Below are 72,089 nucleotides of genomic sequence, written 5' to 3' on the forward strand. Positions count from 1 at the left end.
ATTAATAGCTTGTTAATTGAGGGGTCTAGTGAGAGAGGGAGCTATGCCACAAATCTTGAAAATTTTATTTTTTGCCATTTTCAGTCTTCTCCTACCATCTGTCATAGCTCCCGCTTGTCCTGCAGCAGATTTTCTGACTTCTTGAATACGTCATCATCAGCATTTTGAGTGAGAGAAGGAGCTATGCCACTTACTGATGATGTCTGCAATAGGAGTGGCAGAGGTTGTGTTGCAGTAACCTGTGCTAGATTTAATATCAGCCCTGAAGTTAAAAGATCTCATGGCAATAATGCCTTATATTCCTCCAGTTCTTCATGGTGTTTACCAAAAACTAAAATCCACAGAAACAATGGTCAGTGAAGATCCTCCAGAAGACATATGAAGTTGTCTTTATGTAGATCATATGTAACCCTGTGAACATGATTTACACTCAGGCAAAAGTATTTAAGCCTTGTTCAAAGTATTTGATGTGCTAGATTGATTTTTCCACATGGGTATACTACAACAATATACCACACATGTTCATAATAAATGGTATTTCTATTGAAATTCATATTTTTCCTTTTGAATAATTTACCTAACAATATGTTCAGAAAAAAAATTACCCTTTGTTATACAAATTATGACTCAACGCAATGCTTTAGAAAACACAATTTATTTCCATTTCTTGTCAAAGTGGCATAGCTCCCTCTCTCACTAGACCCCTCAATTGTAAATGGTTTGATAGAAATCTTACATTTTGGTTTTGGGCCTCCCCAAACTGATCAACCTAGCTACGTCCCTGGTAACAAGTGACTTTGCTGTCGCGTCCGCGGCTCATGCTAAGTTGACGGGAGGAGCAGAAGCCCTGCCTGCACGCATTTCTAAGTCATGACGTCAGAGACATCGCGTCTGTGGAGAGGACGTTTTCAAATCCGTGACGTAGGAGGTGAATTTCAGCGGTGCTTGAAGGCGTGTTTCTCGAGAACCAAAACAAATATCGCCGAGATATTTTGCACATCTCATGTTTATGTAATTATCTGTAAAATGAATGGATTTGAAACGTTTTTCATGTCAAAGTGGAAATGTCCATTTGAAAGCAATCGGTGATACTCCCGGTGTTCTGTAATTATACCAAAATGGAGTTTGAAAATAGCTATAAAAATTGTAAAAAAAAAATCAAAATTATTTTGTGAATATTGCTTCTTGCACTGCAGATATATTGCAAATATCTTTAATTTGAGAATTAACTTTGCGATATGCTCTAAAATAATATATAATATATATATGCAATCACTCGATGCCGTTGATGAAAAATAAGACCTTTTTAGCTCCAATATCGTACGTTTATTTGATTGCCATGCACCTATGAAAACCGCCCGAAAAACTCTGAGGAAATTTAATCCCACGAACAACGTTGCCGATTGGAACCACTACAAAGAACTCCGAAATGTTACCACTATCGTTATAGAAGGAAAAGAAGTCGTATTTCTCTTTTAAGTTTGGCGCGATTCAATTAAATAAGAAGGAAACGTGGCGTGAACTAAAACAGTGGGGCATCCTGGATAATAAAAATGTAACATTAAATCAAACAGTGTTGAATCAGACGGCATAAAATGTTAAAGATTGCAGTAAAATATGTACTGACTACATTAACTCACACAATCAATTATTCTTTGTCTAAAGGCGTGTTTCCAGAAAAATGGAAAATGGAAGTCTTGCCTCTTCAAAAGAAACAATAGATCAGTTCTTTCGATGACTTAAGGCCCATAAGCCTATTGCCAGTACTCTCTAAAGTACTAGAAAAAAATGTATTTTCGCAACTAATGTGTTATGTTGACGCGAACAACTTGTTACCTACAGTTCAGTCTGCGTTCCGTGCACAGCTTAGCACAGCAACAGGTTAAAAAAAAGTTACAGATGATATTCTTTGTGAAATTGACAATCGTAGTTCTACACTTCTCGTATTACTGGATTTTAGTAAAGCTTTCAACACAGTCCAACACGATTTGTTAAGAGGGCGGTGGAGTTTGGCGAAGATCGCCGTGGAAAGCGCTTAAACTTAACATGGGCTTTTTTGCATTTTGTTGAATATAACGTTTTAGGACAAAAAATTGCCAGAAAACACGAAGTAGATGTGAACTTACTTTATCAAACTTTGAGTACATGATACATTTATGCAATTTCAGTTCGATAAATGTGCACAAATTGCATTATTTTTTTTCAAATTCCCATAAGGAAATACGTAAATAAGCACAGAATGGTTATACGATTTGTGGGTAGCACCAACAAAAATGGCCATTATGATGCATACTAACGTAATGCTCAATCCTTTTATAACTAAGCTAGGGAGGGCTTTTCTTTCAAAAGTCACTTGCACAGCCCAAAATGATTATTTAAAAATATCATGTATTATCGACGGCGAAAGATACGGCCGCTTCAGCCGAATTTCATCTATCATAGTTCGCCACTTGGCCACTAGATGTCTCTGTTCGAAAATTGCCTCAGGCTGACGGGGAGGGTTAGTTCGCACGGATGTGTGAATCCTCTGCACAGCTGGGTTCCGTCCCCTCGTCAGAAGGTTCCGTAGCTGTCACAGCTTGAATTATTGCCTCTTTCCCAGGCAAAAAAGGAAGAAAGCAGGAAGACTATTTGTTTGTGTATGTTTGAGTGTAGAGAAGCAGACCATATTTACCGTGAATTGGAATCAGTGACACTTTATATCGAACCCTGCCTCCAAGGGTTTCGTCATAATTTCTGAACTGGGACATCACCGCTAAGATCGACAGAAAGCAAAGTAAAATAAATCAATCACGACAAGAAATATGCATAGAGAAACGCAACTGACTTAAATTCTCAAGCAGAAATTACGGCCTAAGTACGACAATTACCGCACAACTTCCATCCCTGCTTACTCCACACTTCAGTAGTTTTTATTCCGAAGAGTCTTCTGCCTCAAACTGTACTTTCCCCCTCCTACGAAATACCTGAATTGGGCTTACTGTTATATATATGATACCGAACCGGTTTCAATGCAAGCCGGTGACTTTTGTGTGGGGTTCAGTGACGTAGGCAGCCGTTTTCCATTCGATTTCAGTTTGTTGACACACGCTGGATGAAACAGGATCAGTGAAGGTGTGAAATATGGCAGCCCCTTGGTTTAACGCGCAAGATTGCCAGGTCGTGTCTGTTGAGAATTCCTCCACAAATGTTATCTTCCAGAGAAATGCAAGGCCGTAGCCACCAGAGGGAACATACCGTGAAATAATATTCAGCCCGCCTACATAAGAAATTTGCAAATTAATTTTTGGCAGAGAGAGATAAATAGATAGAAAGAAAGAAATAGAATAAAACAGAGGAAGAAATGAAAAGAGAAAAGAAAAGAAAAACAGAATAAAACAGAGGTAGAAATGAAAAGAAAAGAAAAACAGAGAGGTAGAATAAAGAAAGAGACAGAAGAAAGGAAAGAAAGAGAGAGGGGAGAGAGGGGAGAGAGGAAAAAGAGGGAGGGGGAGAGGAAAGAAAGGAAAGAGAGAGAAAGGGAGGGAGAGGAAAGAAAGAGGGTTAGACCACAGAGGAAGAAAGGAACTTAGAAAGAATATAAGAATTGATTGATTGTTGTTTTAAGTCCACTTTATGCTCAGAAAGGCTAATCGGAACTGGAACTACAGTTTAAAGTGGAATCTGAACTACTATGTGGCTCCACCTGGTATCGAACCCGAGACCCCTTGATTACAAGGCGACGACGTTACCACCTCAACTCATCCGGGAGGCCTTGGAAAGAAGAGAGAGAGAGAGCACGAGGAAACAGAAAACAAAAATAGATTCGATGTATGTTATTTAGCGTCGCTTTTCTGCTACTTTTGGCTAACCACAACGATGAGGATGAGTGATATGAGACAATTGATGAATGCTCACAAAGAACACCCATGTGCATGCTGGTGTCTTTGCGCCCTGTGATTAACACTCCACCACGTAGGTTGGGGAAAAGGAGAGAAGAAAAGAACTAGGAAAAGATAGGAATGGTAGAGAAACAGAGGAAGAAAGGTTGAAAGAATGAAACAGGAAGATAGGAAAGGAAGAAGAAAATGGAAAGGTAAAGGAAGAAAGAGAGAGGCATGTACAACGGAGAAGGAAGGAAGATAGAAAGAAAGAATAAAAGGAGCGAGGAACAGAAGAAAGAAATAAAAGCAGAGAAATAAGGGAAAGAGAGATAGAGGCAGTAGACAAACAAAAGCGATATAGAGAGAAAGAAAGGAAAGGAGGAGTGACAATATAGGGATATAGAAAAAAACAACTAAGGAAAACGTAGAGAGAAGAAAGAAACAGATACATAAAGAGGAAGAAGAGAGAGGAAGAAATAAGAACAGAGGATGAAACAGAGAAAGAAATATGAAAGAAAGAAATTATAGAAATAGGAAGAGAGGAGGAAATCCGAGAAAGAAATATGAAGGTAGGAGGAAAACAGAGAAGAAATAGGAAGAAAAGACAGAAAGAAGTAAGAAGAGAAGAGAAAGAAATAGGAAGAGATGAAGAAAAATAGAAATAGAGAAAGAAAGAGAAAGAAATAAGAACAGAGGAAGAAAACAGAGAAAGAAATAGGAAGAAAGTAGAGAAAGGAATAGGATGAAAGTAGAGAAAGAAATAGGAATAAAGTAGAGAAAGAAATAGTAAGAAATAGTAGGATAGGAATAAAATATAGAGAGGAATAAGAACAGAGAATGAAAAGAGAAAAGAAATAGAGAAAGAAAAGAGAATAAAATAAGATCAGAGGAAAAAAATAGAAAGAAAGAGGAACAAAGGAAAACCGACCTGAAACTATAACGTCCACCCTTGAGCACACTGAACTAAAATTGTCTGGTGACGTCACTGCAGAAAAGTAAACATGAATTGTACCTGTTGGAGTCTCATTTACACCACCTAGCTTGATGCAGCTATGGACCGTGAGATTGTTTTTGTTCGGGCATTTTCGTTGCAGAGACAAATTTCAATTTGGTCAAAACACCATTGCAAGTGAGTTGTTTTGGATATGTTACTACTGATTTGAAAATTCGGTATTTACATATTTCATTCTGAGTATACAACAGATTGGGTCTTTTCTAGCAAAAATAAGGATAATTTGGTACAAGATGGAAATAATGCAATGGAAATAGAAGCGAAAGAGAGAGAGACAGACAAATAAAATAAATTTGCGAGAGAGATAGAGGAAGGTAAATAAACTAAACCTGAGAGAGAGGGAGAGGAAAGACCGGTAAATAAAATAAACTTTAGAGATAGAGTGAGAAATAGAGAAAGATAAATAAAGAAAACTTGAGAGAGACATAGAGATATAAAGAAAGTCAAATAAAAATTGATGTAGACGATAAAAGGCGCATTTCCCGCACTCAACTTCCTTTAAATACTAAAAAAAAAGAAAAAGAAAACAGGTGTATATCTACGCCGAACAACGTAGCATTACACAAAATTGGGAAGGATTGCGGGATAATGAGGGAAAACGCCCAAAATCAAACAAATTTCGAGGGGTGGTCGGAAAAAAGGTTCCCGCATGTGTATTTCCGGAAAGCGTGGAAATTTTGGGTTGATAATATGTTGTGGTTATACAGGCATCATCCATCTTTTGTAGCTTGACGCACGACCTTTTCCTCGCAGAGGACGCCAGAGTACTGCTGAGTTGATGAAAGTGTTGAGAAGTGTGTGCCGGCCGGCAAGGATGAAGTGCGAGCTGTTGTTCGCTACGAGTGGGCGGGACTTCCGGTACGTTATGTGATGGACAAATAAATGAAATGAAAATGTTGATTTTCTCAACATTGAACCAAAGGCCGTATCCGAAAGAAGCAACACCGTACTTGAAGTTCGGCCTTGAAGTCGTGGACTGGAAGTGAACTGCACTTCGACTGCAGCGCCAAAGACGATCAGTAGACAAGACTGAGGACACGTGGTTTTTCCCGCGCTTTAAACACTTGTTTTTCACCATAGAAATTTCATGGAATTTAAAATGTTCTAATACATACATTTTCGCACATTACAAGGAACGCAACAACAGACTTTCTAATTCCGTGATTTCAAACAAATGAGCAACGTGTCTGCAAGTCACGTGATGAAGCCTGCAATGATCCGTGCTCCGAGCTGTGGTCTCGATTGCTCGTGTACTTGGCGCTTTCGAACCGCACTAGGTGACGCCACCTCCGTCAAGACCATACTCGAGATCTGCATTTTGAATCTTTCGGACAGAGCCAGAGATCTATTCATCCGTATACAGGACACGCAGTTTTACGTACAAGGTTTCTTGAAACTTGTGAAGCGGTTTGAGAAGTGCCTGAATGTCGCTGGGCATTGTGTGAAGAGATAGTGTCTCTTTCTGCTCATGTCATGGTCTTTCTCCAGAATAAAACTTTCTGCAGATGGCAGCCAAGGGAAACTTTTTTCCGACTTAGAAGTAAAAGCTTAGAGATGCCGACAGAATAGAAATTTCAGGAACTTGATTCGTGCCATTCTTTTAAAATCATCTAAGCTTAGCTACATGGCTGGGGAGCTCTGAACTCCGTCCGAGACGAAGAAGTGAGCGGAAACATCCATCATTACACTTTAGGCTGCTCTCACACTGAACTAGGCTTCGTGGCGGTTCCTCGCCCTCTATTGTCAGCGTCATCGAGAAAACATCGCCTTTGAAAGATATGCTATGGCAGCTAAAATACACAAAAAATACATAACCAAGACGTATCCTCATATCTAGCTTCCTACTTCCTTCAATCTCCTTATTTTTCCACTTCATCTATTTTCACCTCGGCTGAACTCAGTGGGATAATGGGATACTGCGACCCTATTCAGGTACGGGTATAGGAAGATAAGTACGAGGCGCATCCAGAAAGTAAGTTTCCCTATTTTTTCCCCGTGAAAGTAAACATAATGAGCCGTGTAAATTGCGCATGCGCAGCAGAGCTAAGACGTATCAATCATTTGCCAGGCGGACAGATCCCGCCCGGCGCCAGTAGCGAGGCAGTAGTGGTCCGAAGTGGAAGCTCGTATTCCTTCTCCCACCGCATGCGAGGTTCGGTCGGTGATAAAGTTTCTGAATACACAAAGCATTGCGCCAATTGACATTCATCGTCAGCTCTGTGAGGTCTATGGGCGGAACATTATGAGTAAGCAGATGGTGCGTCGCTGGTGTCGGCAGTTTTCGGAAGGTCGTCAAAGTGTCCATGATGAAGAGCGCAGTGGGCGTCCGTCCCTCATCACTGATGATCTGGTTGAGCTGGTGCGGCAGCGCATCGTAGAGAACCGTCGCTTCACGATTACGGAGTTGAGTAGCCTTTTTCCGCAGATATCGCGATCCGTGTTGCATGAGATTGTCACGCAGCGCCTGCTGTTCAAAAAATTGTGTGCCAGGTGGGTGCCGAAAAACCTGACACCCGAACACAAAATGAATCGTTCAGGAGCAGCACTGACATTCCTGCAACGGTACCATGATGACGGCGATGATTTCCTCGACAGGATCGTCACGGGCGATGAGACGTGGATTTCGCACTTCACCCCGGAAACCAAGCAGCAGTCAATGCATTGGCGGCATAGTGGATCTCCGGTCAAGAAGAAATTCAAACAGACGCTGTCGGTACAGAAAGTGATGTGCACCGCGTTTTGGGACGGGAAGGGCATTTTGCTCATTGACTTCCTCCCCAGAGGTGAAACGGTGAACGCTGACCATTACTGTGAAACACTAAGGAAATTGCGACGTGCCATTCAAAACAAGAGGCGTGGCATGCTTACTGCAGGTGTTGTGCTCCTCCATAACAATGCTCGTCCACATACGGCTCGGCGCACAGCAGCTGTTTTGACGGAATTTGGCTGGGAGTTGTTTGATCATCCACCTTACAGTCCTGATCTGGCTCCCAGCGATTTTCACGTTTTCTTGCACCTCAAGAAATTCCTGTCCTCCGGTGAGCGTTTTGGCAACGACGAAGAGCTGAAGACGTCTGTCACACGCTGGTTCCATTCACAGGCGGCAGAGTTCTACGACAGTGGGATCCAAAAGTTGATACCACGATACGACAAGTGTCTCAATTCTGGTGGTTGCTATGTTGAAAAATAGCTGAACCTTTGCTGTACCTGTTGCCAATAAATGGTTTCCTGAAACTGTGTTGGTTTTTTAAAAACAAAAAATAGGAAAACTTACTTTCTGGATGCGCCTCGTACATGGGGTATGAGGCTTCAACTACACTAAACGATTCTGAAACAGGCTATGGGAAAGGAAGACTAGATAAATCAACAACGTCTGTTTCTGAAGAAAGGTCGACGTCTTCAGTAGGTTTCTTTAAGGGGATGAGGGACAATTTCCGCGAGGACTTTCTCTCTTAGGTCAACTTAGCTCTTTTGCAGCCAGGTGTGGCTATTTCGGGCACTCGTTTGGATGTGAACTGTGAATACGTAATAGTTAGGCTGGAGAGGCCAATGATCCAACCGATCTCCAACTACGCACTGGTAATAAAATGCTCCAGAATTAGGTTTCGAGCAGAGGCGGCGCCAGTGGAGCGCGTAGGGGTGATTACGCACCCTTTAATTTTCTTCCACATCCCCTGCAGCACCCCTTTTACAAAAAGACAATTTTGAACCGAAAATACTTGTAACTCTTCACAGAGGGAAAAGTTTGGAATAACCAAAAAGAGTTTCTGGCAACCAAACATTTGTTCAAACAGGCGACGAACAAATTATCATTCAACAGTACTAAATGCTCTTTAGTAATCTAGCACATGTGCTTAGTTACAAAAGAATTTGTTCAAAATTGCCAACTGTAGTAAATGGTACTAGTTTTTGTTCACAGTTACCAAATAGATTAACGAAACGTATTTTGTTAATTCAACCAAATCATTTTTTTCTGTGTTGCAGTGTCATTTTAGTTATGACTTACGAAAACCATGTCGTCATGAGCGCATAATATTGAGTATGGGAGAGAGACCACTATTATTGAATACTACAGGAAGGCTATTGATACTAATCTGAAAGAGAAGACACATTTGAAGGGCTCGGTGCAAGAAGGAGCTAACCCTCAAAAAGTTGTTTTCGAGATATTAGCATTTGAAAGTTTGAAAAAATCCATAAATCTGAGTTTTGTTTGTATTGCCGTATAGTTGATTTCAAAAGTATGTCTGAAGTTTCGAGTTTACATGGACACATTCAAATGTGGTACAATTATTGCAAACATGATTAAATTAGATTTTTTTCAGCTCATTGTTTACCATTGTTGGTTAGATCCTTATTGCATCACAATCTTCGGTGTCAGTTCTGTGGAATAACAACAAACAGGAATGCATGACCATTATATTGAACAAAAAAATATACATAAGAATGAAAAATCAAAGTTAATTGTGTAGGTAGAAGAAAATGGCATACAAGTTTAATTCATATTCAGTGTCAGCCGAAATTTTCTCAGCACTGACACCAAATAGTGGCATATGAATGCAGGTAGCACAAACTATTCTGAATTCAACTGATCCAGACCCTCCTAATGTATCAGTCATCAAGTCCATCCAGAATTTCTGCACTATCCTCGGCAGCTATGTCCGTCGGAACAAGACTGAGATAAAAATTATGGTATATTGGAGGGATGAATTCCAACAGGGACATTATGTCTGAATATTTCCGGACATCTATGGGAATCTGTTCCTTGCACTTGCATGGCAAATCACTTAGGGGTACATCTGGCAGTGGACGGCCTCTTTTCTTTAGGGTGAACCTAGCCCATACTGGCGCTTCTTTCTGGTATGAATAACTCTCATGCAGAATATGGCGAGTAGCGGATTCCATCATGAACACCGCAGCCTCTTTAAACTTGAGGGGCTTTTTACCATCTGTGGTGGTTTTCTTGGCAATTGATGCCACAAGTGGTGTGAGATCCTTGAAGTCGGTTTGCTGCATGCGTGTTACATGAAATTTCTTCTTTCTGTTTGCACTGCTGATCGATTATATCTGCCCATTCATCTGTTGTATATTGTATAGGAAAATGTGAATGACCTCCTGGAAGATTGTCCCTTTGTGTAGGAACGTTTCGTATTCTGAATTCTAATATTTTGCATGAGGTATGTGTTCTGTGTTGCATAATCAGCCAAGTCCTAGAATGTGTGAAAAATGAACTCTGCATCCCCCTTAATTGTGTTCCAGCATTTTTTTTTTGGACAAGTACATGGCTCACCTAACTTCCTGGGTGGAACAACATCCTTTGTGTGCCCAGAAGTGTACTGTTCCCCTTTATTTCTTCTTCTCTTACGTTTCACTCTCTCCCAGTTATCTTGGTCGCATCGTCTCTTTCTGGCTGGAGGATGTTTCACAGGAGATCGCTCTGTCGTCCTTGTGATGTGAAGGTCATTCTGAAATGGATCAGAGTAACAAATTTATTTGAAAATATAAACTAGCACTAAGCAATAACAGTCCAATTCACTCGACAAACAGAAACACATCACTTTTGCAAATGACAAAACAATTCTGATTATTATCTTTACATTATTTCTACAATACCTTTCCTGTTGATTGACTGATTAATTTGTTGTTTTAAGTCTACTTTATGCACAGTAAGGCTAATCGGGACTGGACCTACAGTTTAAAGTGGAATCCGAACCACTATGTGCCTCCACCGGGAATTGTACCCGGGACCCTTTGATTACAAGGCGCCGACGCTACCACTGCGCCATCCGGGAGACCACCTTTCCTATTCTATACGATTTATCTCTATGTCCTTGATGGTACGTTGTCAGAATTTGTCATTATTAGGGAACCATGTACGCGTGTCATGTCGATTTCTTCGTGATTAATCATTTCAGCAATATGTTGCAAACCTACATTCATTATGTTAGCAGCAGTTGTCATCAGAATAAGTTCATGATTTTACTGTACCAACTTGCAAGAGGCCTGACGAATGCATAGTGAGCTGATTTGCGCATTAACATGCACATCACGACGCACACTTACCAACCGTTTTCACCGTGCCCAAGTCTGGGACAATAAGGTGTTAACCAACATTTTCAAAAAATATCAAAAATAAAAACTTCTTTCTTTATCACTGCTCGACACACATAGTCTGGGTCATCAAAGCTGTTGTCACCGCACAGACGGCCATTTTCCTCATCAGAATCACAAATATGTGAGGAGGTGCTATGCAGACCTTCCTCGTTATCCGACATTTTCCTGTGGCTTGACACCTTGTTGCACAGAACTTTCCGTTCGTACGTTCCTTTCGAAGAAGGGTACCATGTGATTGCGAGCGAATGTGACACAGCACCAGCACCACTTCTTGGTGAATGCAGCAGACGTGCATGCCGCACGTACTGCACGGTGTATCTCAATTTTGACAGAAGTGAGGGTTAGCCCCTTATTGCACCGAGCCCTTCATTTACTTCTTTCTTTGTACATTTTGTGGTGAAAGCAAGCAACTAAAAATGCATCCTCATTGTGTACTGCGCGCATTTATTTTGTTATTAGTATTATGCTTTTAATTTTTCATATTTTCTTTCCTCGTTGGCAAGCCCATCTTTTTCTTTTCGTCATTTTTTTTAGTCGACCGTTTCTTGTCTTTTTCTTTGTCAACCCAGAAGACAGAGAGGCCGTACGGCTACCCCAACTCCTGAATTACAGCGACACCCCAAGATCCAGTATAACTAAACCCGTATATACGTAACTAAACTTTACATTTTCATCATTTGGACAATTCATTAATAAGAGGATCCTCTATCCATTGCATAGGAGAGAAGGGGTGATTATACATGTAATAATAGAGTGCAATAGCTTCAACAAAGGATGTATACAGGAACTAAGCTAGGGGTGAATAAGGACACGAGTTGGCAATTGTGTGTGTTATGTGAAAAGGGGGCTCTTCAAGAAGTGACTCTTTTTCTTTCTTGTGCAAAACCCGGTAAATGGAGGAATCATGAAAGACGGTTGACCATTGGTCCAAGGGAGGACAGAGGAGCCAAAGGGCGATAGAACTGACGGACTGATTAGTTTTTTCTTTCTTTTTTTAAGAAATTTTGTTGGAAGAGGGAAACGTGCGTTTTCCAAGACAGTGTGTTTGAGAATCTGACGAGAGGAGGTGTGCAACTGTGTTATAAGTGTGGAAAGGTGAAGAACTTTCGTTGTTCTCGAGCTCCTTTGTGTCTTTTGGTGACGTGAACGAAACAAGAGTAAAGTGGATGGCAGGATTTATCTTCCACTGAGTTGTGCTACAACACGAGTAGATGAGCTCATATCACCAGCACAATTTAGTGCTCTGTGGGCGAGGATAGCTGTTCCAGACACGTAAGTCAAGCCCGACTGCAGTAGTGGCAGTGGCACTTCCTACTATCGCCCCGCGTCTCCTAGACCCTCACGGACAGAGGAAATGTGGAAGCTAAGCGGTGGACCTCCAATTTATGAAGTTGAATTTTTAACGTGCACGAACTGAACTAAACTCACAATTCAAATATTTTCTTTTCTTTGGCCAACGGGGTTTTATGGTATGTAAAACAAATGGGTGGGAGAGTTGTAATTCTTAATTTTGTTAATGTCATTCTATAGAATAGATTCTAGTATAAATTGACAGCTACTGATTTTCATTGTCGACCAAGAATAGCAATAGAAAATGGCAGTAACCCTTTCCCAGTGCCTGGTTGGAGTGGTAACGGAGGACAGTCTCATGCTATGAAAATTCTTCACCACTTCGCTACCTCTCTGCCCAGCACAATTGGTGTATTTTCATGGAAGCGCACTAAAAATTGATAGGTATTTCATGCAGTGGCTAAAGCATACATGCAAGTTTCATTTTTCCATAATTTTCAACATTGCACCCCTTAAATTTCATTCCGCACCCCCTCAGCACCCTTAGATGGTTAATCCTGGCGCCGCCGCTGGTTTCGAGGCTGTATTTATACCCCCGCATGTCAAGCAGAGCATCTCTCGTGACCCAAAAGTTGAACATACACCTGTGATATGCAGATCTACATTGCGTGTAATGGCAATATTTCTAAGTATCTTCCATAAGGTTGAATTCCTATGTTTAAAAAAACAATTATAACCCTTGAGGTTTCACTTACATCTCCTGATACAAACTTGTCACATTTGTAAAGATTTTTCTTTTAATGTCCATAAGGCTTATAAGAACGTCAACTGAAATTTAGCTCTTATGGGTATCATCATTTCTAATTTCGAAATTAAGAAGAATATATTGCAACTAAATGTTCAGAATGAAATAATCTGATTTTATAAAACTTACAAATGTCACAAATCCGAAATTGCTCAAGTTAAAGAAAGATAGGTAATTATATGAACCATTAAAATACTAAAACTTCTATAATGCGTATTATGAACGAAAGATAAAGAATATAGAATGAGACTAAACATGGCCGAATCTTTGATATGATTCGGGTGGGAAGATTGCATTCTCATGTAACATTATCAAGAAGTTTTAGACAGAGTGGGTTGTAACGCTGAGATACTTACTTCGGTACAATCATACGATCCATTAAGTGAGCAGTTTGTTATAGGTTTCACAAATGTTGCTTCCATACTAAAAAGCCTTGTACCAAGATTAATTGATTGATTGAATTTAAACTTGTGGGTGGGTGTCAAAAAATCACTTTATCTAAAACCCTAACTTTAAAGTTAAAAAGGCAATGTAAAAAACACATTACGAATCGAAGTGTAAACGTTCATTCTCTATTATCAATACCCGTGTATTGTCGTTACTCATTCCTTGTAGGAAACAATCATGGTCGTGTTATTGCGAGAAACGTTGCTTAGAATTTAGTGGAAGCGGAAAGTTTTTAACTAGAGCACGTACAAAAAATTCCTCTCACACGTAATATCAAAACCGGCTTTGAAATGGATGTGAACGAATACAAAGACATTCTCCTTCAGTACGTGAACGCTACAAGAAGTTATGTGATTGACACTTTTACGAGGATGGCTTCTAGTTGCCCGCACTGTGAGGTGGGTGAATGTGAATTCTACGAGATGGTGACGCAGTTTCTTCTCCTTCTCCAGTTCGCGGAGCTTCGTGTGACCACCCTGTACACCACCGTTGAGTGCCTGCCACAAGAGAGTGGACCCGTCATTGTGGAGGTCGACGATGGAGGACTGCCCATCGATCTTCCTGAAGCCTTTGAAGTTCATTATGATGCCGAAATTTTGCAACAAGCAGCTGTTGCCCACGAGGCTTTCCCAGAAGAGGAAGAAGCATCGGACGAAGATGAAGACGAACATTTGTTTTACCCTGAGAACGTGAATATGGAACAGGCACAGGTTGCCCCTGGCAACATTTACTTTGGCCAGCCTGAGTATGACGCACCTCAGGCACCGGTCGAGGAAAATCCACAGATGCCACAGTACGACCATGTCGACAACGAGATTGTTGCTATCAACTGGGACGATGTCGAGGGACCTGTTCCACTCTTCAGCCCGAACACGTCGGACTTCTCCGACACCACGGACGAATCAGAGGACGACGAATCATCTTCGTTAGAGTCCATTCGGTTGCGGTACGAGCCCGTCGAGATTCAGCCTCGACCCAGCCGCCGGGCATTCAGGTTCGAGAGAGCCATGCGCCAGAGAGCCAGACTTGAGGGACTCCTGGTCGACGAACAAACACTTGGACCACAATTAGCGGAGAACGAAGGTAACCAGCTATTAGATGTCGCACCTACAGACAATCCTTCCCTTGCGGAGGTTTCCAACGATTTTTCCAAACAAGAGTTATCACATAAATACGAGGCTTTGTGTCCTGTAGAGGAAGGTAGGTGCCAGAGCGCCAGATTCCTGAGTCCCGAGGTCGGCGAAAAGCTAGTTGAACCACAAGTAGGAGACAAACAAGTAGTTCAGCCATTATTTATTTCAGCAGACAACCCTCCCCCTGCGCAGGTTTCCAAAGATTTTTCACAACAAGCGTTACCACAGCGCCAGGCGGATTTGCGTCCCGTGGAGGAAGCTAGGCACCAGAGACTCGGGTACGACGAACATCCATATGTATCACAATTAACGCATAACAACGTTCAACAGTTACAAGCTTCGACAGACAGCAATTCCCGTGAGGAGCTTTTGAAAGTTTCCCCTCGTCAACAGCAACTACAACCCGGCGAAGTTTTTCTACCAGTGGACGAAGAGGCAGAACAAATGAAAATAAAAGTGAAGGCCGGTGTTGAAAGAGACGTGAATCCGTTCGAACTAGATTTCGTACAGGAAGCATGGGAGAGCCTTCAAGAAAGTATAAGGAAAACGGCCAGAGCACTGCAAAGAAAGCTAGGTAATGAGCGAATGGAACATATGCTGAAACGTGAATGCTCTAAAGATTTAAAGGAATTCGAGAGCGTTTGGTAGCAAGAGCAATTGAAAAATTGTAAGAAGCTCTCGGAATTGAAGTGAAACAACAGCAGTGCGCAAATCCAGCTCAACGGAGACACATGAAGAAGCGAGTACAACGAACGTTTGCGCAAATCAAGAGTAACGTTAAAGACGAGCTGAAACATTTCTATCGGGAAATTGTTGCGGGAGCAAAAGTCAGAAGAGAGATCTAGAAGCCAACGGTACGTTCCCGCTTGGTGCAGTGTCTGCGCAGGTGCTGCTGCGCAGCCTGTGTTCCCTCTAGTTAAAAACAGCCATACCTCCTAGCTTAAGCTAGCTTAAAGTAGAGCAAAATTTATTGTATCGACTTTCTAAGTAGAGTTTAGTGACATTCAACTCGTAAAAGACTTTGAATGAGCAACTTTATCAAGACACGTAGGGAATATGGAAAATTTAAGTTGTTGCCAATGGACAATATGAGCCAAAACACCAGCCAATTGCAGGAGAGATATCTAATCGGCGAGGCGTCAACACCAGCGACGAGATGATCGGATGTTGATGGAGAAAGCACGCTTAATTCAACTTAATCACCCTATTGTGGTTATAGGAAGTTTTACGATTCATCCGTTGCCACAGAATGCTGGTACGAACATGTATAGGATGAAAGTCACTAGACAGAAAACCAAGCACAAGTTTAATATTTCCTCAGGTGAAACTGTCTATCGTATAACCATTGTATACAGTCAGTTTGCAACAGTTTTGTTCCTATGAAGAAATATACATGTCAAACAATGTGAAACCATTTAATCGCTAAGGCGTGATCAGCAGCGACGAGACGAGTGGATGTTGAAGGAATGAGTATCGTTGGGTCATGGCAATCTACCTTATGAGGGCTAGAAGTAGAATTGCTTCCTCCTCCATCCATCCAAGACATACAGAATGCTGGGGCGTAGCATCGGGAACATCAGGTTAAAAAGAACAAATGTTTCCTCGAGAGAAAAAGTACCTTTCTGGTACTTAAGGCACAACACCCACGCCAGACATAGACAAAACCCATGTAAATGCCAGCGACAAGACGAGCGGATGTAGGACGGACCATCAGTGTATCGTACCCTATTGAGGCTGTGGGTTGAAATACGGTTTCCTCCATCCGTTCAGGAAACATGGAATGTTGAGACGTACATGTCAATGCATTGGGAACATCAGAGTAAGGAGTAGAAAGGTTTCCTCTGGAGGAATTGTGCATCGTGCAGGAATCATATACAGTTTGCACTTGTTTTCTTCCTGGTACTTAAGGTACAACACCCACGCCAATCATGAACAAAACCATGAAATCGCCTGCGACAAGATGAATGTATGTAGAAGTAGAGTACAACACACATAAATTTGCCGTTGCGTAGATACCAATTTTCGTTTCGTCTCCCTCTCTCTTAGTATCACGTGTTCTACCCTGCTCGAAAATCTTCGCTATTGTTGACATATTGTCATTCCATTCCTGGACACACTCGCGCAAACATCATTGAAAACAATTTAATAGCGCTCCAGCTCGCGGTTCACACCGTTCGGCAGGGACGGTAATGTGGCAATATAGCACGGCGTAGTGGTTGCGTCTTTTATGCAGTGCATGTTCATTGGCTAGCTAGTAACTAGTGTTGCCAACTGTATTAATAAAGCACTATTTCTGTCACGAAGGGGAAAGGCAGGTAAAATTACGGTGAGTTTTGTTGGATTGGAAGCACCATATTTTTATTTTATACTAAGTATTTTACCGGTTTGACGTTGTGTGCGTGTATTGCGTGTGTGTATGTGAAAGTGTGTGTTTGTTAATGAACGTTAAATTCCATAATGCCTCCAGTTCTGTCAAAGTTGAAATCAAAAACCTTGCATAGCCAAGCTCGGGAAATTCTAAGCAACGTGCACGAGTTCATGAAGGAGGAAGCCAGTGAAGGTGTTAGCATCCCAATACACCCAATACAGCATTTTGGCAAGAGAGCAGCGGCTGAGACTGCAGTTCCTGAACGAACAATCAGGGCTATCATGAACGAAAGACAATCTCTTGAGATGTCAGAAGGCCCCTCCACATCATTCCACACTCCCGGGAAAGAACGACAAAGACCAGCGACCAAATCGTCAGTGGACGCTTTCGATGAAAACGTTATCCGTAGGCGCATATACGACTACGCTCTGCGTGAAAATGAAGTGCCGACATTGAAAAAATTGCATGTAAAATTACAAGCGGACATACATTTTGCGGGAAGTCAAGAGAGTTTGCGACGTTTGCTGCGAAAGATGGGATTTAGGTGGACGAAGAGGAGGCTGTCATTTTTGCTGCTTAATGCGGTGCATTTTGTTTTCTGTGTTAAAATTGCCATGCTTTGATGGGTGACCAAGTTCATAGCAGGGCCGGTGGAAGGGGAGGGCGAACCGTGCCACCGGCCAGGGTGGCAAAATTTGAAGAGAAGAAAAAAATAAGCCTATTGAAAACTGTGGTCGAGCGAGATATTCTTTTGCGCTTAATAGTATTGAAATAGCATAAGAAGTCTCATTATTTATTTTATATTTTGATGTTTTACTTAGGAATATATTGATTTTCAATTTCCCGTTGCTGCGTAATGGCGCGGGGGAGGGGGGTTTGAAATAGAGCGGCATCTACCACCACCGCACAGGGAGGCAAAATGACTAGCGCCAGCCCTGGTTCATAGCAAAAGAAAAAGCCGCGCAACTTATTGCCTAGTGGCAGTATATGTACTTGTTATTGTTGTGGAAGCCGGCATCGTTTGTAAATGTAGAACAAAGGCAACCGACTTTCGCCGATCACAGAGAGGAAATAATAATACTGCTTGAGGAGGAGTGTTGTGGTCCAATTGTCGCGGTTTAACACGTTGGCATGTTGTTATCTGCCTTTGCAGTTCCGTACCAGTGTATACGGGTTTTGGAGTGAACAGTTAGAACGCCACCAGTGCATTAATGCAATGAAAAATAATATTTTTTATTTTTTTTGAAATCACTCAAATAAGGAATCGTATGAAGAAGTCTTCTTTGCAGCATATTTGGTAATTTTACTTATGTGTTAGTTCATTTTGCGAATTTTTAGTCCATATGTATGTAGCTACATACAAAGCCACTTGTTAGTACATATTACTCCTAGTCCTGGTGTAATGCATGACGTTTAAAACTCAACGTTAGATAGACCTGAATTCTCTAATTTCCTTGTTGTACGTAACAGCTGTGCATCGGCGCACTGCAGCGATTTTTCTATCTGCTCCATTAACAACACTGCTTCTTTAGTTCTGTCGCGCATCGCACGGCAGAAATATCTGTGCTGGACTCTATTGACCATTATTGTATCGTACCCTATTGAGGCTGTGGGTTGAAATACAGTTTCTTCCATCCGTTCAAGAAACGTGGAATGCTGAGACATACAAAGCAGTGCATCGGGAACATCAGATTAAGGAGTAATGACGTTTCCTCTGGAGTAATTGTGCATTCTGCAGGCATCGTATACAGTTTACAACTATCTTCTTCCTTGCACTTCCGACACAATACCCACAGAGGCAAAGACATCTAATCACCAGTGACACGACGAGTGAATGTAGAACATCTGACAATCGTTGCTTATAAGGTTACGAGTAGATTTAAGCTTATTCTCCATCCGTTCAAGAAACATGGAATATTGGGACTAAGGGGTTTATACCCTTTAAAAGATGAAAGTGCCGATATTAGATCTCTCAACAAGAACTTTACAAGACTGCAAAATACAACATTTCCTTGGATGAACTTTTTATCCTGCAGCCATTGTATACAGGTTGCAAAAATTATGAAGACACTGATCCGTAGTAGGTATAACATAGACTAGATGATGTGCGACAGTTTGTGCACAATTAATATGAAATATAATAATTAGTAGTTGACGTCATGTGGCGTTGAAAATATTATGTTGTAGTAAGAAATAAAGCAGGAGGTGTAAATAGTACATATACATGTTAAAATTGTTTTCTTTAATGTATCTTTATACTCATATACTCCTTGGGACTTACATAGTAATTTCTAGGCATCACACTGAATCGTAGTTCATACTGTTCGCGAAGAATGAGCAGACATTTATATAATTTAAACATTGACTTTCAAGTGCACATCAACTGAGTTTCCAAAATATTATATAACTTACGTTTCAAGAATTTAAGAGAGCACAAGTTAACTTCTTACAGTATTATTTCACTTTAAATTACAAGAAACAAACTCAGTTGTATTTCTTTAACACTTGGAGTCAATATTTTTTTAAATTAAACTTCCTATCAATCAAAAACAAATCGAAACCAGAAACTTTAAAAATATTGACACTGATACAGCCAAGGTTATTAGAAGCAAGGTTATTAGAAGTATAGGTTGGGCCAATCCGTTGTTTACTCGTAATGACGAAACGACGGTAAGAGGTGAATTTATCCATGAAATGAATTCCAAATCTATGCGCTAGTGTTGCACTATGCAGATAGGAAACCATGCCAGAAACTGAACACACGAAATCGAGTACACAAATGAGCATTTCCACCCATTTACATTTTGTGGCTTCAGACAAATTGAAAATAAATATAGATAGGTACTTATTGTTATGCGGGACAGAACGGGACGGAACGGGATTTTTTTTTAAATCCCGACATTCGGGACGGGAAATATTCGCAATTTCTCGACTAGTCGGGAAATCTCAAATTCTCATTTTCACCTTAAGTGATTTTCCTTGCATTTCTGGAATGAAAACTAACAATTTCCGATAAGTTCCAGACACTTGCAATGTAGAAAACGTCAAGAATTAATACCGTTTTAAAATGACCATTCGGTATTTCCCGACTGCTCGGGATCCAGAAATTTAGGGAAGTCATTTGCTGAAGTCGTGATAGGAACGGAATTTTTCTTTCCTATCCCGGTCCCGACTTTCCGAGATACCGCACACCACTTGTTATTATTATTTATTTTAGTTCAGCACAAGATACATCTTCCAAGTACGTTGAACATAATATATACGTTATATACGTTTTTCAAAAGGATTCTTCGGTCACCGAGCTTTGGATTCGTGTGGAAACGCTAACGTGAATCATGCTAATGCTAGAATCTACAGTGCGCATTTCTGCCCAGAAGATTATGTACGGAATCTGAAAAGTCAACTTTTAGGTTTACATCGAAGAAAGATCCTTAAGCAAGAGACCTTCGACTCCTTATTATGAGCAGGAATGTAGGGAGTATAATCCTGGTAAATACTTCGCCTACCATTTCTTTGCCATTGGTGTACAATTCTCTCTCGCTTTTTCCCTACATATTCACATAAAGCAATAAAAATACAAACTGCTAAATTTTCATTCCATTTTGGTTATTTATTAAACGGTACGTGTTTGTATTTATATTTGATAAATTTACTTTGCTCTTCCGGCCATTTAAGTCAATTGAGATTATGAAGAAGTGATAAAATAGATGAATGGCCAATCACAGTTTCCCTTACTTACAAGAGCGACCACAAGAAAAAGAACCTTCCTCCTCTTCCGTTCAACTCGGACTATAAGAGAATATGCTCCACTCTCCCCCTCCCCTCCACACTGGAGTACGGTGCACCGGAGTCGCGAGTCTGCGCAGGTTTCTTTGCTTGTGGTTCCACTATAATAGTAATATAAAATTGTACACTCACCTCACTTAGTTCTCCGGCAGTTTGTTTCTTTATACATCATATTTGGAGAAGATACAATTCAATCTATAGTTGTACGTACACTGTATATAACACACCTTATTACTGAGTTCTTTGACCCTGGATGTACAGGGTCAAGGAAAACAAAGAAATGAGCATAATTTTCTCTTCGGTGAAGATGTTGAACCTAAACCAAAAAAACTCAAATAATGAATTCGACAATGTAAATTGATGAGATTTAGTAAATCATTTGATAAAGTGAACTAATTCTGAGTGGACTAATCGCAAAGGACATAATCAGCTCAGATCCTATTACTTCTTCATGGTATGTGACGTAAAGTTCCCGTCCAACCGTTTGACGGCGTTAGTGGTTATCGCATCTCCTTTTCCATAGCCTGTAGTACACATCCTCATCTAGTCATTGTTCTTGTTCTGGTGTTTAATATCTGCATACTGCAACACTGTCGTTTTGTCATTTCACGTGACTTCACATTGAAGTGATGCATTCACTTGGCCGGTCACACGTCATCGCACGCAAAAACTTCAACCGTTACCATGGTTTTGGGCCAGGGCTGGATACAGCGTTCTTAATCTCAACTCCTCCCTGTTAACATATAAACATATGTACAATATAAAGAAAGTAAATACTTGTTATTTGTGAGTGTAGAAAACAGTCACAAATTATGGTTAAGACAAACTGGAAAGTACCATAAAGTGATCAGAGGCCTAGAATTATTATTTTTTATTTGGGATAAAGTTCTTGCTCTCGGATACGTGCACCGAAATATGCACAAAATTAAAATAAACTAATTTCGAGAACAAAGGGCGATTTTGCTGTTTTATCAAGAATGAAAAGTGTTGCCAGCTCAGAATGACGGATTTAATGGAACATACATATATTATTGTTCTTTTCGTGATTTAAGTTACAATTTAGGGTCTCCCGCTGTTGTAAGGAAGAGGACCCGGATTCGATCACCGCCGGAGGCAAGTGGTGGTCCGGATCCCTCTGTAAACTGTACATTCAGTTCAGATTACTCAATGTGTATAAAATGGACTTAAGTTTGGACAAATTACCATTGTTACGGTAGTAACAACTGGAAGTGTGAGCCAATATTTGATTTGCATTTATCAGTACAGTGAGACGAGTGGTAAAGTACTTTCCTCGCAATAGCGGATGTTTTCAATTTTGTATTATTCTCGTATGCTGCAACGTGTAAAGAAATTGGAAGTATAATTTGTGCACAGCTTTTATTTACGACTGTGACCAGCTCGGTTAAGTATGCATACGCATTGTAAAACAGTGCTGTTCTTCACACCTCATGTTTGATGTTTGAGATGCCATACGTATTAGATATTTATTTGAATAGACAAAGCTCTAACAGGTGATGTACCACGTGATCACATTAAAGTTATCTCCTACTCTTAACTTGGTATCTAGACCATGGAGAAGCGAATGTCGACGAAAAAGAAATAGTTCAAATTTTCACCACCAGGTGGGAATGTGGCGCTGGAATCTGGTGCACAGTGATCGACATCCCGGGATCATCTTTGTGCGACCATTGATCACCTTGTCCTGTGCTTTCAAAGGGCCTTACACGTTGACGATGCCCATATTTAACATTACTACACTTACAAACTCAACAACTTCTGATTCTTATTTCAGAGCCACACTTCCACCTGGTGGTGAAAATTTAAACTATTTTTGTCATCAACATTCGCTTTCCCATCGTCTCCATAGCCTCCATGGCATGTTTCACCTCAATCCGTTGCTTAGAAGATGTAAAAAAAAATCAAAAATATTTCGACAACGAACAAGATATTGTCATGACAAGAATATCCTCGTCAAGTTCGTTTCACTTTCTGACTCTGCAGTCGCGCGTCTAGTTGTAGTAACACCGACTCGTCTACTTCGTTAATTTGGTCTCAAGTAGTGTAGTCGCACCACGTTCTGGGGCGGTGTAATGTGTGGTGTATGATCACGTGGTGCGTGTAGTGTTGCCCACGGGACGAGACGGGACAGGCTTTTAAAAATTCGAGACGAGACGAGATTGACCATGTGTCATGAGGCAAACGAGTATTTTCGAGACGAGACAGCATTTCCACGAGACGAGACAGGCCAAAGTCTCGTCTCGTGGGCAACCCTAAGTGCGTGCTAACTATTCAAAAGAACGTTTAAGGCAGGAGAGAGGCATTTGTTGAATCTTCTGAACTTGAACACAGCTATTCGTCTACTTTGTTGAACGTCATTTCATTACACCAGCCTGACACTGGGATGCACCTGTACTACACCTGGGGTCAAAAAGTGTAGCGAACTGGACGGGGCTAATGTAATATCTGATGCCACACTGCTTTACTGTTTGAAAGGGACTACCTTCTTCACAGACTATAACGAAACTAAAAAGGTCGGTATTGCTGCTACAACCATTTTTCGTCTTCTTTCTCTTCTTCTAAGAGAACCAAACCAATTAGCTTAACCTAACCAGCAGAGATTATTTACTATACCCCAAAAAGCTACCAGCCAATGGCAAGGCGTGAAAGAGCAGCAACCACTACCAACAGTGGCGGCAATTGGGGGAGGCGAGGGGGGCAGTTACCCTCCCACTTTTTGCCACTTTTGCCCCCTCACTATGCTAAACCTTATCTACCAAGGGAAAGTAAACTGTCCTTGCCCCCCAGTTTTGGCATTTGCCCCCTCTAAGTTTTGGAACCCAAACGCCGCCTCTGACTACCAACTGAAAAAGCATCCCACGACATCACATGACAACGCAAGTAGAAGTTAAAAGGCGTATCTTTATTAGGAACGTCTGGAAAAGGGGTCTGTGTCACCTCGTGGATATATCCCTTGGTAAACCATGGACCCCTCCTGCACTTTTAACGACCGCCCGTGAAGTAGAACGAACGTGGACGTGGAAGTTGTACGAGCAGTTGATACCTTAATTATTCTAATAGGACCCTTCCTATCCTTCCGATATTTGATTACATAGACATGATCTTGCGAGATCTAGTGAATCATCGCTGCACTTGCGTCAGCGATGTTTGGGAGGAGACTTTGAACTTCCCAAAACTGGTCGGTCACCTTCAAAGTTCAAACGTTGCTGCCACCTACATCTTCCCCTGTTTCCTCTTGCTGAGTGCCTTTTGTTTTATTATTTATTTGAAACCGCTACCGTTTTATTGGTGTAACGGTGAAATTTTTCAACGAACGAATGAGATGATCAATTTTACATTTCTGTAAGTAATTACTACCATGGGCGGATTAACAACGTTTTTATGGGGGTGGATGAACATTTTTCAGCTCAAAGTTCGTTGCAAGTTCACTTTATAGTCAGGTTAATAGGGACTGGATCTACATCAAAGTAGATTCAGAACCACTGTGAAATTGACCTCTATTGTCTACCACTATGTTCATTAGATAACACAGTAGCAGTGTGATGGTTATTTTGCTGTGAGTCACAGGCTATGCATTACAAACAGTGTTGCAATCCGAGTAATAGAAAACCTAATGGCAATAAATCAAAATTACTTCTCATGCCAGTATCCACGTTTCCATATAGTACGGCTTGAATAAATACATAGATTACTGAGCTTGTTATTACTAGGGCCAGGGACTTTATGTCCTATAAAGCTTTAAAATATGTATGTAATTATGTTATAAAAATGGAAAAATATGTCATGAAAAATTCAGAAATATCCCCAGTAAAGCCAAAAATATGCACAACAGTACTTTCGAATGTCTCATTATACGGGATGTCAGTATCTTCCAGGGAAGATCGGCTACGATGGGGGTGAGGTATTAAATGAAGTCAGAATTCCTTTAACCATATAATGTAGTGGGAAAATACTGACAATATATTGTGAGGTTCACTGCAATTATCCAAAATGTTATTTGCTATTATGTCAGATTTACACCTCTGTGGAAAGTAAAGCATAATGGGCAGCTCGCTATAAAAAAAGGGGGTTATTTTTGTTCTGTACTAGTTGGTAAGAAGAAGACATCTGCTTTAATTTCTTCCTTGGTAATTTCCTTATCCTGCCATCGACAATATGAACTATCCGTTGCGCTAAAGGTACAAATTATAAAATAAAAATAAATAAATTATAAAATAACCGATTATATGCAAGACAAATACGAAATTATACAGAAATATGTCTTATTACCAGAAAATTGAAGAAATATGTTGTAAAAACACGAAATTGATAAAATATATCAAAATATGCCTTATCAAGTTTGTCTATTTCGACTGATTTTCATCAGATATGTAAAGGTCTCACCCCAGTATCCGATCCGATTCCATATAAAAAATATGTTATAAATAAATTCCCGGGCCCTAGTTAATACGGTTACCTGTGACTGCGGTATTTCATGAAATAAAAACAATTCAGAGGAAATCAATTTTAAATTTACACGTTAATGTAAATTTTTACAGGCCTCAATATTCTGCCCTTGATGTTAAACTGTTAATTTGGTCTATTTAAGATTTATTTCACCTTATCATGTTCTTCTAGAACATTTCAAATTACTATATTTCGTAACGAACCTTACAGTTCGTGCAGGGACGTCGTTAGGGGGGGCACGGGGGGGGCACTGGCCCCCACAAACGTTCACGTGGCCCCGGCAAACTGTTCTACATTTGCTGAAAATTTTACTTTCATGACAAATATTGCAAAATAGTTTTTCAGTAATTTTTTCTTTCAGTTAGAAACACTGTTCTTAATTTGAGTGGCACGAACCCAAAACCGCATTTCTTTCTCGTTTTTCTGGTTCTAGCTATAGTGGATATCAGTGTAGGAACCTAGAACTTCGTTGTTTCTCGAAATTTTGAGGGAGCGGTCTTTCCACCCCTAGCAGTCGCAGGTCAACAACAGGCAGGGTTGGGCGTTGAGTGTTGCCGTTGCGTCCAAACAATGTTTTGAGCTTCAGTAGATTAAAGAACGACCGCTTATGCAGCGGTAAACCACATATATGCAAACGGTTACAACTGGTCCAGAATCAGAGCGCAATACACGCTAAATAAGTATAATGGTGGCAGGATGCCTCATATCTCCGGGTAAGTAGTATTATTCGCACCAAATATCTATTCTACTATTGAAACAGTTTAAAACATGCAACGTGTTAAAAGTAATTATCTTCACAAACTGTACGATTTCTCGAGTCGCATATTTTTCTCGAGACCGATTTTGAGAATCCTCCTTAACAAACGATGCCTCCCCGATTGCGCAGTGATAGCGTTGTTGCCTTGTAAACGGGGGGTCCCGGGTTCGATACATGGGTGGAGGTACACGTACAGTGGTCCGGATCTTACTTTAAACTGTAGGTCCAGTCCCGATTAACCTTACTGTGCATAAATTGGACTAAAACAACCAACTCAACTCAACTCCTTAACAAACTTTTCGAAGAATCGAAAATTTAAACAAGAACAAGTAAATACATTTTTGTAATTTTGAAGTAAATTATTATTATTATTGTTATTATTTTGGGTATTTTTGGTTCGTATGAATCTGCCTCACACAGTAAGCTTATTTTGTTGAGTCAAGTACAATAACAAACCCTTGCAATAAGTCACTGGAAACACATGTGAGGTTGCACATATATTTAAGCATCTATAAATATATAATAACCCGTGGTTCGACAGCCCTGGAAGGACCTTGGTCTATCTCCCGACTGCCAGTCCCTCCCACAATCCTACCTAAAGTTTTAGAGGTGTGGAGATCTTTAACCAGTAATGGGGTGACGTGGGGTCAGCACGTCGAACCCCCAGCCGTTATAGGGGATATCCGTAAAGAATAATTATATTCTTGTGGTAAGGAGTCGTTGTCATTTAACAAACTTTATTAATTTTTTTCCATCAGCATTATTTAAAATGTAGTGACATACTGAACTTACCAACTTAACAAAGGCACATTGATTGCTAAATGAGGCATTTTCCTTGTATTGCAGTGCAGGTTCAGTTTTTGGAGTTTTGCAATGTTTTACACAGTCCGTTCGAAGAATTTTCAGAATATTGATGTTTTGTCAAAGGGACCACCCCCGAATAAATATCTGTGGATGTTTTACAGGTTTCATCGTATTTAAGAAGGTAATTTTTCTTGTACAACTTTCCTCCGTACAACATGTCTTTTGCCACTCAAGCTGAAGAGCCGATTCATAGGTGCAACGACCTTGGCAGAAAGAAACTCTGATTGGCACCATGTTGACAAAAGACTCAAGAAGTCCCGCAACCGACAGAACTCGAAGCGCTCGGATCCTACGGTGACATCACTTTGGTTGAACACAAACGGATGCATTGGTAGGAAACGCAGTGATTTTATGGGCCGTCCCTTTCTGGGAAGTCGGGGACCTTTTGAAAACACACTTTCCCTTCATGCACACCAGGGGGCCTAAGCCAGGTCACCCTCTCCCACAAAATCTTCTCTTCATCTGGCTCTGGTTATCGGCCGCGCCGAAACGCACTGCAGGTAGCTAGGCCTTTCTGGGTTAATTACTTTATGGTTCAGCATGGACATAGGCTTTCAAATTGCAAGAGACAAAATTCTACTGTTTGTTCCTTTTCTGGCGGGAGATGAATGACAAAGATGTCGCGGTTCCTTCAGGTTCTCACACTCAACCCTTGTGCTCATAACCTGCAATGAAGGGAAAGGCCATAATAAGCCTTTGTAATATACCAATTTTATATCCTTCCTTGTAACTTTCCACTAATTTTCAAGAAACATCTGCTTCTTTTTGCCCTACTGTGTTGATTGGTCGACAATTGATGACTGTCAGCTAGTTCGAAGAACAGTTTGATCCAAGAAGTTGTTTCGTAGTTAGCTTTTGTAAACGTGAGATTACGGTAGGATCACGGAGTGCTTGAGATTTCATTTTCATGCTTTGCGAGTGAAATTTCGATTGATTTGGTTCATTTTACTTCGCTCTTTTGCCACACTTGGCTAATTGCGAAGATGGGGATGAGTGATGATATGATTAAATTGATCAATGGACACAACAAACACCCATGCTCAGTCCGGAATTCGAACCCGGCACACCTGGCATCGTAGCACAATGTGCTATACACTCCGCCAAGGGGGTAGGCGAAGTGAAATTTCGAGTGTGAAGCTGCCAGCTTGTTTTCCTCTCGAAAAAGTTGAAGTAGGATCGACTGATCAACCAAATGTCCAACACATTAACTTTCTAAATTGGTGTCCGACTACCACACAGGAGACCGCGTTTGATTCCCAGGGCGGTTGATCTCACATGTGATGAAGAATAAGTCACATTTCAATTAAGGAAGGAAACGAGGTATGTAGTCAACATTTTATAGTAGTGTGCATGCTCTATACCGCGTTTGGTAGAACCTGTCCCGCTTCCCGCGCTAGGGAGCGCTCGACAGTTTCGGTGCCAATGAGAAACGAGAAAAAAATCGTCTGCTGGGCAGCGAGGAGCGAATGGAAGCCAGAAGAGAGGCGCTTACGTAGACGCTGTTGCGACGTTGCGTATTTTAATTGGCTGCCTGGCTTTGACTTTCCCCAACACCGAGAAATGCCAGGGAGCAACTAGCGCGGGAACCGGGACAGGTTCTACCAAACGCAGTTATAGAAATAATACGTTTCAAAATTCTGATTATTTTGTGATTTTTCTTCATTTAGCCTCTACCAGGGTTGTCAAAGGTCCATCTACCCATAAGTTCTATGGGTTTTATTGGGTTCCGTTGCAGGACCGGAACCTTTCTTCTCGCACAATTTAAATTCGGTCCTAGTAGTGTATTGATCCATTAAAAAAAGGTTACTCGATCGTATTTAAATTGATCCGGAAAAAAATCCTGCACCGAATTTTAATTGATCCTGGAAAAAAGGTCCTTGGACAGATTTAAGTTCAGCCGCAAAACAAGGTTCCTGGACCGTATTTAAATTCATACGGAAAAAAGGTTTCTGGACCGAATTGAGGCGTAGAACCCATTTACACTTGCTGATTTTCTCTCCCGGATGTGAAATGAATTTATTTACAATACCTGGACCATTAACAACCCTGGGATTGTTAAAGATTAGGGAACGGATACATTCTAATCCCATTATACGACCGGAATCTATTTTCTCGCGCAATCTAAATTCGTACCAAGTTGCGAATTGTTTCATTTCAATACGGAACTTTGACCCTATTTAAACTGATCCGGAAAAAAATGTTCCTTGACCGTATTTAAATTCATCAAGAAATAAATTTCCTGGACCGAATTGAAATTCATCTGGGAAGAATATTCCTGGACCGAATTGAAAACTTTACAAATGAAAAGGTTCATTACGGTCCAGAACCCATTTACGCTTGCTGATTTTCTCTCCTGGACCGGAATTGAACTGATTTAAAATTCCCGAACCTTTAACAACCCTGGCCTCCACCCGCAAATGCAGACGCTGTGGCTGCTGCTTAGGCGGAAAAGTTGACTACACATACAAATAAAATTTATCCAAAGGTATATAGCGAATAATAGTTGCTTACATAATAATATCATGAAATACGGAGAGCCAAATTACTTATCAAGCATTTTCTGTTATTTGCCTATCCTAGTGGGAGCGAAAATCATTTGCCCTTGCTGGTGAACTCTGTTGCTGCAAATTCAACACGGCGTTTCCTAATTTACATTTCTATTTGGGCCGACAACTCCGTGTTGGAGTGGTTAGCAGGTTACGCTACGAAGCAGAATGTCCCGTGTTCGAATCCCGACCTGAGAATGTGTCTTCTTTGTGATGGTCCTTTCATCAAGTTAATCTTAATTCCTTCTCATCTTCACGATTAGCCAAAAAGTGTCAGACAAGTGAAGTAAAATGAACCAAGTCAATCAATAATGTCTGTTTCGTTATTTTACGCCGCTTTTCTACCTCTTGTGTTAAATGCGACGATGAGACTGAATGATGATCCGAAGGAATAGCGATGCGAGACATGATGCAACCACACCTGTCCAAGGTCCGAACCTTGGACCTCTGGTTTCGTAGTGTGTCACGCTCATGCTTCGGGAGTGGAATCCTTTGAATGAAAAACTATAAAAGTAGGGTGAAAGGAAACAACATTGCACTCTGCAAAAAAGCCATGTTTAGGTCCTCTAAAGAAAAGTACAGTTATTCAGTAAAATTAATTTTGATGGACAAAGCCTCCGAAGTGTTTTTCCATTCGGTGACGCGTGGTCATCACATCGAGTCCCATCTAGCTTTGAGAGTGGAAATCGCTTACATATTGATTTCAAGTAGCTTCTCAATTGTCCTCACGATGTTAGGCCATCACAGAAATTTTGGAGTTCCTACCAGGAATCGAACCTTGAAAGACTAAAACGCAATAATTTGAGCGCGCGGGAATTTTGTTGTTTCTATTGCCATCATATATTCAGTTTTGCACGCGCAAAGAAGATTACTTTTAAGAAACTAGATGTGAGCATAAAATTTCGTATATATCGTCATCATTCTCCAATGTGAACAGTACGACGCCACAAAAAACTCGTGCATGTCTCATAGAATAGTGGTTAAGGGTGTCGCCTTGCAATAAAGGCCTCCGGATTCGATTCTGGTATATACAATATAGATGGCAACTCATTACACAAACATTTCATTTTCGGACCGTTGTCATAATTGTACACCTGATTCCAGCACCCTTTTATACCTAAACCCACGGAAGAGAGTTTTCTTTACTTCTCAATTTTCTTCGAGCAAATTTACAAATCTAAGGAGTAACGACTAATGCCATTGTTCTTGGTATCTCAAATCTGACATAAGAGAAAATACATGGATTTTTAAAGACTGTCTAGATGCCATTAAGTTAATGCGTTCATTGTGCATTTAGATTCCCGAATAATGGCCGTGGATTTCGCGAGTCTATATTCGTACATTTTAGGGGGCTACAGGAGAATATAATGTTCTCTTTCAACAATATATGTATATATATTTATTTATATATATATATATATATATATATATAAATAAAGCACACACACATACTGTACATATATATGGTATATTAATAGTTTGTTAGTTTTTAATGGTTTGATAGAAAAAAATCTTAAGTTTTGCCCCCCCCCCCCCCCCCGAACTGATCAGCCTAGCTACGTCCCTGAGTTCGTGGGATATTATGAATACCTAAACTGTTAACCAATTAATCAATGGGGTGATGTAAACTATTCATCATTTATCCTCTTGATGAGACCACTCGTCATTGGCATGACGAGTTAACGCTTGGCAATGCGAAAGGTGTTTGCCGACCGCCGTAGAGGACGGACGTGTTTTTCGAGTGGTGCTATTTGCGACGTTGCCGGGTGACAGCTCTTAAGATGGGGACGGAGCTTGCTGTGTGGAGAGCGCGTGTGGGGCGATGGAACGCCCGTAGATGCTCAAGTGCTCGGAAATCCTTCGACGTACATAAAGGAAACGTGCACACAGAGACGGCCATTTGTGCCATCCTGCTTACCATGCTGCTAGTGATAGGCGGCGTGGAGTTGAACCCGGGTCCAAACTCGGGAGACGAATTGGACTGCATCTTGGACAAGCTTAAAGCTCTGGACAGTGTACCGTCGGCTATCAAGAATATTAATGACAAACTGGGAACACTACAAGAGGTGTACGAGAAGACGGCGAATATCGAGACGGGGCTAGCATCCATTGGAAGGAGGCTAGAGGAGCTCGAGAGAGAGAACCACTCTCTGCGGGAGGAGAACGAAGATCTGTGGCGTAGGCTTTGTGCAACGGAGGCTGACGTGGACAGAATCATCGGCCACTCGAAAAGGAACAACCTTATTTTCGATGGCATGGAAGAAACTGGCCGTGAGACCTGGCAACAGTGTGAGGACAAAATCAGGAAGCTGGTGAGGGAGAAGATGGGGGTAGAGCTCGACCAGGAGGCTGTCGAGAGAGCTCACAGGCTTAATTACAAGGTGGCCGGCTGCAGACCCATTATAGTGAAGCTGCATCATTACAAAAGGAAGGAGCAGATATTGGCGAATCGGAGGAAACTACGCGGCACATCCGTGTACGTAAGAGAAGATTATTCACCCAGAATTGCGCAGCAGCGACAAGTGCTCACGGGACACATGTTAGATGCCAGGAGGGAAGGGAGACGCGCGTACGTATCTTACGACAAGCTGATTGTAGACGAATATGTTTACAAGACGAACGACGATTGCTCGGACATTATTTGTGTGGGACAACGGAGAGGACGCGACGATCTGCGTGGTGCTGCCGGAGAGGGCGGAAGATATGGCAACAGCGCAAACGAAAGGGATAATGGAGCCTCTGGTGGACAAGAAGAGGACAACGGCACAGGAGAAAGGCGCCCCCAGGAAACAAACTCCGCCGGGGGTACTGGTGCTTGGGGAAGGGGGTTAGTGAACCGGAAAGCCCAGGAACGTTTCCAGGAATTCAACCCAAGAGGAGATCCCAGGTTGCGGAGTCGAAGCAGGGGAGGCGTGCCGTGACCTTTGGACCCGGCTGTAAACGAAGGGAGCATCAGGCAGGAACCAGGTGAGTTTACGCGACATTTGGGAGAAAAGGGGGTGGGGGGTGGTGAGATTGGTGACGAACCCCGAGCGTTTTCGAAACGTGTTTTGAAAATTCTTAGCTGGAATGTGGGGGGATTGCAGGGCAAACTTTCTCGGTCTGAATTCTGTAGATACGTCACCGAATTTGACATTGTGGTATTTGTGGAAACGTGGTTTAGCACGGCGGAGACGCCGCAGGGTCTGGGAATGGTGGGGTATGCACAGATCATGAAGAGACGGGCTGGGAGGGGGCGGTGTCCAGGGGGGCTGATGGTGCTCGTGAAGGAAAGCCTACGGGCGCAACTGACTAAAATAGAGATTGACTGTAATGGGATTCTAGGCGTGCACCTGTGTATAGACAATATTAAATTATGTTTGATTGCACTTTATAACCAACCAGTCTCGTCCAAGTATCACAATGACAGATTCTTCGAGCGAGTAGCTGATTTTCTGCACCTTGTCGAAGATAAATATCCGCAGACGGACGTGCTGTTGCTGGGGGACTTTAATGCGAGAATTGGAGGGGAGGATTGCATGACGAACGGGGAAGAGGGGGGAGGGAGGGTCAGACGAAGCCTAGATCGACAAATAAATGCGGAAGGGAGAAAGTTGCTCAACCTGGCGGAGAGTTTTGAACTAGAGGTCATGAACGGGAAATACGGGAGGGATTTCGAGGGAGATTTCACATTTGTGTGCGAAGCCGGGATGTCTGTGATTGATTATATTTTTTCAACTTGCGGATTGGCCAATAGGGTGGCGGAGTTCTATGTTGACGAGCGGACAGAAAGTCGGCACTTCCCGTTGGTGTTGGAAGTGGAGTGTCCAACCGCGGTTAATCTTAATGCAATGGCGATTCCTTGGCAGAAAGAACAGGAAACCTCGATTCTGAGGCAATATAAGATTTCAGAGGAGGGGCTAGAGTGGTTTCAACAAGGGTTGCAAGATGATATAGCGGTTATGCTTACGAGGGAAATGGAAAGAGCGTTGGGCGAAGGCGAAGTGGAAAGAGGGGTCTCTGTATATTACCACATCATAATGCGAGCAGCGAGGCACATGTTGCGGGACACATGTCAACAAGTTCCCAGCACGGCTGACACGTGGTATAATGATGTATGTAAGATGCAGAAACGAATATTGGATCGGTCTCTAAGGCAATTCCGTGCTCGCAAAACTGAGCAGTCTAGATTAAATTACTTAGAAGAACGCCGGCGTTACGCGCAAGTTTTGGAGAGGGAGAGGGAGAAGTGGGGGGAGAGGAAAGTGAGGGCTCTTCAGGAGGCCATCCAGGGCCGGGATACGAGGGACTTGTGGCGGATTATTCGAAACCTGCAAGGGAGTCGGTACACAATAGGCAGTATCTCTGCACGGAGCTGGGAGGATCATTTTCTCAAGCTGCTGGAAGGGGAGGGGGGTTCAGGGGCTATTCCAAACGAGGGCAGGATCCTGGGTACTTTTGTCCCAATCCTTGACGAAAGTGTGTCGAGGCTGGAATATGATGCGGCTGTTCGCTCGCTGAGGACCGGCAAGGCGGCGGGTATTGATGGAATCGGGCCAGATCTCGTGAAGGTGCTGAATTGTAACGAGCGATTGGCAGAAACGGGAAGGTCTCTGCTCAACAACATCTTCAATAGTGGAACCTTCCCCAAAATATGGAAAACGAGCGTTATTTGTCCTCTATACAAGGGGAAAGGGGATGTAAATGACACTAACAATTACAGAGGTATTTCTCTCCTGCCCGTGTTAGGGAAAGTATATTGTAGTATTCTATACAGCAGATTAAGAAAATGGGCCGATATTTTTGATAAACTGACTCCCCTGCAGGCTGGTTTCAGGTCCAATTATAGCACTGTAGATAATGTTTTTGTCCTGAACACATTGATCCAAAGCAAATTAAACGAGAAAAGGGGGAAATTATATTGCTGTTTTGTTGACTTCGAAAAGGCGTTTGACTCTATCAATAGGCAAATGCTATGGGGGAAGTTATGGGACATGGGGGTTTCGGCTAGAATGATTAATACGCTAATGAATATGTACAGAGGGGTCAAATTTTGTGTCAAATGTGGGCAGGGGGTGGTGTCTGGGCAGCACGAGAGCACGGTAGGCGTCAAACAGGGATGCATACTTTCACCTTTACTTTTCATTCTTTTTATTAATGACGTTGCTAGCTTCGTGGGAGAAGAAGGAGCTGAAACACCGGAGATAGTCGGGACACCGATACCAATGCTTCTCTATGCTGATGATCTCGTTTTAATATCATACGAAGTACAGGGGTTACAGCGGGGATTGAACAGACTTAAACAATATTGCACAACATGGAAGTTGAAGGTAAATACACGAAAAACTAAAATAATGGCGTTCAAGAAAGGTTATGTTTTCGCAGCAATGGAGCGGTGGACCTATGGGGATTCCGAGCTTGAAAGGGTCAAACGTTTCACGTATCTAGGCATCACGCTGAGTATGGCAGGGGAGTGGACAAAGCACATCGAAGGCAGAAAGGGAAAGGCTTCTTATGGGCTGGGCAAGGTAGAGCGACTGCAACGGAAAGTCCCTACAGTCAGTGTAAGATTGCTGGACCAAATTTATGAAGCAACGGTGAAAGCAACCCTATTTTACGGCGCGGAACTATGGGGGAGGGTAGGGGGGCGAGTAGCAAATCAGATACAAGCGCGGTTTTTAAAACAAATACTGGGAATCAGTACGAGTGCAAGCACGTGTGGCGTCCTGAGGGATATGGGAAAACACAGAGAGGATGTCGAAGCGAGAATGAGATGCTTCAAGTACTGGATGAAGCTGGAACAAGGGGCCGGAGACTCACTGAAAGAACAGTGTCTGCGAGTTCAGATTGAGGAAGGGTTCGCACGCCACTGGGCAAGTGGGATTAAGGACGACTTGTACAGAATGGGTCTGGGGGAACTGTGGGAAGAGGTGAGGGGCGGGAGGTGCGAAACTGGGATGTTGCAAATCATAAGGGAGAGATTGGTGGACAGTAGCAGGCAAGACATCATGGCAGAATGTAGGGAGAAGGTAACGCTCGTCGCCGCACAACCGCCAGGGGCGTGGGTGGAATGGGGGAGAAAACGATACATTGATACGTGTACGTACCAGCAAAGAAGTGGATTCGCCTGGTTCCTGCTAGGGGGGTGGAGGCAACACAAACTCAAGGGACCGGACGGTCGTGCCATCTGCACGTTATGCGGCGAAGAGGAGACGAGGGCTCACATCCTACATGAGTGTGTTTGGTCGGCACCCCTCAGACAACGCAAATGGGGGGACAGTGCAAGGGACAACATTGAGCAGACCATCCAGGCTATATGTAGGGAGGAGAGGAGTGGTATAACGAATGTAAATATCAAAGCCCTGGGCTCCTATTTACATGCAGTTTGGAGGGAGCGCAGGAAAATGCTGCAAGGAGTCAGTGAAAGTGAAGGGTACGGAACAGCAGTGGCTCAGGCATAGGTGGAGCATGTAGTGCAGTGTTGTGAAAATGAACAATCTCAAATGTAAGAAGAGGACCACATTGCTATTTATATATGTACATAGTATGTAATTATTTTCCAAATGTTTCTCTTTATCAATGTTTCTGAATGTATGATAAAGGGGGTGCATGTTTAAGGTCGGGGTGTTTATGTAACAATATTGTAAGATACGCACAGCCGAAAGGCTCGTACCAATATCAATAAATATCATATCATATCATACAAAATCACACTAAGGAACTAAGAGGGCGGTGGAGTTTGGCGAAGGACGCTGTGAAAAGCGCTTAAATTTAACGTTTTCTTTCTTTGTTGAATATAACGTTTTAGGACAAAAATTTGCCTGAAAACACGAAGTAAAAACTTAATGAAACTTTGAGTACATGACACATTTATGCAATTTCAATTTGATAAATGTGCACAAATTGCTTTTTTTTTCCAATTTCCCATAAGAAAATACGTAAATAAGCACAGAATAGTTTTGCGATTTGCGGGTAGCACAAACGAAAATGGCCATTATGATGCATACTAATGTAATGCTCAATTCTTATGTGATCAATCTAGAAAGGGCTTTTTTTTTAAAAAGACACTTGCACAGCCAAAAATGCTTGTTTAAAAAACTCATGTAGTAGTAGTATTGATACTATTATTAGCACAAAATCATACAAATGAAGAGCTCATATGCCCGATTTGGCCACACTTAAAACTATGCCAAGATGCCCATATGCCCCAATTTCCCAAGTGTGCACATATTTAAATCTAAAGAATTTTGAGCCCTAGTGTACAAATGAAGAATCATACAGTGTACAAATGAAGAGCTCATATGATTAAACAGCCCGATTTGGCTACACTTAAAACAATGTCAAGAGGAGCATATGCCCCAATCGGCCATGTGTGTACAGTCTTAGAAAATAATACCTGGGCCACGGGACGTAGAATTTCGTAACGTCTTAAAGCCTATTGTTTATGCAACCCAAATAACAAAATATTCGCTTAAGTTTGCCTGGTGATTCCGAGTTCTCGGGAAGGATTGAGCTTTGATAGCATGAGTCACATGACTCGTGCCCCAGCCACAACAAACAGCTGGGTGCTACGATGCCTCCAGAAGAAAATTTCAGCAACTGGTTTCTTGACAAGAGCTACTCGTAAGGAAATACTATTCTTTCAAGTGATATTAGAGTCATTGTCAAGAAGGTTCGCTTAAATGATGGTTCTCATCACAGACCACATGCCACACGTTAATTGTTTTAAGTCCAGTTCATGCACTGGACCTACAGATTAAAGTGGGATCCGAACCAAATGCGTCTCTATTTGGTATTGAATTCGGAAGCCTTTCATTACATGGCGAAGACGTTACCACTACGACATCAGAGAGGCAATGGAACCCCTTGAAAAAGAGATAAGCGAAAATTGCTACGTGACAAACCATATTTGCCCGTAAATTTTAAAAATAAGACAATATTTTGTACTGACAGTTTCGAACCGTGGGAGTCCCGGGTTCGATACCCGGTGGAGGCACAAATGGTTCGGATCCCACTTTAAACTGTAGGTCCAGTCCCGATTAGCCTTACTGCGCATAAAGTGGACTTAAAACACCAAATCAAACCAAACCAAATCGAACCGTGGGAGAGGCATATATTTTTTTGTACCATCGTCCATTTCACGAGTTTATAATTCTTCCTCACCGACACGAGTAACGCGAGTGGTAGAAGAAAAGCGAAGTAAAATAACTGAAACAGAAATAAAAGGAAAAAGCGAAATAAATTTTATTCATAATATTCTGCAGTCACTTGAGTTGTATTCACGGGATGCTATCTTTAAAGAAAGCCGTGGTCTCTTCCTTGTCTTTTTCGCTTTCTTTGTGCTCTTGCTTCCCCCGTCACGATTGGTCTAAAACTAATTAATGCGACGTTAATTAAACAATCCAAACAACGAAACAATGCACAATCAACTGCACAAAACAACATTCCAAATGTTTTCGAATCGGAAAACAATTGAGATGCTGTAAAATGACTTAAGATGCAGTAATAAAGTGGGAATTCGGTACCGTATAGAATTAAATCGGTAGAGATGTTCGATTTGATTGGATGTTTGTTATTTAGATTTGCTATTCTTTCACTTTTGGCAAATAGCGACGATGAAGATGAATGATGCTATGATGAAATTGATGAAGGGACACTCACCAAGGACACCCACGCCCAAGTCGAGATTCTAACCAGGGACCCATGGCATCGTAGCGCGCTGTGCTAACCACTCCTCCATGGAGTGGACATTATACCATATTTTGTGTGCTCCATTGGGATCAATCAATGGAATGAATAGGCATATTATATGATTAAAAAATTCATATCATAATACCACGTCATATTATTCGGCACGAAGTAACATCAGAGACATTCAATCTTGCATTTTTGCCTTTCAACTAATTCTTTGAATTCAGGTTAATCACAACAATAAGATAAATTATGAAGCAAATGATAGTGAATGTGGGATATTATTACGAATTACCTGACAGAAACAACATTAAGCAGGCTCGGTGGTCAAGCTCATTAAGTGATTGACATTCGATATCGTCGCCAAAGTTCCCGGGTTTGAGTACCGTCCTTGTCGGGGGTGTTTGCCTATTTCGTCATCAATTTCATGTAATGGTCACTCGTCCTTATCGTCGCGATCATCGAACAGGGAATAAAAATTATAAAAATAAATACGATGGAAGAGTACTTATTTCATCTCTCACGAAATCTCCTACAAAACCGGAATATATGAAATACATGTATATTCATTCACATACATTTTCGATTTCTATATTTAACTAATCGAGACCGAGAACGGGAGAGCAATTTTCAATTCGACATACAGAGAGACGGAGACACTGTCAAGTCTCGTTTCTTCTTGGCACCTCCGTAATCGAGTTGTTCTGTTTGTCATTGGCTTTGTATTGGCAATTATTGTCATTATTCTTCCCCTGCAGGTAAACCATAACGATGAATTATGATGAAATGAAGCAGATAAAAGGGCAAGAACAAGAAAGTCATGCCTGTTCGGGACTCCAACCCAGAACCTTATGTAACGAGATTTGAAATTCTGGAGAAGGCGTCCGTGTTTCGCTTGGTTTTCTCTTTCCTCTACTTCTCTTATATTATCATACATGTATAATAAAAATGGATCTGATACGATATGTTGCGATTCATAATTGTGCTGGTTAGATGCTACAGATGTGAACTCTAACCTGCAATATATTATTCCCTTTTGTTTCGTATCTGGTTGAACATGAAATTTTCTTACACTGTGACAATTTCTTTCTTAGTTTTGGTTTGGTGCACAGATATGCTAATCTGGACTCGACCTTCAGTTTAAAGTGGGATACTAACCACTATGTGCATCCACCGTGTATCAAACCCGGGATCCACTGATTACAAGGCAACGACGTTATCACTACGCCATCAAGGAGGCCCCATGACAAAATGTTATTCACTCGATCTCTACCATAATTTATTTGAGCATTTACATTTTCTTCTTCTTTTTTTCCTTTTGTTAACTACTCTTATACAACTCTTTTTGCGTCTTCGAATTTCTTCTTGTTTCAGGAAAAAATAATACATGCAGGCTGTATAAAAATCCCCCGTTCAAATAGATAAAACGTTCACTCTCGAGAACTAATTTACATGTTTATCACTAACGTAACCATTAGGAAGGAAATTATTGAAATGTTAACTGATATAACTGCAGATGAAACAATACTTACAGCCACTGACGAAATATCTATTCTTGTGTAGCCTCACAGACAACAAGTATATGGTGAGTCATTCACTCTTGCTGACTACGGGCGAAGGTCACTGAACTAAAGGATGGTGGCAAGTAAGCAGGCTTCAGCTCTACCAAAGACGAGGTCACGTGTTCCAGTTATCAATGGCGTACGAAATAAGGAGGAACACAGCTATCTGACGTATGTTTTGGTCCCGTCATTGCACGTAAAACACTTTATCATCGTGGCCTTGAAGTTCCCTCAGGGCACTCCTACGTAAAGGCTTCTCAGCTACAAGGATATCTTCCCCATTGAGTGGAGGAAAAGTGGGTGCGTATAGAGGTCCTTCAACTTTCGTATTCTTTTTCATTTCAGAACCCGTGCTGTATCGTCGACTTAATCCAATCTATCCGATGTAGGTTTTAGGTTCTGTTTCTGTTCGGTTATTTCACGTTGTCTTCCTGCTTATGTTATTCGCGACGAAGGTTCTGGATTCGATAATCTGGACAATAACGGGATTGTGTTGGTTGCTTGATTTGGTGTCTTAAGTCCACTTTATGTCCTGTTAGGCTAATCGTGAATGGACCTACAGTTTAAAGGGGGATCCGAACCACTATGTTCCTCCACCGAGTATCGAACCCGGGATCCCTTAATTACAAGGCGCCCACGATCCCACTGTGTTCGAAACGAATGAATCAAATTTGAGTGATATGATATGCAACCATTGGAAGACTATTGAAAGAAAAGCTATGGGAACCTGCCAGTTTTTCTACTGCAGACAGGAAACCATAAACATGGAAGAGAAGCTTATATTCTATGAAATCTGACGCTATGTGCTCGAATACTGGCTAAATATAATCCATAGAGGCATAGCAACGTTAAACAACCTCTTATAATACAAAGATTGTGTGCGCCTCACTGATGGCGTAGTGGAAGGCCTTGTAATCAAGGGGTCTGGGGTACGATACCAGGTGATCGCACATAGTGGTTCGGATCCCACTTTAAACTGTATGGACTTCAGATTAGTCTGTCTGTGCCGGTGACTCAGTCGGTAACGCGTCTGACTACCGTGCTATAGGTCCCGGGTTCGATTCCCGGCCGGTTCAAGCCCGCGAACTTTTCTAACGTTGGAAGCGGCCCCAGCGCCCACCCAGCGTCGAATGACATGGGTACCTGGGGGAAACCCTGGGGGTAAAGGCGGTCAGGGGCGTGATGCTGATCACATCACCCCCACGCACGAACGAATCAAGAAAGTGTGGGGCGTTACCCCCACACCCCCTATACGCCTTCATGGCGTAGCGCCAAGCACAGGTGAGAACTTTACCTTTTTTTTCTTTTTTGCATAAAGTGGACTTACAACAAAATTTAAACTTGCGATAAAGATTATGATAAGGTATTAAAGAATTGGGTCTAACACATTTTTTTATTGTTTACCAATGACATTGTTAACTAATATTCTTAATTTCAGTTTCAAGATGAAATCGGCTACGAAATAAAAGGAGTGGGTTCATATTTCTGTTACGAAATTCCACTTTTGTAGTAGATCTGTGCCACACTAAGTTGTGACAATAAACAAATCTGAGACACTTTCAAAGTATTAAATTGCTATCTACGTATTTGGGAAAAATCTTTCAATATAATACTTTTTTTGGACGCGTCAAATCATAGTATTTAATTCCTGTTTTAGCAGCTTTAAGAAACCTGATTTTTTGGGGGGGGGTTACAAATGCCCTTTCTGCTCCCGTCAAGTTACGCCTATGACAAACAGGAATTCAAAGTAAAAGACTGTCCCGACTAAATCGGGAGACACGTCTGATAGATTTACAATTGGGAAAATCATAATTAAGCGTGTAGTTGAAAACAACCTATTTTCATATATTGCATGCAGCTCTACTTTTTCTGCAATGTGGATCAAGAACTGGGGACGTGGAGAAGCACAACACTCCACGTAACCAATAGTCACGTGACCCTCTTTGCTTTCCTGTCATGTTGACCTTCGCGTGGAACACATTTATCGGTGTTAAGACAGGCAAAATCACCCGATCATCGAAGGGTGCAATATGTGTTGCCTACCCTCCTGCATTACTTGCTCCTATTAAAGCCTTATGGGGAAGAACTTTTTTCCATGACTGTACATATTTAAATCTAAATAATTTTGAGCCCTAGTGTACAAATGAAGAACCCCCCTCAGACAGATTTGGCCATGTGTGCAAAGGCTGAATCTCTCAGTTTGTTGTCCATAAGCTTGTCAAAAATATGCCCCTCTTGATATTGTTTTGGCTACACTTAAAACTAAGCCAAAAATGCTCATATGAGCTTTTGATTACACAATAATATAATGTAATATATGCTTAAATACTTGTTACCTGGAATATGCTCAATATTTTAATTGGACACCAGCCTCAACTCATATATCTAATACTAAGACAATGTAATATGCAGAGGCCTTCTAGAATTGCTCTGTGACTCTCTCATTTCTTACATCATAAACATATGATTTTTCACCTATAAGAATAACACTACATATGGTGTCATCAGGAAGTGTATCATGGAATTCACAGATAATTTTAATGTTTGTCCTGTCATTAACCACAACTTGTTTTCTTTTTGAAGTGTTGATGACAAACATGGGTCTCTGTGCTTTGAATTCATCTGGTGTGTAATACATGTCTGTATTGCCAGTAGTGACCCTTTTGTATGCTGTAAATGCTTCATATAATTTGAGGAAATCATCCTTGGACATGTTTAAATTATAATTTTCTCTAGGGAACACCTCATTTCTGCCATTTTTAAGATATATGTTCTTGATGTTGCAGCTATCAAATTTACTTGAATTTTTTTCCTGATTATTGTGTCTTCCAGTCTGAAACAGTACCACCACAAAATCTGGCATGTCATATTGTATACTGGAGAATGAATTTGTAGCATCAAACTCATAATAGGTACCAGTGGCAGGCTTCTGTACACATTGATATGTATAAAATTGTAAAGGTACCTGTGGATTTTTTATTATATCTGCTTTGTATTTAAGAGCATAACTGGCCTCATATTCAACAACCGGGATTCTTAGCTCCATAGTCTGAATAATGCATTTGCCTTCATCAGGTAGGGTATTAGGCAGAGCTTCCCCTGTAGAGTTTAATGTACTGTACCTCATCAAAGCATTATTATCATTGGCAGCTCTTCTAAATGTGATTCTTAAACCACCCTTCCACATAATATCTTTGTAATCTGAGAAGAATCCTGGCAACAGGCGCATGGGGAACAGCACTGTATGGCTTTTAGATATAATTTTATCACCAGCCTCAAATCCACCTATTTTGTAGTAAGAAGCCTCGGTCTTGGATAATTTTAGTGTGGCCAAAGCTGTAGAGGTAATGCCAGGGTAATCTACTCTGTTTATAACAACACCATGTTTTCTGATCTCAATTTCAGAGAACAGATGTGGCACAAAATTGTCCACCAATCTTATATTTGAATTTGCCGGATAATCTGTACCATCGAGCTTTACAACATCAAATTTGATGTATAGATCTGCTCTGTGGGGGTGTATAAAGCCATCCCCTACATTAAGATCAACCTCAATCTCTGTGTTGGGTTGATTTAAATTTGCAAAGGTCCTCCTGTTTGGGGGGAATGATTGTAGCTCATAACTCTCAATATTTTCCATTTTTTTTGTATGTATTTTTATTTAAATATTAATCTCTATGATTGCAGTTGTTGTGGCTCCAGCAAAATCAACTAATTCTTCTTTTTCATTAGTGACCATCAACTCAATGTAATCTATTCTATTATGACACACAGGAAAATATAATGTTGGTGATGGAGTGTATATGATGGGCTCCATAAATTCAGAGTTAGGTTTGAATGTTGCAATGATGCCAGTTTGTTCGTGAGTGCCTATGCCATTTGATTTGGTGATCATACCCTCGGCCACATTACAGTGAATATTTAGAGTCTCTATGGCTAAGAATTTAGGTATATTAATAGCAGTGTGTTTAATGGCCGGTTCAAGTTTTGTGTTGTTCTCAAAGCCTAACAGCTCTCCTATAGTACCCAGATCCACTGTTTCTGTAGCAGATACAATCTCTACTCTGTGAGTGACAGAATTTTGAGTTAATACTATACCTCTGGGTAACTGAGCATTTAAAGTGGAGAGATTATACTGCCCTGGAGTGATGACAATTTTTTGATCCCCTACTGCAATTGTGTTGTTGTGGTGTGTAATATTAGGGATCAAGTACATGCCATAAAATGCTCTGAGAGCTATTGTTTTGGGATACACTATATCTTCATGTAATCTAAGTTTCAATATTGAATTTTGGCTGGTGAGATGGAATACCCCCATGATGTTTCAGATACCACAGGGCTTTTTGAAAATTTTCAATTGATGGTTTATTTATTTGAGACATATATCTAAGAACAGATAAACACAGATGTCCACAATTAACATCTTTGAAATTTTGAACACGGGCATTATTGTAATAAAGATTAGCTGATTTTAGATATTTTACTAAATTTTCAGGTGGAATACCTCCAAATGAATCAAACACAAATGCCTCATTTTTTAAATATTTAAGATAACAAATCCAGTGAGTGCCCTGATTTTTGTACTTATCCAAATTAACTATGCCACACTCTTTGTTGAGTGGTTGTTCTGGCAAAGAATCAGACATGTACACACCTCTAAAATTTTTGATGCCCAGTGGCTTGATTAAAGCTTCAATATCTTGGTTTGTAAGCGGCTCTTGTTTTTTTTAAACTTATTCATGGCTCTCTTAACACCTTTGCCTTGTTTTTCCATGGCCAGGTTATGGCGCTTCAATTCATCTAATTCTGCCTTATTCTTCTTGGCATCTATTACTGTTTTTGCTATGGCAGCTGATCCCGCAGCCAAGCTCCCCACAGCCCCAAGTGCTGCTAAGATGGCCGGGATAGTAAATATAAATCCACCCACATGTGATTTTTTCCTGGATTGCTGTAATTTTTTTTTAATTGGGGGGTACTAAGCAACATTTTCATACCATGGCCCTTGGCAAGACAAGAATTTTTTTTCTTGCGCTGCTTTTTGGTTAAAAGACTATCAATAGTTTTAAGAGATTTAAGACCTCCATAAGGTATCTGATACATAACACCCTTGGCCTTCATCCTAGGTTTATTATATACATATTCACAACCCCCACCCCAGTTTTTGTTTGGTGTTCATAGCTATGGTGGTCCCCAATGCTGCTATTCTTTCACTTAAAGAAGCATCTTTGCTTACAAATCTACCAAATGCAGCCTCTTCTAATTTCTTGTCTGCAACATGTCTCTTGTCAAGATCAGAATGTGTGTTGTATGCTGTGTCATGGTCTCTACAAGCAGCATCTAGGGGATTAACACCAGGATCACCTCTGTTTAATCTATGGTCCAATTTTGTACCGGGACCACAATACTGATAGCCTGGAATGTGTAGTTCAAATGGCAGCTTGTTTATAATGTCATTAACCAGCCCCCGACCCTCAGAGATATTCCAAAATTTAGGTGGTAGAGTATTAATAATTTTTCTAAGATATCCAATCCCCTTAATGTCATTCACTATAAAATTAGACAATTTTGTGCTTATCATGTCCATAATTCCAACCTTTTCATTGTAAAAATTGTGGTTGCCAGCATTTTCCTCCCCAGCTATCACCAGCAACCTATCTACAAGTTTCCTGACATCATCAACCCACACAAATTCTTTAGGCAGGGTGTTGTAATGTTTGATTCCACTACCTGTCTTGATCTGTGACCATATGGGCTTGATTAAGTTGTTGTATTTTGCTCCACTTCTAGACTTGACTTTTTTTTGTGTGGGATCATTGTTCTGGTATAGAGCATCTGATTTTATTAATATTTCTTTGTAATGTTCAGAATCTCATCTTGGAGAAAAAGGTGCTTTTGTTAAGTATCCTGGAACACCTGGATTGTGGGAACTGATGACTAAGAAGAGACCTGGCAGCTATACAAATCAAGATTATGAACATTATGCCAGGTCTCTTCTTAGTCATCAGTTCCCACAATCCAGGTGTTCCAGGATACTTAACAAAAGCACCTTTTTCTCCAAGATGAGATTCTGAACATTACAAAGAAATATTAATAAAATCAGATGCTCTATACCAGAACAATGATCCCACACAAAAAAAAGTCAAGTCTAGAAGTGGAGCAAAATACAACAACTTAATCAAGCCCATATGGTCACAGATCAAGACAGGTAGTGGAATCAAACATTACAACACCCTGCCTAAAGAATTTGTGTGGGTTGATGATGTCAGGAAACTTGTAGATAGGTTGCTGGTGATAGCTGGGGAGGAAAATGCTGGCAACCACAATTTTTACAATGAAAAGGTTGGAATTATGGACATGATAAGCACAAAATTGTCTAATTTTATAGTGAATGACATTAAGGGGATTGGATATCTTAGAAAAATTATTAATACTCTACCACCTAAATTTTGGAATATCTCTGAGGGTCGGGGGCTGGTTAATGACATTATAAACAAGCTGCCATTTGAACTACACATTCCAGGCTATCAGTATTGTGGTCCCGGTACAAAATTGGACCATAGATTAAACAGAGGTGATCCTGGTGTTAATCCCCTAGATGCTGCTTGTAGAGACCATGACACAGCATACAACACACATTCTGATCTTGACAAGAGACATGTTGCAGACAAGAAATTAGAAGAGGCTGCATTTGGTAGATTTGTAAGCAAAGATGCTTCTTTAAGTGAAAGAATAGCAGCATTGGGGACCACCATAGCTATGAACACCAAACAAAAACTGGGGTGGGGGTTGTGAATATGTATATAATAAACCTAGGATGAAGGCCAAGGGTGTTATGTATCAGATACCTTATGGAGGTCTTAAATCTCTTAAAACTATTGATAGTCTTTTAACCAAAAAGCAGCGCAAGAAAAAAAATTCTTGTCTTGCCAAGGGCCATGGTATGAAAATGTTGCTTAGTACCCCCCAATTAAAAAAAAATTACAGCAATCCAGGAAAAAATCACATGTGGGTGGATTTATATTTACTATCCCGGCCATCTTAGCAGCACTTGGGGCTGTGGGGAGCTTGGCTGCGGGATCAGCTGCCATAGCAAAAACAGTAATAGATGCCAAGAAGAATAAGGCAGAATTAGATGAATTGAAGCGCCATAACCTGGCCATGGAAAAACAAGGCAAAGGTGTTAAGAGAGCCATGAATAAGTTTAAAAAAAACAAGAGCCGCTTACAAACCAAGATATTGAAGCTTTAATCAAGCCACTGGGCATCAAAAATTTTAGAGGTGTGTACATGTCTGATTCTTTGCCAGAACAACCACTCAACAAAGAGTGTGGCATAGTTAATTTGGATAAGTACAAAAATCAGGGCACTCACTGGATTTGTTATCTTAAATATTTAAAAAATGAGGCATTTGTGTTTGATTCATTTGGAGGTATTCCACCTGAAAATTTAGTAAAATATCTAAAATCAGCTAATCTTTATTACAATAATGCCCGTGTTCAAAATTTCAAAGATGTTAATTGTGGACATCTGTGTTTATCTGTTCTTAGATATATGTCTCAAATAAATAAACCATCAATTGAAAATTTTCAAAAAGCCCTGTGGTATCTGAAACATCATGGGGGTATTCCATCTCACCAGCCAAAATTCAATATTGAAACTTAGATTACATGATGATATAGTGTATCCCAAAACAATAGCTCTCAGAGCATTTTATGGCATGTACTTGATCCCTAATATTACACACCACAACAACACAATTGCAGTAGGGGATCAAAAAATTGTCATCACTCCAGGGCAGTATAATCTCTCCACTTTAAATGCTCAGTTACCCAGAGGTATAGTATTAACTCAAAATTCTGTCACTCACAGAGTAGAGATTGTATCTGCTACAGAAACAGTGGATCTGGGTACTATAGGAGAGCTGTTAGGCTTTGAGAACAACACAAAACTTGAACCGGCCATTAAACACACTGCTATTAATATACCTAAATTCTTAGCCATAGAGACTCTAAATATTCACTGTAATGTGGCCGAGGGTATGATCACCAAATCAAATGGCATAGGCACTCACGAACAAACTGGCATCATTGCAACATTCAAACCTAACTCTGAATTTATGGAGCCCATCATATACACTCCATCACCAACATTATATTTTCCTGTGTGTCATAATAGAATAGATTACATTGAGTTGATGGTCACTAATGAAAAAGAAGAATTAGTTGATTTTGCTGGAGCCACAACAACTGCAATCATAGAGATTAATATTTAAATAAAAATACATACAAAAAAAATGGAAAATATTGAGAGTTATGAGCTACAATCATTCCCCCCAAACAGGAGGACCTTTGCAAATTTAAATCAACCCAACACAGAGATTGAGGTTGATCTTAATGTAGGGGATGGCTTTATACACCCCCACAGAGCAGATCTATACATCAAATTTGATGTTGTAAAGCTCGATGGTACAGATTATCCGGCAAATTCAAATATAAGATTGGTGGACAATTTTGTGCCACATCTGTTCTCTGAAATTGAGATCAGAAAACATGGTGTTGTTATAAACAGAGTAGATTACCCTGGCATTACCTCTACAGCTTTGGCCACACTAAAATTATCCAAGACCGAGGCTTCTTACTACAAAATAGGTGGATTTGAGGCTGGTGATAAAATTATATCTAAAAGCCATACAGTGCTGTTCCCCATGCGCCTGTTGCCAGGATTCTTCTCAGATTACAAAGATATTATGTGGAAGGGTGGTTTAAGAATCACATTTAGAAGAGCTGCCAATGATAATAATGCTTTGATGAGGTACAGTACATTAAACTCTACAGGGGAAGCTCTGCCTAATACCCTACCTGATGAAGGCAAATGCATTATTCAGACTATGGAGCTAAGAATCCCGGTTGTTGAATATGAGGCCAGTTATGCTCTTAAATACAAAGCAGATATAATAAAAAATCCACAGGTACCTTTACAATTTTATACATATCAATGTGTACAGAAGCCTGCCACTGGTACCTATTATGAGTTTGATGCTACAAATTCATTCTCCAGTATACAATATGACATGCCAGATTTTGTGGTGGTACTGTTTCAGACTGGAAGACACAATAATCAGGAAAAAAATTCAAGTAAATTTGATAGCTGCAACATCAAGAACATATATCTTAAAAATGGCAGAAATGAGGTGTTCCCTAGAGAAAATTATAATTTAAACATGTCCAAGGATGATTTCCTCAAATTATATGAAGCATTTACAGCATACAAAAGGGTCACTACTGGCAATACAGACATGTATTACACACCAGATGAATTCAAAGCACAGAGACCCATGTTTGTCATCAACACTTCAAAAAGAAAACAAGTTGTGGTTAATGACAGGACAAACATTAAAATTATCTGTGAATTCCATGATACACTTCCTGATGACACCATATGTAGTGTTATTCTTATAGGTGAAAAATCATATGTTTATGATGTAAGAAATGAGAGAGTCACAGAGCAATTCTAGAAGGCCTCTGCATATTACATTGTCTTAGTATTAGATATATGAGTTGAGGCTGGTGTCCAATTAAAATATTGAGCATATTCCAGGTAACAAGTATTTAAGCATATATTACATTATATTATTGTGTAATCAAAAGCTCATATGAGCATTTTTGGCTTAGTTTTAAGTGTAGCCAAAACAATATCAAGAGGGGCATATTTTTGACAAGCTTATGGACAACAAACTGAGAGATTCAGCCTTTGCACACATGGCCAAATCTGTCTGAGGGGGGTTCTTCATTTGTACACTAGGGCTCAAAATTATTTAGATTTAAATATGTACACACATGGCCGATTGGGGCATATGCTCCTCTTGACATTGTTTTAAGTGTAGCCAAATTGGGCTGTTTAATCATATGAGCTCTTCATTTGTACACTGTATGATTCTTCATTTGTACAGTAGGGCTCAAAATTCTTTAGATTTAAATATGTGCACACTTGGGAAATTGGGGCATATGGGCATCTTGGCATAGTTTTAAGTGTCGCCAAATCGGGCATATGAGCTCTTCATTTGTATGATTTTGTGCTAATAATAGTATCAATACTACTACTTCATGTATTATCAACGGCGAAAGATACGGCCGCCAGCATGTTCTGAAATCGCAAGCGGTTCGCCACTTGGCCACTAGATGGCTCTGTTGCAAAATTGCCCCAGGCTGACTGGGAGGGCTAGTTCGCCCGTGTGTTTGAATCCTCTGCACAGCTGGGTTCCGTCCCCTCGTCGGCAAAGGTATCTTAGCTGTCACTGCTTGAATTATTGCCTCTTCCCCAGGCAAGAAACCAAGGGTAAAAACACAGTGCGGCACAAGGAACCTTGCTAATCGAAAGAAGCCAGGTCAAGCTATAAAAATGTCAGGATATAATGAATGAACCAGATGTCGGACAGGCACCTCGAATAAGCCTCAAACTTGTCCCCATCATTTCCGTTGAGCGGAACTCTGTCAAAAGAAACTGGGAAAATGAGGAGGGAGTCTTCCATGAAGGGGAGAAGTGGACCAATCACAGAACTTTCCACTTCAAAAAAGGGACCCAAAATCAAACCGTGTTTGATCCTGGGAACATCTTGCGATGAGCGGGGCTCCACTATGTTTTTCCCCATTCAACTCCATGGTTTTGAATTGCCGGAAACTTGTCCCTGCGAGTTCAGGCAATTAGCGATGAGGGATGTGCTTCACTGTGTTTTTACCCCAAGAAAGAACAAAGACCATCCGTTTGTGTATGTTTAGGTGTAGAGAAGCAGAGCATATTTGCTGTGAATTGGAATCAGTGACACTTTATATCGAACCCTACCGCCAAGGACGTATTTTGAAAAACTTATTAAGTTCAAAATAATGAAAATAACTAAATAATATAATAACTACAATTAAAACCCCTATCGCACGGAACTGGATTTCTAGTAGGAATGCCCTAGTTGTCGCTGAACTAACTTTTTAGGTAGCAATCATGGCCGCCTGGCTGACTGCTTGACTGGTTTTACAGCGCCTTGAATAACGTAGTGTGGAAAACGGCACAGTTCTGCGCGCTCTGGCTGGTTCCACTCGAAAATGATCCGCTAGAGGCGCTGGTGTTGAACCCGGTGCTTGGTATTCGTCTGCTTATAATGGAAGTAAATGGAGTTTTCGCAGCAACGTCTGATTCTTTTACATGAAGCATTTCTATGAATGTGATAATTGCTATGATATTTGGTAAAGTGGTCGCGAAGATATTAACGAACATTCTAGACAGTCGACCACGTCCTGTTATCGTCATACTTTCGTTAATAATACGGGAGAAAAAATACGCGTGGAATGCTCTTGGCAACTAAATTTTTGTGTATGAATTAGGTTCATTATTATTATCATTATCATTATTTCTTTTAAAGATATACACACTGAAGCATTTGTATTTTTGATATTTACTGTCTCTTTTCTTCCGCTTTAAACTAATCGCGGCGATGATGATAATGATGATTCCATGAAACGACAAGGGGAACCCCACAAAACTGTCTTAGCGCCATCGACATGAGTGTAAGGAAACTTTCAAACCAATAGGACAAGCGACACGGGATGTTCACACTGTCACACTAGTGACACACACTTCCAGACTGTAAAATAGCATTCGTTGCACATGAGGGTCCAAACAGCAAACGACACGTTCATATGGCGTATTCGCGTGCTACTTGTTATTTCGGTCGGAAAGCTCCTTAAAGGAAGGGTGCTCAGACCGAAGTGACGCGCTACAGGGGGAGTTCCCAACTAAGTGACAAGCGACATGGTGCCTTCAGCCTATTGGCAAGCGTTCGCTGCTAATTGTGCGAACAACAGATAGGCGACACGAAAACCGCACATTACAACAACAGATCTAGGCGACACGATAAGTCACACGTGTCGCTTTGTGGCTTGTGCGTCGCTCAAACTGGGCCATCTCCTCAATAGCTTGCAACATGTTGCCGTGGTTTGTTGTTCGCGCATGCGCGATGCAATGAGTGTCTTGCTTTAGGGAGATTGTGAACCAAAGCGACAAGGGGCACGCGACACTTGTCGCTTGAGGAGTTCACCAACCGAACGCTGGCCTGTGCTTCCCGCCATGCCGCTACGATGTGTAATGTTGCTCTTGATTGGCTCGTTTCTAAGCAACATGTGTCGCTTCGGTGTGAAAGTTGCCTTGGACCGAAGGACCCGTGTCGCTTTGGTGTGAAATCCTCGTATCGTTTGTCGCGTGTCTCTTTGGTGTAAAATCTCCTTGAGGAAACGGTGCAGTCAGAGCTTGTGTCCCTACGGTTCGAAAGGCTGCATTGATTACGGACTGCTCGCTTCCAAGCGACACTTGTGGTTTGTTGCCTCGGTATGAAATATCTCTCAGGATACTATTTATATTCTAATAACATAGAAAAATAAAACTCTAGTACACAATCCAACACAACCTGACGTCCGGAATCTTTGCGATGTTTCTTCTTGTGTTACGCATGCTATTTATTTATTAATTTTATTTTACTTTTCTTTCCAAATTAATGTCATTTCGTGACTGCAAATCACTCCACAAATATAACTGTTTCCATCAATTCACGTACTGCCTTTCAAGACAAACAAATCTACATAATATATTCCAAAAACTAACAAAGCCACATTACTTTCATAAGAAAATTAGCACCGACATTGATCGCACTGCCATCTGTGTTTATCATCCGTCTGGGGAACCAGTTTCTTGGGTCGTTTTCCACACTACGTTATTCAAGGCGCTGTACTGGTTTTGAGGAATAGGACATGTTCTAATTGCTACTAACTTCTTCGACTAGATTCTGTGGAACAGCCAATCAGAGCAAAGTTTGGCCATGTGAAGATAATCTGTGAGTTTACAAAGTAGCGTTTTTTGTTTGTGGTTTCCGAGTGCATACATCACGAAAGGCATGTTTACAATTGAAAAAGCTAAAATATTCTTCCATACGTGTGCAGTAAAGGTTGTAAAGTGTGTATTTTTATCAGCGCCATTCTTCTCTACCGAAAACCATTTAATATGAAGCGATATTCCTCTCCGTTGAATAGTTATCGTATTTTAAAAGTGTGAAGTGATACGTTGTTTACATCTCGCGCGGCCGCCATTATGGGAACGAAAGACTATCGACAAGTACGGTGTAACAAGTACCGTGTGAGGCGAAAACTAGCAAATGTGTAGCGAGTCCAGCGTCTACTAGAGCATTCCTACTGGATATCCAGTTCCGTGTGATTCATGCTTAAATAATGAAAATATACTTATTTAATAGATGGTTACTTATTTCCGCAGACCTTATTGGAAAGCAAGGCAAGGATTATATTGGGATCATACGACTTTCAATGATAGTACCAAAGAAGATTTATTACTACGTATAATAATATGCATAAATTATTACCAGGAATTTTACTTTTCGTCAATTGAATCTAACATCCTTTTTTGATAATCAATAAATATTCAATTCTTTATCTACTTCACATTAATTTTCTTGCCAGGACAGTTCCTTTATTTATTTTCATTACAAATGTTGCCGACCTTAACTACACGTAAGCTAGATAATGAATACATGATGTTATATCACTATCGTTATACCGCCTTTTTACCTATTCATATAATAAAAATATTAATTAATTTGGATATGTCAATTAATACTACTTTAATTAATTTAATGTAACCGTACTTATTTTAACTTATCATTATTATTATTTTGAGACATTAGGTGAGGACGTCCCTCCGAAATATATACTAGATACGTGCCTGCCTACCGCGTCCGATTTGAATAAAATGTAGAAAAGGCGGCGAGCGGGGGGAAGTAGCGCTTCCTCTTTTTATATTTCGACAGTTTTTACCTGATATGTATTATTTTGTGAGTCAACACTGTAGTCAGGAAATACATATACACACATGCATACATAATTGATGATTCGCAAGGAAACTTCGTAAAATTCGCATGCTTGTTCCGCTGGCAAATCACATCCTCTCCAAGTTATAATAGAGGATAATGTCTAAATATGGGCGAAGGTTTAAATATGGGGTTTGGAGTAATCAGCACTCCCAGGTGCTACAGCCTGGCAGAGGCTATGGGAACTGGTTATCTGTCAAGGACAAAGGTTGCGGCGCCAATTCGCAAGAGAATGTGGTGGTTAGTTTCGGCCTTGGACGGTGTTATACAATTGCGACCTCCAAAAACTTTTTGCAGGTATGTTTTAATTCAGAGTATTCTGAATTCTCATCTGCTTTGCATAGGTTATGATATTAGCGGTACATAAAACAAAGGTGGGCTTTTATAATACCATGATTTGTTTGCGAAATATGTACCACAGAGCGCGAAAATAAATTGAAGAAGAAAAATAGCGTGATGATCTAAATATGGGCTATGACATGAGTTCTAAGGTTGAGATCACATTTTCAACAAATATTTGGATGTTTTTCTTAATTTCGATTTTTCCCAATTCCGAAACAACAGATAGTAGTAGTATTGACTGTATTATAAACCCAACTGATAAGTGTAGAAAGGAAGAGGTTATTTGATTGAACAACCTGATTTGCCTACACTTAAAACAATGCCAAGAGGGGCTTATACCCCAATTCTTCAAGTGTGATATGCTCTTAATTTTAAGAAATTCTGAATTCTAGTGTAGAAAAGAAGAAGCCTCAACAGACAGATTTGCCTACACTTAAGACTATGCCAAGTTCCCATATCATCTTATTGTTTATAGTGTGTTTTTTTGTCAAAATCCCAGGAATCTTGAATTTTAGTGTAGAAAAGATGAGCCCCCCCCTCAGATTGATTCTAGAGGGGGCCGACTCAAACCCAGAAGCCTCTAGATTACTAAACCAAAAATACTTATATAAAGCTCATAGCTCCTGGGTTCTGAGACCCAGTAGAGTGTGGTGCATAGCCCCATGGTTTTTATTGCTTTGCAATCAAGAGGCTTCTGGGTTTGAGTCCTGATAAAATGTGAAGCCTCCCCTGATTGCAAAGTGTTCATATATTGTTGCCTTGTAAACAAGAGGCTCGGGTTTGAGTCCTGATAAAATGTGTAAGATTGAAATACATGTGGCAAAATAATATCTCCACACGTGAGATTTTGAGAATAATTACTGCTAGTTGATATACAACTGATAGCTCCCAAATCTGAAACCTGGTAAAATTAATTGCTTGCATATTTTTTCTAATCTTTGATCAATCCCATGTCCCGGCCTGCAATAAATTATGCACGCCTGGGAGATTATATCTGCTGGCATGCAGGAAATATAATCTACACTGTGTCTTTTCAGGGGAAAATTACATGTTATCCATCATGTTATTTACTCAAAAAGAAATTCTTAGTAAAAACAATATTGGCTTCTTTCTGTACACCTGGGAGATTATATCTGCTGGCATGCAAGAAATACAATCTACATTGTGTCTTTTCAGGGGAAAAATTACATGTCATCCATCATGTCATTAACTCAAAGAGAAATTCTTATCTACACTGTGCCCCTTCAGGGGAAAATTACATACCATCCATCATGTTATTAGCTCAAAGAGAAATTCTTAGTAAAGATAATATTGGCCTCTTGTAGGTTGTCATGCAAGCCTGAATTGGACGTCTTGTAATAATATAAGCCCGAGTGTGTAACTTACAAAAATATTCATTGCATATTTCTGTATTCCTGCAATGCAGATGTGCTGTAAGAGCTTCCCTGCAATAAGCAGAAATATTGTAAAAGCTTCCCTGCCACGAGCAGAAGTGCTATATTTGAGCTTCCCTGCCACGAGCAGAAGTGCTATTAAATTTGGGTAAGTAATATATATAAAAGCTTTCCTGCTGCGAGCAGAAGTGCTGTATTTGAGCTTCCCTGCCACGAGCAGAAGTGCTATATTTGAGCTTCCCTGCCACGAGCAGAAGTGCTATTAAATTTGGGGGTAAGTAATATATATATAAAAGCTTTCCTGCTGCGAGCAGAAGTGCTGTATTTGAGCTTCCCTGCCACGAGCAGAAGTGCTGTTAAATTTGGGTAAGTAATATATATAAAAGCTTTCCTGCCACGAGCAGAAGTGCTGTAAGAGCTTCCCTGCAATGCAGAAGTGCTGTAAGAGCTTCCCTGCAATAGGCAGAAGTGCTGTGTACATAGTTCCATGGCTTATATGTTTTAAAATTAAGAGGCCCCCCCAGGTTTCAAACCTGGTAGAGTGTGTGTGGGGCCTCCCTGACGGCAAAATGTTGATATTATTGCCTTGTAATCAAAGCTTCTGTGTTTGAGTCGGCCCTCTAGAATTGTTCTGTGACTCTCTCATTTCTTACATCATAAACATATGATTTTTCCCCTATGAGAATAACACTACATATGGTGTCATCGGGGAGTGTATCGTGGAATTCACAGACAATTTTAATGTTTGTCCTGTCATTAACCACAACTTGTTTTCTTTTTGAAGTGTTGATGACAAACATGGGTCTCTGTGCTTTGAATTCATCTGGTGTGTAATACATGTCTGTATTGCCAGTAGTGACCCTTTTGAAGGATGAAAATGCTTCATATAATTTAAGAAAATCATCCTTGGACATGTCTAAATTATAATTTTCTCTAGGAAAGACCTCATTTCTGCCATTTTTAAGATATATGTTCTTGATGTTGCAGTTATCAAATTTACTTGAATTTTTTTCCTGATTGTTGTGTCTTCCAGTCTGAAACAGTACCACCACAAAATCCGGCATGTCATATTGTATACTGGAGAATGAATTTGTAGCATCAAACTCATAATAGGTACCAGATGCAGGCTTCTGTACACATTGATATGTATAAAATTGTAAAGGAATTTGTGGATTTTTTAGAATATCTGCTTTGTATTTAAGAGCATAACTGGCTTCATATTCAACAACTGGTATTCTTAGCTCCATAGTCTGAATAATGCACTTGCCCTCATCAGGTAGGGTATTAGGCAGAGCTTCCCCGGTAGAGTTTAATGTACTGTACCTCATCAAAGCATTATTATCATTGGCAGCTCTTCTAAATGTAATTCTTAAACCACCCTTCCACATAATATCTTTGTAATCTGAGAAGAATCCTGGCAACAGGCGCATGGGGAACAGCACTGTGTGGTTTTTAGATAATATCTTATCACCAGCCTCAAATCCACCTATTTTGTAGTAAGAAGCCTCGGTTTTGGATAATTTTAGTGTGGCCAAAGCTGTGGAGGTAATACCGGGATAATCTACTCTGTTTATAACAACACCATGCTTTCTGATCTCAATTTCAGAGAACAGATGCGGCACAAAATTGTCTACCAATCTTATATTTGAATTTGCCGGATAATCTGTACCATCGAGCTTTACAACATCAAATTTGATGTATAGATCTGCTCTGTGAGGGTGTATAAAGCCATCCCCTACATCAAGATCAATCTCAATCTCTGTGTTGGGTTGATTTAAATTTGCAAATGTCCTCCTGTTTGGAGGGAATGATTGTAGCTCATAACTCTCAATATTTTCCATTTTTTTCTTGTATGTATTTTTATTTAAATATTAATCTCTATGATAGCAGTTGTTGTGGCTCCAGCAAAATCAACTAATTCTTCTTTTTCATTAGTGACCATCAATTCAATGTAATCTATTCTGTTATGGCACACAGGAAAATATAATGTTGGTGATGGATTGTAGATGATTGGCTCCATAAATTCAGAATTAGGTTTGAATGTTGCAATGATCCCAGTTTGTTTGTGAGTGCCTATGCCATTTGATTTGGTGATCATACCCTCGGCCACATTACAGTGAATATTTAGAGTCTCTATGGCTAAGAATTTAGGTATATTCATAGCAGTGTGTTTGATGGCTGCTTCAAGTTTTGTGTTGTTCTCAAATCCTAACAGCTCTCCTATAGTACCCAGATCCACTGTTTCTGTAGCAGATACAATTTCTACTCTGTGAGTGACAGAATTTTGAGTTAATACTATACCTCTGGGTAATTGAGCATCTAGAGTGGACAGATTATACTGCCCTGGAGTGATGACAATTTTTTGATCCCCTACTGCAATTGTGTTGTTGTGGTGTGTAATATTAGGGATCAAGTACATGCCATAAAATGCTCTGAGAGCTATTGTTTTGGGATACACTATATCTTCATGTAATCTAAGTTTCAATATTGAATTTTGGCTGGTGAGATGGAATACCCCCATGATGTTTCAGATACCACAGGGCTTTTTGAAAATTTTCAATTGATGGTTTATTTATTTGAGACATATATCTAAGAACAGATAAACACAGATGTCCACAATTAACATCTTTGAAATTTTGAACACGGGCATTATTGTAATAAAGATTAGCTGATTTTAGATATTTTACTAAATTTTCAGGTGGAATACCTCCAAATGAATCAAACACAAATGCCTCATTTTTTAAATATTTAAGATAACAAATCCAGTGAGTGCCCTGATTTTTGTACTTATCCAAATTAACTATGCCACACTCTTTGTTGAGTGGTTGCTCTGGCAAAGAATCAGACATGTACACACCTCTAAAATGTTTGATGCCAAGTGGCTTGATTAAAGCTTCAATATCTTGGTTTGTAAGCGGCTCTTGTTTTTTTAAACTTATTCATGGCTCTCTTAACACCTTTGCCTTGTTTCTCCATGGCCAGGTTATGGCGCCTCTGCTCATCTAATTCTGCCTTATTTTTTTTGGCATCTATTACTGTTTTTGCTATGGCAGCTGATCCCCCGGCCAAGCTCCCAACAGCCCCGAGAGCAGCTAAGATGGCCGGGATAGTAAATATGAATCCCCCCACATGTGATTTTTTTCTTGATTGCTGTATTTTTTTTAATTGGGGGTACTAAGTAACAATTTCATACCATGGCCCTTGGCAATACAAGAATTTTTTTTCTTGCGCTGCTTTTTGGTTAAAAGGCTATCAATAGTTTTAAGAGATTTGAGACCAGCATAAGGTATTTGATACATAACACCCTTGGCCTTCATTGTAGGTTTATTATATACATATTCACAACCCCCACCCCATTTTTTGTTTGGTATTCATAGCTATGGTAGTACCCAATGCGGCTAATTTTTCACTTAAAGAAGCATCTTTGCTTACAAATCTACCAAATGCAGCCTCTTGTAATTTCTTGTCTGCCACATGTCTCTTGTCAAGATCAGAATGTGTGTTGTATGCTATGTCATGGTCTCTACAAGCAGCATCTAGGGGATTAACACCAGGATCACCTCTATTTAATATGGTCCAATTTTGTACCTGGACCACAATACTGATAGCCTGGAATGTGTAGTTCAAATGGCAGCTTGTTTATAATGTCATTAACCAAGCCCCGACCCTCGGAAATATTCCAAAATTTAGGTGGTAAAGTATTAATAATTTTTATAAGATATCCAATCCCCTTAGTGTCATTTACTATAAAATTAGACAATTTTGTGCTTATCATGTCCGTAATTCCAACTTTTTCATTGTAAAAATTGTGGTTGCCAGCATTTTCCTCCCCAGCTATCACCAATAACCTATCTACAAGTTTCCTGACATCATCAACCCACACAAATTCTTTAGGCAGGGTGTTGTATTGTTTGATTCCACTGCCAGTCTTGATCTGAGACCATATGGGTTTGATTAAATTGTTGTATTTTGCTCCACTGCTAGACTTGACTCTTTTTTGTGTGGGATCATTGTTCTGGTATAGAGCATCTGATTTTATTAATATTTCTTTGTAATATTCATAATCTTGATCTGTATAGCTGCCAGGCCTTTTCCTAGTCATCAGTTCCCACAATCCAGGTGTGCCGGGGTACTTAACAAAAGCACCTTTTTCTCCAAGACGAGATTCTGAATATACAATCAGATCATCTCCCATAAATGTTACTCTGAAATTGCCAATTCTATGTATGATGCTACCATCACGCTCTGTGTCAGCATATAAGCCAAAAACCTCATCTTTGTTGTCTTTAGATGTGCTTAAATATTTTTGAGCAAGAAGACCCAATTCAATAGGATCCAGACTAGCTTCAATTCTTCGAGGACCAACAGGACTAGGTGTATGAATACTAGAAAGTGGGTTGAATGGATAATCTAATATGTTCCTTGCAGCTACAGGTACAAGCTCTGTGATGAAATTTTGATTTTGCTCTGTAACCGTTTTGATATTTTTACCTAATTCACCAATAGCGTCAATAATAAGCTGTTCTGTGCGCTTGTGTTGCTCATAAAAACCTCGGTTCTCTGATTTCCATCCCTTAAATCTTTTTACAAGATTATCTCTTAATTTAAGATCATCAATTATTGGCCTTTTCATGTTTATTTATATATGTTTCAATGTCTAGAAAATTGTTGATTTTATTTCTATATTTGCCACTATTGGGTGTTCTTGTCATATCAATTGTGACAAACCCATAACTGTCCTGGTTCCAGCACCTGCTGCAAAACTTAGAAAAATCATTGTAGCTCAAGTCCCCACCTACATATTCATCATGTATGTGTTTGAGGTTGGTATGGTCTTGATGAAACACACATATAAAATTGCTGTTGTCTCGGATCAGCTGCTTGGGTATTTTTGAAAAAGTCTGTGCCAGGTAGAAGCAATCAATGTTTTTGTGTCGGCCCTGTGTAAAGAAATTTCTAACCTTGTTTTGATTATCCAGTATAATGTCATCAAACACAACAACAGAATTATCGAGAAGTCATGAAGTGGCTTAACATCTGGTTCAAAAGTGGCTATAATCAATCCATCATATAGCTTCATCAGCTGTTGATATTTTAATTGTTCCAAGCTCTTAGAGAAGACATACAAGTGCCTGTTTTTCCAGTCTAACCAGTTGGGTGCCAATAAAAAATTATCAACCATTAGTGTAGTTTTACCACAAGCAGATGGCCCAACAATAAGACATCTAATATTATCAGGTAGCAAGTTGCCATTTCTCTTATTCTGCTGATCAGGTTCTGGCAGCCTTTTTATAACATCCCAGGTGCTCATATTATTATTTTGTTTGCATCGATCCAGCTGTGTTCTGGGAGTCCTAGCCATTTGACAAGTAACTTGTTGCCTTTTCTGCGGATGATTTTTTCTATGAGATATGTGTCGGGCTGTTTAGTTTTGCTGAGCTCTTCTTCATAAAACCTGCCTTTGAGAATTTCTCCTCGGTGGTCTTTTATTATATATGTGTTAAGGGTCCCAGGTTTAACTTGAACCACTGTAAATAATTCAGTGCTCCAGTTTCTTGTAAAGCCTCTTTTGAATAAGTGCTTATATTTGCTGATTCTTACTTGTTCACCCACCCTGTATTTGGCTTTTCTTGTTGTTGGCTGATATTTAGGATAATAAACAGTGCTGATCAATTTTTGCTCATCAGATGAAGTCACTTCAGAGGGTTTCATGTTGATTGTGGAATGGACCGAGTTGCTATATATTTTTGTAGAAGTTCTGGAAGAATATTAATCCATTTATAATTACCTTGGAGGGTAAATTGTTTATACATAAGATTTTTTAGGGTTCTGTTGAATCTCTCTACAATTGAGGCCTTGAGATCACTGTAACTCGAATAATGTTGTATTGACTGGCTTTTAATAAATTGTTGAAACACAGAATTATAAAATTCTTTGCCATTATCTGTTTGCAAATAGCGCGGTGATCTTCCACTCTGATTGATGATTGTCCTGAAGGCTTCTGTAACACATGTTCCAGTCTTGGATTTGAGTGGCACAGCCCAGGCAAATTTTGAAAATGTATCTATGACAGTGAGTAGATACTTGTAGCTCTTGTTGATTTTGTCTAAGTTTTTCAGCTGTCCACTTGCCATCTCAATCAAGTCGCTCTGCCATAAATCATCTATGCCCTTTGTGACTACTGGCAGTCTCTTAAAATTATGTCTGGCTTGTCTGTGTAATTCATCAACAATAATTTGTCTAGACATAATATGTAAACAAGAATATTGCAACTATAGGGTGTTCAGCAGCTGATACTACAGGATTTTCTAAATATAATTTGTCCCCTATTTGTATTTTAAATTCCAGAGAGCCATCATCTTCAACATAGGCTGTTTCTAATGTATTGGGATCTGTAAAATCTCTAATTCTACACTGGTGATTTTTGCTTTGTTATCAGCATTTGTTATTGATAAGGTAGGGTAGTGGTGTGCCTGTGGTTGTAGCCAATATTTGATCTTGATTGGTCTAAGTGTGCCCCCAACAAAAACTGGTAATAAAATTGTGCAGGGGACAGCATATATATTTTGCCACCTGGTGTAAATGGTGAATCATATTCTTTGTTGGGGATGCTGTACAATTCAAGAATTACTGTATGTTTAGGATTTTCAATTATGCCGGTTATTTCTTTTTCTGCTGTGAGCAATCTACTTGTTACAGATTCAAGGTGCTCATTGATAGTCCTAACAACATCATCATGGCCTGGCTTGATTTTTATGTCCACAACAAGTTTCTTGTATTGTTGCACAATTTCTTGTAGTTGGGTGGCAAAAACAGACAGAGCATTTGCTTGATTGGATTCCATGGTCCCTAGCTGTTGCTTGATATTAGCTACAATTTGCTGTAAATTTTCAACAACTGCCAATTTTGAAATTTGAGCAGTAAGATCATGGACTTGTCTTCTGATATCCTCAAACAGGGCATGCAGTTCATTAATATGTTGATTGGTTGGAAGAGTGGCCACTGTCTGAGTGAGTTGTTTGATCTCTGCCTGGATATTCTTGATATCTTCTGATTTCAATATGCGATTCACTGCCCTCTTAATATTTTTACGTTCCTGTGATGTAGGCAGATTTGATACAGTATTTTGCAAAGATTCAAGTGCCAATTTCACATTGTTTAATTCAGAAGCATCAGCCACATTTTGCATAGCATCTTGGAGCAGGGCTATACCTGCCTGAGAGGGTGTTGATTGTTGTAAAATTTCAAGCTTTGTTTGGATATCATCAATCAAGTGATGAAAATGAGATAGCTCAGATTCAGTGTTGAGGTTTTCAAGCTTTGTGATCTGTTGCTGGACACTAACAAGGGTATCTACAATACCGGGCAGGCGGGATTCTAGAGATTCTTGTACATTTGTCAAATCACTTTGCACTGCTGCTATTGTACCCTCAAGATGGGTTATGGTACTTTGAATTTTTCCAAAATCTTTATGTTTCAAGTTGCAGCTTAATATTGGCAACACTCCGAGTTATTGCACTCAAAGCATCAGAAGATGGCAAGTTGTTCATAAAATTTTCAAGTGTCTCAATTTTTTCTTTAACCTCGGCTATGGCATTGTTCAGAGGGCCCAGATTAGGTATTTGGAGTGATTGAATCTGTTCTTTTAGAGTGGAAATCACTAGATCAAAATCTTCTTGTGATTTTATGCTTTTGACAATTGTTTGGAGCTGTGCCTGGACATTATTAATCTGTTCCTCCAATTGTTGTTTCAATTGCTCAGAGTTGGTGGCCTGGGTCTTAAATTTGGCTTGAAGAGCTGCTACAGCTTCTTCTAAACTTTGAAAATTATCCAATGTGGCCAAATCAGTATATTTCTGAAGCAATAATTTAAGTTCAGAATCAATTTTAAGAAGAGGGTCCATGCATTGTGATTGTAAATTTGTAATTTCTAATTGAAGACTGGCATTGAGTGTGGTTTGTAAAGCTTGTAAATCACTTCTTAATTTCTTGACTCTGACATCAAGCATCAAAATCTCATCACTGTGATCTTCATGTCTTGTATGGCCAAATATATCATTAGGCATTTTGATTTATTGGTTATTTATTATAGAGTATCTGATTCTTAATTCTATAAAAAAAGGTATAAGCTTGTCATAGGATCCAGGGACCTCAATATATAAGCAGTCACCAGCAGAAACAGTATAAACAGTGCCAGAAACCATGTTTGAGTGCTTAATTCTATAAATATTTCTCCCTACTGAAATTTTAACATCACCCTCAGGAGTTGTAATAAATTGTAATTGCCCACCTACAGGTAATTGGTAATGATTTAAATTATTGTTAAATATGTACAATATTTTACCTGTTTCATCATCAACATCTGTAAGTATGCTGTTCAGATGAATAATTAAAAAACCACTTAGTTTAGATATTATATCAGAAGAGGGTTGTGGTGTTGGCAGCTTCATAATAGCCTGTTTTTTGAACCCAAAAAAGTTCATAGGCATGTTTATTTATTTCAAATCATGCTCTGTAATTAGGCATTGATTGCCATTTTTCAAATCACAATGACCCCATGGTAGAGTATGTATGCCACATGATAAAATGCATCTCTTATCATCATGTGGGTCCAGAGCCACTTTTCTTACAATATTGCTAGTCAGCAAGTGATCCACACTCTGAATTCTGGATTCTGATGTTCTGATTGTGCTACATGATTTGAGGCAATTTTTGTAATCCTCAAATTCAAGCTCTTTGTCAACAGTCACTCTGCCAATGCCCTTGGCTTTTTTGGCAACAACACCACTACATGTTTCAAAACTGTACATCTTGGCCCTTAACCCAGCAAATGCCACAATAACATCACCAAGTGTCTCATCTTTTAACTTGCCAGGCACCTTTTTGTTGTGGGGTTGAATCCTTGTATGTTCACTGCTATCAAAATATTCAAGCAATTCAGGCTGTGACATATCTTGATAAACATCTTCTGTCTGAATATCAAGAATAAAACTATCCGTGTCCATGTACATCAGTTTTACACGATCCTTATAAAAAGGCTTCAACACATTATAATACAATTTTAACATATGTAATTTGGCCAATTCCAATATCACAGCCCCTACATAAATAGGTTTATCAAACTTAATCTTTGTTTTTTTCATGTTGAAAAGTGCCATATTTTCATCATAAATTCTTCTATAATTGAAATTAGGCTTTGCAATCAATTTTTTGCTCAGGCTGGGGTCAGTAATTATTTTAACATCGGTATGTTTTCTGACATTTTCAATAGTTTTGCCATATACAGAATTGACCATCAATTTAAACAAAGATTTATCAAATTGGCTCATTGCAGATGTTTGAAGCTCTGTGTTTGTATCAATATATGGCTTCAACCATCTTAAGTGCCTGAACCTCAAAATTTTGCCAACTTTGGTCACTTGAACACCATGATTCATCAGGAACCGGAGGTTTTTATAATATAAGACATAGCCCTGTTTTGGCTCCAGAGTCATCATCAATTTCTTCTGTTTAGTGCCAGGTGAGCACTTAACCTCAGGAATTGGGGGCAGATCAGAAAATGTGTTGTGTAAATTATCAGGAATTGTCAGATCAACCTCTAAGAAGATGCCATAGTCACTGTCATCAAAATCCTTAAGATCTTCAATATTGAAATCTTCAATCCACTCAAGCCCTGCATATGGCAGTTTATCCATCATAGCATAACCATAGAGGCTGTTGGCATCTACATACAGTATATAATTTGATGGCAGTGCTGGATCATAATCAGGAATATATTTATTATTTGCTCTGGCATATCTCTGAGAGCATTGCACCATCCCTCCTCTTATACATTGCTCCATAAACAAGTACATATCTTGATCTTGGATCAGATCCAATTGCATTTTAGTATTCAAAAACATTGCAGACCATGCTAGACCTGGGGCACTGTAAAAATAAATTGGATCTAGTTTATAATTTTGCATGGAAGATTTTCTGAATGCCTGCAGTATATCAGCTAAGAGGGTCACATCAAGTTTTAAATATGAATTGTGATAATCACCAAATGTCTGGCATTTTAAATTGTTCCACATCAACTGGGCATGGTGATAATCATCATCAGTGATTCCAGATCCTCTGATTTTGCTGTAAAACTCATGTTGTGGTGGCAGAGAACACTCATCAAATTTAGAAAAATCTGTAACATAATCATATGGATATACACCCTTCTGCCTAATTAATTTCAGGTCCTGATTTGGAAACAAAGCACATGTGATTTTGAATTGATCATCAGATAATTGAGTGGCCAGTGTAGCCAGGCTAGCAGATAAAATTCTGTATGAATCAAGAAATCTTAAGTGAATAGGAACACCATTAACTTTAATTATTTTGCTAATAGCAATATATTTCTCATCATTTTCAGCTAAAATATTTAAATTCTGCTTGTCAAACCCCTCGTACCTGATCAAATGATGAAAATCATAATTGGATGCACCATGGCAAAATATGGGGACAAATTTTGGTCTCTGGATCTTAATATTACATTTATTACACAGGGCCATTAAGAATTTACCATCTGTATGAGAATGGTGTTTCACCTTGATATTTGTATCTGAAAATTCAGAATCACATACCGGGCATTTTTCTGCATTGTTGAAATCTTCAATCTGTTTCTCTGTTAAAGGCAACATAGGTTTTGATTTTAATAAGATATTAGATGCTATGTCATGGCACTCATTTTCTATTTTATGTGCAAATTCTTTGATAGCATTTGCTCCCATGTATAAGTATGGTTCACTAGCTACACCATCCTGTACAATCACATAACAAAAGCTGGAAGGTTCATGTAGCTGGTATGGTGTAATTGAAGATTCTTCAGGATCTGGATTGCAGAATGCAAGAGGTTTGAGATTTGATTCAAAATCACAGACTATATATGCTGGGTGTTCCAACAAGGCTTCAAATTTTTTGAATTTGCAATTTTCACTTGGCATTGGCATCACCATATGAACAGGTTTATAGTTCCCGCAATATTTTAAATGTTCAACTAACTTATTTTTTGCAATTTCTGCATTCTCTTCACGAATCCCTTTTACCATTTTTTGACCATAAAATACAGTTAAACATCTTCGGCACAACTTGAATATTGTATTGGATTTGTCTAGTTGTTTTCTGACTAAAGCTTCAAGATTATGTATCAGAGTGTAATGATATGTGCCATCCCCTTCAATTAAGAGCAAATCAATCGGAATAGCAGAATCATCATCAATTGTACTGATTCTGAGAGGTGCTATCAAGCAATTATCACAACCAGTGGAACAAATAAATACATTAATAGATAATTGTCTACCATTCATATCCCTGGCCTTTTTTTCAAATTTATCAATATTCTGAACAGACATTGGATATTCTAAGCCCTTCATTGCTTCATCGAAATTGTGTTCATGTTGTTTGTAATAACTTATTCGCTCAGGATGCCTTGAAACTGGATACAAAGCAGCTAAAATACACCTAGAAAAGGCATTTCTGGTCGGTATTTTCTATGTTAACCACGGCTCTTTTGTTTTTAATATTGGCAGGTAATGGCAGATATGTAGATCCTTGTAATGGGCTGAATTCAGAAATATTAACATATAACTTGTGTGGAGATCTGCATAGGCTCCATCCAGACTCTTTTGCTGCAAATTCAGAGTGTTTAATATTTAATTGAGCTATCAAACTGCTTATTATTTTGTCTAAATTTGGATTTGAATATACCGGTACAGTTTCTGTTATGTGGGGCTGTGTAAATTTTGTGCCATTTGGTTTCTTATATTCTGTAAACAATTTCAGGGACAACTTATAAGAGCCATTTTGTGCATTTAGAATTGCCTGCACATCAGGATTTACACTGTTCAAAAAATTCTTAATACCACATCTTGGCTCTGATACAAACCGGTAATCTCTTAATTGGCCATTAAAACTGCTATGGATAGGTGGTTCATAGCGTGGCTGCTTTGCTGCTCTAGCATTAACAGGTGTTTCATGCTTCCTTTTCAGACCAGATGTAGATGGTTGTGGGGGCAATGTTGATGACTGTACATAAGAATTACACTTATGCCATTTGTAATATGCCTTGCTTAATATTTTATGGCATCTTGGGCACAATTTAGTAGCTTTTCTGCATTTCTTAGGCTCACAAATATGCCGGTGCCTAGACCAATTAGAACTAGATATATTTTTATTACACTGATTGCAATATTTTTGTTTTGGCATTTTTATTGTTTATTTATATAAAATTTCCTGGTCCAAAAAAACAGAACTATGGACAATATGCCAAAACAATTATAACAGCAATAACTAGGCTCTGGTGATCCCCAATATAAAATAATTTTGCTTTTTTATGCTGTTGTACAACACTTTTTACCAGGTTTCAGATCTGGGAGCTATCAGTTGTATATCAACTAGCAGTAATTATTCTCAAAATCTCACGTGTGGAGATATTATTTTGCCACATGTATTTCAATCTTACACATTTTATCAGGACTCAAACCCGAGCCTCTTGTTTACAAGGCAACAATATATGAACACTTTGCAATCAGGGGAGGCTTCACATTTTATCAGGACTCAAACCCAGAAGCCTCTTGATTGCAAAGCAATAAAAACCATGGGGCTATGCACCACACTCTACTGGGTCTCAGAACCCAGGAGCTATGAGCTTTATATAAGTATTTTTGGTTTAGTAATCTAGAGGCTTCTGGGTTTGAGTCGGCCCCCTCTAGAATCAATCTGAGGGGGGGGCTCATCTTTTCTACACTAAAATTCAAGATTCCTGGGATTTTGACAAAAAAACACACTATAAACAATAAGATGATATGGGAACTTGGCATAGTCTTAAGTGTAGGCAAATCTGTCTGTTGAGGCTTCTTCTTTTCTACACTAGAATTCAGAATTTCTTAAAATTAAGAGCATATCACACTTGAAGAATTGGGGTATAAGCCCCTCTTGGCATTGTTTTAAGTGTAGGCAAATCAGGTTGTTCAATCAAATAACCTCTTCCTTTCTACACTTATCAGTTGGGTTTATAATACAGTCAATACTACTACTACAGATTATTCATAAATATGAATTTTATAATGTTCTAGCGATAAATGAGTGTTTTTTTTAAAAAAAATTAATTGCTGTTTGTGATATTGCCACTAGTAGCCCATATTTAAACCACAATTATGAAATACGTCATTTTACCATTTTTTGGAAATTGCTTTTTTTTTAAAAAAAAATGGAGACCTTCTATACTTTAGCATCCTATTACATTTAAGTATAAATTTCATAGATATGCATTTTAAAGGCAGGTGCTTGATATATTTTTTTTTTCTCCGAAAATGAGAATATAAAAAGGGGGTCCCATATTTAGACCTTTTGCTCTAATACTGTCGTTGCTTACATATACATGTGTGTGTATATGTAGCTATATGTGTGTGAGTCATAGAACATACTTCCAAGCATAAACTTTCTGTGGCTCTTACAGAAACATCTGTTTTTGGAGTGGAACGATCACGAAAATGTTTACACTGGTCTCCCCGATGGCGCAGTGGTAGCGTCGTCGCCTTGTAATCAAGGTGTCTTGGGTTCGATACCCTGTGGAGGCACATTGTGTTCGGTTTAAATTTAAACTGTAGGTCCAGTCCCGATTAGCCTTACTGTGCATAAACCGGACTTAAAGCACTAAATCAACCAACCAACGAAAACGTTTACCGTTTCTTTGCAAATCTTCAATTAATGTAAAATTTAGTATAAAAACATAATTTTGGCTGACTTGCTAACTTGCGATTTAAAGACAAATTATTACTTCGAATTCTTCATTAACAATAACACAAGTGAAATAAAATATTGAATAAAATTCTTACCTTCGCTGAGAACCAAATTAGAGATGTACAGGTTAGGAAAGGGGAGGGAGAATTTCCTGGCTTCTTCCCCTTCAGTGTGAAGGGTGCCTCCTACGTTCTACATTCCATTCAAAATTTCTTCTTAGTTTCAGATATATTTTGCATCCCTATAGCATAATGGTAAAGGTGATCCTTGTAATTTAAAATGTCCCGAGTTTGGTATCCGGTGGAGGCCTAATAGTTAGTTCAACCCCACTATAAATGTAGTTCCAGTCCCGATTAGTCTATCTGTATATAAAGTAACAGAAACTCAAACGATTAGCATAGGGTTGGTGGCTCTGCTCAATCAAAATTAGGAAACAAAAACTTTTCAGTCAGTAAAAACATCGTGGTACGTACATTAATATTTTGGTTTCAATTACAAATTCGACGTCGATCTTGTTCACCAGATTACCAATTGTGATAACTTTCCTCTTCTTTAAAAACTACACGAGGAAAGAAGTTGAAACGTGAATTGGATAAGGTTTCTTCTCTAGAACTGATTTTTAAAAGACCATGTCTTAGAGATACTCTGAAGGGAATTCTATTCTTAAAACGCCAATCAGAATAAGGGATGTATATTTTGTCCCGCAGGCACGTGCCCGTGGGGGGGGGGGGGGGAGGCTGAAGACCGTTCCGAAATCCTACAAATGTTTAATTAAAATAGGCTATACTGGTGATTAATTTTACTTACATTAAACATCTTGTACAATAACTTGTAATAAACTGAGAAATTCATCTTCAGGGCTTCTATTCCCCACTTTTTCGCCCTTAGATGGCAGCTGCTGATAAGGGATGAGCCTTCCCCCCGAAATAAAATTCTGGCTACGGGCCTGTTGTTCTGCATCGTGACTGTATGGTCCGATGCATCATGCTTTGAGCTCCGTTTACGGGACGCGTGCAGATTCGAGTCTCCTGGGGGAAACGTAATAAGATTTCGGTCTGTGTATAGGACCGGTTGCCATGCACCATCGTGAGGAAATTGGAAGCTATGAATGAGTCACGGAAACCTACAACAAAAATTAGGGGTTCGTCGTGCTGACCGCACGTAACTGGTTGGACTGGAAGTGAGGCCGGCAGTCGGTAGGTTGGCCCTGGTCCTCAGGGGCTGTAGCACCACGGGTTTACTTATGTATATTGATGTAGCCATGTGTGGGTACACAGAAGCTCGGACTCTCCTCAAAATTCTGTCACTTTATTTTGGCCAATTCACTGGGAATTTTTTAAGAGTACTTTGTAACACGTATAGTGTTGATCTTGAAGATCATACTATAATTAGTTGGACTGAAATTTCACTTGGGAAGCAATCAATTAACATTGGGAAAAATCACAATAGAAGAGAGCAACTAATGTGATGCAGGAACTTGTTAAATGCAACTGGTCATATGATTTCACAGGGAATTCACATCACCACTGAGAGTTTGTCCCCACTCTTGGCCGATTTGCCAGCCCCCATGGTGGAGTGGTTATCTCATTTTGCTACGACGCCAGTGGTTCCGGGTTCGAATCCGGTCTGGGCATACGTGTCCTTTGTGAGCGTCTCTTCATCGATTACATCATATCATCATTAGCCAAGAGTGGCAGAAAGGCGAAGTAAAATAAACAAAATCAATCAACCTTGGCCGATTAAAGCTGCCAATTAAACTTAAAATTAATAGTGAAACCATTCCATGTAAGAATTCAGCAAAAAATCTTGGCTTGATTGTTAACGATATGTTGGACTGGGCGGATCACATCAATGCCCAATGTAAGAAAGCATATTTTATTCTTAGAAACCTCTACCATTTCCAAGATCAGAATGTAAACTTAGACTAGTTCAATCTTTAATTTCTCCACTATTTGATTATTGTGACACTGTGTATGGGTCCAAACTTGCGAAAAAACTAGATAGGAAAATTCAAATCACACAAGATGCATGCATCAGATATACTTTTGAACTGGATAAACGTGATCACATCCTTCCCATCATAAACAAACATATTTTAACAATGGCCAACAGGAGGCTACTGCACTATCTATCTTTAATTCATGTGCTGACTAAATGTAAACCTGTGTACTTATTTGAAAAATTATGTAATCGCAACACAATTCACAGACGCGAGACACGTCGTCACAACGAACTTGACATTCCTCAACATTCTATATGACTATGCTATATACCTCATCTTTTTCTATATCTGCCCCGAAAGCATGAAATGTACTACCAAGAAATGTTAAATCCATAAAAATCAATAAGAGTTTCAAAATTAAATTGAAATAAATGCTTCTACAGGAACAGCAGCAGAGCAGTAGCACATACTAGAAGTAAACTGGCACTCAACAAACAACAAAACACGTATATTATATAACTGTAACTATTGGAATTTTATTACTATCTTCAAATTATTATTATTATTATTATTGACTTAAAGGCAACCTTATGTTAACACTCACATTTATATTTTTGCTTTTTACATTTGTATTATTTTTTTTTTCACATTTATATTATCTTATGTGACTAATATTACTGTAATGAGTATATTCGTAATTGTAGGTAATGTGAAATTCTTTATTTCTCTTTAGTGTAATCAAGCTTTCCATCTGTACTCATATATTATCATATTATATTATATATACTTATATTTTCTTATGTAGCTCATGACAAGGGTTAGGTGGTAGAGCAGCGTACGGCTGAACCTCGCCCGCTAAATAAAGGAATTATTATTATTATTATATGGGGCATTGCCCACTAAAGTGCCCATGCATCTCAATTTTTGAAATTTAATGTAATGCTGAAACTTTATTGTAGTAAAGCAATACTCTAAAACTATCATTTGCATAGAAATTCAAGTATTACAATAAAACCTCGTTAATCCAGACCGCTTAATCCAGATAG

General features: G+C 39.8%; 1 protein-coding gene across 1 annotated transcript; it reads left to right on the forward strand.

Moving 5' to 3' along the window:
• Window positions 1-32,637: 32,637 nt before the first annotated feature.
• On the forward strand, window positions 32,638-50,096 carry LOC146004900 (uncharacterized). Its single transcript, XM_083143927.1, has 2 exons — window positions 32,638-34,150; window positions 49,999-50,096. The coding sequence occupies exons 1-2, from the start codon at window positions 32,638-32,640 to the stop codon at window positions 50,094-50,096; spliced, it is 1,611 nt and encodes a 536-aa protein (XP_083000053.1).
• Window positions 50,097-72,089: the final 21,993 nt, after the last annotated feature.

The sequence above is a fragment of the Lepisma saccharinum genome, chromosome 22 (genome assembly GCF_977018435.1).
Source record: "Lepisma saccharinum chromosome 22, izLepSacc3.1, whole genome shotgun sequence".
NCBI classification, from domain to species: Eukaryota; Metazoa; Arthropoda; class Insecta; order Zygentoma; family Lepismatidae; genus Lepisma; species Lepisma saccharinum.

Coding starts and splice junctions, on each gene's coding strand:
- LOC146004900 (XM_083143927.1), top strand. CDS start 32,638: ATGGTGGGGTATGCACAGATCATGAAGAGACGGGCTGGGAGGGGGCGG. Junction 34,151..49,998: donor TGACACTAACAATTACAGAG/GTATTTCTCTCC, acceptor CCTCTTCCCCAG/GCAAGAAACCAAGGGTAAAA.